The sequence below is a fragment of the Vicugna pacos genome, chromosome 2 (assembly GCF_048564905.1).
Source record: "Vicugna pacos chromosome 2, VicPac4, whole genome shotgun sequence".
Taxonomy (NCBI): domain Eukaryota; kingdom Metazoa; phylum Chordata; class Mammalia; order Artiodactyla; family Camelidae; genus Vicugna; species Vicugna pacos.
In genome coordinates this window covers 122,969,231-123,036,211 of record NC_132988.1, presented here as the reverse complement: position 1 = coordinate 123,036,211, position 66,981 = coordinate 122,969,231, and the positions used below count along the sequence as shown (strand labels likewise).

Sequence of the window (66,981 nt, the reverse complement as noted above, 5' to 3'; positions counted from 1 at the left end):
GACTCACGGCTTCCTCTGCTTTGGATGCTTTCATCCTTCAGGGGTGGTTCCTCACAATCCCCTGCTGCTCTGTGTGTCTTTTCTTTAGCTCATATGTGGCTTCGGCTCACCTGTGGCCCAACACGACCCCTCTGCCATTCTGGACATCTCTTTGGCTTCCCTTTTAGGCTCCTACTCCATCCTTTAGTATTTCCTAGGTCAGATGCTGAAAGGAGAGAAATTTGGCCAAGTTTGTTCCTAGCTGGGCATAGTTTGGGGTTCTAGGCAACCACAGCTGCCAGTCCACAAAAGGGCTTTGTCTGGCTCAGATCCACCTGTGAAGGTGGGATCAGGGCACCGAGGAAGCCTCTCCTGCCTGCTCTCCCAGGCGTCTTGACAGAAGAGCATCTGTTTCCTCTCCCATTGCCTCTCCTCCTGTTCTCTGCTCACTGTGCCCCCTGTAAGGTTCTATTTCCATAACTGTTGAAACCCTCCATGGCTACTGTCCTCCAAGCCCAAGGCCTTTTTCCATCCTCAACATTTATTTTCTTTGGCTTTACTTCCATCTATTTAGTCTTGAATAGACAATGAATTTGTGGGATTCAAATGCAAAAGTTTCAAAAAAGTTATGTAGAGTTAAAAAAAAAACAAACCCAAATTATCTCCACCCCTTTCTTCAGCCACTCAAATATCCTTCCCAGAGGAAATTAGTGTTTCTAGTTTCTTCTAAATCCTTCCAGAAATGTTCTATGAATATATAAACATTCATATAGTCTCTTTGGTGTTTTTAATTTTTTTTGAGGGGTAAAGTAATTAGGTTTATTTATTGATTTTAATGGAGGTGCTGGAGATTGAACCCAGAACCTCATGTGTGCTAAGCAGGTGCTCTGCCACCGAGCTCTATACCCTCCGCTCAGTACTCTTAACTAATGCACAGTCTCTATTTCAATTTTACCATTTTAAAAAACTTTATGTTGGACTCATTTTAGTCTTACAGAGAAGCCATAATTTTTCTTAAAGTTTTTATGCTTTCTACTACTTGTGTGCTTCCAACGGGTAAAAGAACACAAAGAAGTAACAAAGGAGTAGTAATGGAAAAACTTGGAACTGGCCGATGATCTTTGACAGCTGGTTTTTCACCTGTATTTGCAATCGTGTTCTCACTGTATGTTTGCAGTGTGTAAACGTAATGAAACTGACATTTTCAAGCAACACACTTCAGCTAAATAAACAGTTTTCTGTGAGATCATAGTTTATGGGAACGAACGAAATATTTTAGCATTTAATGGTCTTCAGAAACAAGCATTGTGACCTTCAAGTGCTTTCTAGTCTGAACAAGTCTGAACAAGTCTGAACACTAAGGCGCTCTATGCCATCCATCTGTTTAGAGATGCAAGACACCGTAGGGGTGGTTGTTGATTTTCTTGGGGTGAGAATCAAGCTTTGGGCTTTCTGGACCAGACTCTTTCAACTAGTTATTGCTGAGACCATGGTGGACCTCAGGCCTCTGTTACCATTATGTACTGGAATAAATGTTGTGTGTCTTACTGGAATCACTCCTCCACCCCTAGTACTTAGCTCCTCTCTCAAATAGCGATTTAATTGATTTATATTTGTGTACTTTAATTATTCATTTTTTAAAAATGTATGCCCATGGTGAAAAATTCAAGCTGTAACGAAAAGCATAAAACAAAGAGTTAAGGTCTTCCTCTGTGCCTTCCAACCAGTCTAGACCACTGGTTCTCTGAGGAGATTGCCATCTCCTGGGGGCATTTTGGAAAAGTCTAGGACTGTTTATGATGGTTCCAATGATTAGAGGGTATTACTGGAATTTCGGGAGGGACCAAGAATGCCTATAATTCTGTAGAAAAAAAATTTAGTTGTATCCAACACAAACTTTTAATCCTGGTGGCTGTTCATATGAGTGAATGATACTATTTACAATGATCTAAATCTGGACTATAGATGCTGTCAGTGCTTGTGTGGGTTGTATACTGTTCAGCCTAGTGGCTGCTATTCACGTGGTAGAAATCATAGATTTCAATATTCATTATGCCATTTTTCTGACAGATGACGGTCAAGTGTCTCATCCTAACATAATTAGCATGGTGTGATAGTTTTGCCCGAAAGTGGAGATAAAGTATCTTGAGGAAGGAAATCTTTTTTCTAATTTGCATAAAGGTGACAGATTGAATTATCTTTTTTTTCAGTAAAAATTTATTGAAAATTAAGAAAGCGAGTTCTTGGATGTAACAAACATTTTGTAACTCAGTTTTAAGTTTTATTTTGAATTGTTTAAAGTCTTTTTTAGTGTGGGAAAGTTTTAAAAACTTTTTGTGTGGCCAAGATTATTATTCTTTCATTTTTGCCTCTGTGTTTATATTTTGCTTAAAGAACCTTCCGCCCCCCAAAAAAAACCCTTCCCTATAATACTCGAAAAGTAGAGATTTCTGTATATTTATTATGTAATCACCCTTGTTATTGGATTATCTTATTTCTAATTTTTTCAAACGTCTATTGAAATAATTTGTTTTTCGTCCACCTTTGATGTATGAAAGTGGTGATCATTCAACAAATATTATGAGCCTTCTATATGCAGGCTTTATGCTGTACTGTGGGAGAAGAATGGTAAACAGAAATAAATCCAGGTGCTGCTTTTAGAGCTTAAATTCTAACAGGGAGAGGGACATTAATCAAATAGTCAAACAAATAATGTCTAATTAGAGACCGAGGTAAGTTCTATAAAAGAAAGGAACATTCTTAAAGGAAACCTAGGCCAGGGGTCAGGGCAAGTTTCTCTGAAGAAGAGACACAAGCAGGTATCTGAAGTTTGATGAGAGTTAGCATTAACTAGGTGAAAGGGCAAATCAAAATACTTTAGAATGTTCAATAGAAATACAATGTTAACTAGTACATAATTAAACCATTATAAAAAGCCATTAAAACCATTCTCCAGCAACCATTATAAAAAGTAAAAAGGTGAAATTAATTTTAGAACTATGTTTTACCAAACTCAGTGTATCCCAAATATTTTCAACATTTAATCAACATAAAAATTATGAATGCAATATTTTTACTATCTTGTTTGTTCGAAGTCTTTGCAATCGGCGTGTATTTGATACTCAGCACATCTCAATTCAGACTTGCCATGTTTCAAGTGGCACTTTGATCCCCCCGAGTTATGTATTGCCCACAAAGTTTGGAAAGGGAGTGCCAAACCTCCATCAAGGGAGCAGCATTCCTCGGCTTACTTGGCTCTTAGTTCTGGCTCATTTATGCAGAAGAGCAACTCATATTAGGTAGCAATCAGTGTATCTGCAGGGCGGAGGGGAGGGTAGAGCTCAAGTGGTAGAGCACATGCTTAGCATACACAAGGTCTAGGTTCAGTCCCCAGTACCTCCTCTAAAAATAAATAAATAAGTAAGCCTAATTACCTCCCCCCAAAATTAAAATAAATAAATAAAGGTTGAAAAAAAAAAAAGACTATCTGTAGGGCAAAAGAACCGTGCTTGGAAGTATACTCAGGAAGACTGCATTGCTCAAGTCTCACTGTAGATTGGTCTGGGGGATGACACCGCTGTTGCCCACCAAAACCAGAGCTGGCTGCCACTGCTGTTCCACTGGCAGAGTGGCATGGCTACGTTCTCCAGACTCACTCGCTTTCACCTCAGGGTTTGATTGGCTGAGTTTAAACCAGGAACTCTAGCTGCAAGGGAGGCTGGAAAGATGTGTGTTTACTTTTCAGCTTCTGAAGTGGAAAGTGGACTTCTCTCATGAGAGGGGGACTCATTCCTCTAACATAGAAAGGTGCCTCAGATGATGGGCTACCTAAAAGAATGACCGGAGTCCTTTGCTAGAATAACCTGAGACCCTGAAATTTTGACTGTGACACAAACAGAAGTTTCTGCTGAAGCTCCCCAAGCAGGGACTTCCTCCACACAGGAGGCTCCCCAGATATCCTCGTGGTTCTACTGGAAAGTATAAAGAGTAACAAACAGTTGATGTTATACATTAATGCTCTGATTATAATTTCATTATATCCTGTGGAAGTTCTCACATGATGTTTTAATATAGGGACACAGGAGGGCACTCTAACCAACCAGCAATAAAGAGTAAATGGTTTCATAGCCTAGGCAGTTTAAGAGAAAAAAAAAGGATATTAATCTTGTTGAATATATATATATATTTTTTTCCAGGTAGTATAACCAACTTTGCAGGAGTACCAAGCTCTCTGTGGGGATCCACTTGTGACAAAGGCCCCCAAAACACACCCTCAACACTGTCCAGTTAAGGTTCTGAAGACTATGATTTGAGCATCTCAGAACAGAGAAGGGGATTTTTGACCCCCAGGTTTCCCACTGCCTCGACCACTGAAGAGATGGAGACATGGTTCCCAAGGGCTCATATTTAGAGGTCAATTGGCTAAATCAAACTGAGGGAAGAGAGAGAGAGAGATCTGGTTGTCAAGACTAGCTTCAGAACTGTAGCCTGTCCCATAACTCAGTTTTCCCATCTGTAAAATGGAGATGATACCCAACTTAGTCTGCATAGTTTACCAATGGAGGAGAGCGGTAGAGGATGGAAGCAACGTTTCTGGCGGTGCTGTTTACCACGCTCGTAAAATGCACTGAGTTTTACACTTAAAAAAATAAAGCGAGCCCGCCTTTTTTTTTTTTTTTTTTCCCGCGCACAGGAGGGACAAAGCGTGCTCCGCTGGCAGCTGGAGTAACAAAAGTAACAAGGATAGGTCGGAACACGACCAGCTCCTCCAGGCTGGTTTCCCCACACAGATCTTCCAGGCTGGGGCCCCGACACCAAGGAGGTAGGGGCGCAGTGCTGGTCGGGAGATTTTCCTCTCCAGGTACGAGCGGGACCGGTTCCTGGCTCCGGCGGGGTTACTCGCGGTCCAAGGTGCAGTCTTGCACAGCCAGCTCAGGCTAGAACCAGGCGGGATGGCGGGGCGCAGGCCTGCCGGGACGCTTTCTACCTCTCCGATTCCCAAGGGCTGTTGTGGCGCAGCCGCCCCCTAGCTGTCCCGGCCGCCGCCCGGGGAGTGCCCGGGACTCATTCCCGGCCCCTCGCGCCAGACTTGGACTCCTGGCCAAGGTCGGAGCGCTCGCCTCCACGTCCCGGGGTGCGGCAGGCTGAGCACCCGTGGGAGGAGCAGGGACGCGCGGGTCAATAAAGGGAAGGAGAGGAGGGAAAAAAGAGAAGGGAGAGGAAGAAAATGCTTAATTCCACGGAATAGGTAGTTGTACACGTTGGCAGAAACTTGGCGCTGATTACGCGTGAGACACCCCCCCAAAGCTTGGCTCACTGTTCCCTTTGGGGAGTGTTGCCTGGCATCCCTCTTGTCCATCCCCCGGTGCGATAGTGCCTACCACGTGGCAGGCGCCGCACTAAGCGCTGTGTCTTTTAAATTCCCCAACATCCCTAAGCGGCAGGAACGGTTACCACTCTCCTACTGGGGACGAAGTAACGGCTTTGGAGAAGTTGGATGACTTGCCCTGGGTTTTGCAGCTAGCGGCGGAGCAAGGACTCCAAGAGGGTTCTGAGCGATCCTAAAGCCCAGGCCACAGCCCGGAGCCCCTCAGCTCTGCGAGTTATTGTCCCATCACGCCGTTTGCACCTGTCGCGGGCCTCGCTGGGCAGGAAAGCAAGCTGAAAGGGAGAAAGAAGGACCACAGGTTGACCAGGTGGCTCTCCTTCATCTGGCCACTTGGCGCGGGGCGAGGAGAGATTATTTCGGGCACGGGGGGTTTGCTTTGGAGAGGATAGCCTTCCTTCTCCAGGGTTCGCATCCGCAGCGGGAGTAGGGGTTTGGGGCAATGTTCCCCCTGGGGTGTCAGGGGCGAGTGGATTATCTAGGGTCCGGGAGGAGGCACTTGGAAAAAGTGGGGTGGCTGCAGCGCGGCTGTCTGCGGAGCCGGCTGGGGAGGAAGCGAGGCAGCGCGTGCGGAGCGTCCACGCGGTGGGTGTGCGGCGCTTTCATTCAAACTTTGGGGAGTCTTTGGTTCGGGCGTCAGCGAAGGTGTGACCAATCAGAGTCCGGGGAAGGGAATAAATTATGCAAATCGCCATCTGGCGATGGGTCAGATGACTTCAATACTTTAAAAAACTACCTCGCTCGCGGTGTGACAGTGGCGAGCCCTGGCTTCCCGCGCGGGCGGCACGTGTGAGGGCAGATCTGGTTCTGGTTCAAGCCCCTTCATAACCCACTCCCTCCACCGCGTGGCTTAGTTTGGCCAAGTTTTCATTTTCCACCTTCTCCACCTTCGGCTGTCTGAGGCCACTCTCTGGTTGAGAGGGGGCTGCCCACTTCGACTCTTACAGGCTCAGACTGCTGGAAACTCCGAGAGGTGTTTTTGTTTATTGTCCTTTTAAAAGCCCTCTTTGGGGGAAGCGGGTGTGAAGGGGAAGGATGAGAAACTCCGTTCTTCTGCTCTGCCTCTGGAGAGCCTGTTGTTGCTTTGCCGCGGGAGGCCCCACACCCCTTGGTCCAGAGGGATGGCCGCAAGGTAACGTGCATTTAATTTTATTACCACCCCCACAACTTCTTTTCTGTGCCAGGTCCCCTCTGTCTTGCCCGCCCTTCTTCAATCTTCCTCAGTCCTGCGACATCCTCCTTCCTTTCTCCCTGCGCTGTCCATTTGCTCCTCCTAATCAGCCTTGCAGTCCACTTGTTCCTCGGCGCTTCTGACGAGGGCATCCCCGGCCAGGCACCCAAGAAGCCGCAGGCTGGCGGCTGCGCTGGCCTGCGCTCGCTCTCGCCCCACCTCCTTGCCGTTATGTGGTTCCCTTATCTGTGATGTCCAGTCAGCAAAGTTGGCTGCTAGCAGCTCTGTAACCTTGTCTTCCTCGTTGAACCTGGAGTTTTCGAGGCAAGAAGGTTGTTAGAAAAAGCTCTGTCGCCTGGTGCCCCCTTTTTAAATCATGGAGTAGGTGTTATAAAAGTTAAGGTATCAGGGCATCTGGCTTTGTTTTGATGAGTGCTAGCCATGATCATTTGATGAGTAACTTCAGAGAAGTGGCTGGGCTTATTACCCAGGTTGCCAGCCATCTCTTCTCCAATACTCTTTCCAGCCCTGGCTCTTCCTCTTCCTACCTCTCCTCCTCCTCCTCCTAGCTGCTAGCTTTTCTTCTGAGTTCTGCATGGCAGTCTCTTCTATTGGAGGAAGCCTACCTTGGAGGAGAGAGGGTAGGGTCACCCAGCAGGAGCATCAAGCCAATTAGTTAGGCAGAGGAGGGAGAGGAACCCCTGAGTTACACCCCATTGTTTCATCTTCTGCTATTCTGCTGGGGTTGGGGTCAAGTGATGTTGGTCCCTGTCAGCTTATGCGTATGTGGAAGGGTTAATTTGAATCAATGGGAAAACCTTGCTTAACTTAACATGTTCCCAACTCTAGTGCAGTTGAATGGGGGTAGGTTACATCTCTAGTTCATTTCCTGGAAAGTGCTACCAACTTCCTTCCAACTTCTACTTTCTGTGATTCTGAGTATTTGGGGATCATTTCATTCATTTGAAAAAGTATTTGTTGTGTAGTGCCTTCTTCCAGAGGAGGGGGTTACAGCAGTGAACAAAACAGGTGAAAACCCCTGCCCCCAAGATCTTACACTTCAGAGATGGGAAGACAAATGGCCAAGTAATTAAGATATATAAATAGTGCTCAGTATTCTGGAGGAAAGTAAAGCAGAAGAGGAAGGTACAGAGGGCTGGTGGGAGAAGGTGGTGTGGTTTTAATCGTGGCCTGGCTTCCTTTACTGAGAAGCTGACCGCTGAGCTTCTGAACTTTAAGGAGGTGACAACGTGCCCTGAGGACATCTGGATGAAGAACTAACATGAACTCCCAGAGGCTGAAGTGATTCGAGCCAAAAGTAGTAGGAATGAGGCTAGAGAACTCTGGGGTCAGAGAGTCAGGTGCTCAGGTGAACGTTTTGTGTCAGTATGGGGGTTTATCCACAGGTCGGTGCCAGGAAACCAGCAGACTCCCTTTCCTTTTCCCCTAGACTTCCTAGCTAGTCTCTCTGCATAGTTATCTGGGTAGAAATTGGGAGATGTTGAACTAGTTATGTCCATGTTTCAAATTTCTGCCAGTTGGGGCTTTTGTTCTGCTTGTGTATGTTTAGTTGCATTTTCTGAACCTTATCCTTTTTACGTCTGGTGCATTGTTGTCCTCCCCCTTGTCCCCTTCACCACCACCTCCCCACCACTCTGATCTCTCCCTGACTCCATTTGCTTCCTAACTCTGGTATTCATTGAGCTCCTGGGATGGTCATTTGTTATCTTTTCCCCTGATTTCTGGGTGACAGGAGAGTTTGATTTCTAATTTCCTAGCTGGTTATTAAGCTGGTTTCCAGGATGGTTGGAAGAGTGCTCGATGGGGTTCATTTGTGACCTTCTGAAATAGTGTGGTGGCAGTACATAGTGTTAAAAGGCCGTAGGCACCATCAGTGACATTGGCTGTGTTTTGGGACTAGGGCCATCTCCTATACGGCACTGTGTGGGTGCAGAGGATCTGAAAGGAGAGATTTTGCTGCTCCTACGAGCTTCCCCATGGCTTCAATAATTTATTTAGCAGGCTTAAAGAATGCCAGGCACACGTCTGGTACTGCCAGGAGCGCTGAGGTTGCACGAGGTCTTTGAGGTAAGTGTTGGAGTCGAGACCAGAGCACTACAGGAAGCCCAGTGCATAACAGGTCAACAGCTTCTTGCCTCCAATTCCAACATCCAGATCTTTCAAAATTGAAACATGTGTTCGGTAACTAGTTTGGCAGCAAGATCTGGCCTTACCTGACCTGAACTCTTACTTATTTGGCAGCAAAAACTGACCTGAACTGACAAGAGGATATTTGTAAATTTTTTTTTTTTTGCCCTTGAGTGTGAGTAGTCATGTATTTCCCTGCAGAAATATTATTGATGTGTTAGATTCATGTGGAGTGCCCCCATACCCCATGGGGGGTGTTATATAATAGATGTTATATATACCATAATGTCTTTCTAAAATCTGAACATTTCTGAATTCTGAACCTCGATGGGTCTCCAGTATTTCAAGAAAAGAATTGAGGACCCATACTCTGAAAGTAGTAATTTGAGAGAAGGAAGGAGAACTCGTTTGGATAGGGCAGAGAAAGAAAAACAAGAGAGACTTATTTTTTTCAGATTCACAGTAATTGATACTAGTGACTAATTAATACTCTTAAATATTGATAAGATGTCCCTTTTATGACATCTTTGCAACATTTCTGGGAGGGGAGGAGGAAACATTCTGAAACCCGGAGAGGTTAAGTCACTTGCTCAAGTGTGGACTAGAACTAGAGCCCAGATCTCTCACCGCCACAGCCTGCTCGTTATACCCATGCTCTGGTCTTTCTCCCCAGATGAGCTCCACAAATCCAGTGATGTACTGGCTGCTGCCAACCCCCCTGTGAGATTTAACCTCCGCACCTCTGAGGACCCAGACCACGAAGGATGCCACCTCTCTCTCGGCCACAAGCAGCCCTTAGAAGACTGTGGCTTCAATGTGACAGCCAAAACTTTTTTCATCATTCATGGATGGACGGTGAGCCCAGGGGAGGTATCTCTATGGCTTTACATGAGATTTGGTTTCCTTTGTTTTGGTCAATTAAAAAGAATACTGGTGCTTCCAGATTCCACTCTCCCCCTCTTTTCTTGTGGGCTGCTTGTATTTCAGACAGCTGTGAAGAATGTAATCTGGACTCCAGCAGGGTGGTATTTAACACTGGCACACAGCGGGCTTTCAGAAAGTGGCTGTCCTGAGGGCAGCAGCCCAGCTCCACTGGCTTTTAAGGGACCCTCTAATTACACTTAATTACATTGGTCAACCACCGCCTCGCAGGGGCCATCCCTCCGTAGGAGCTGAGCTACACTGAAGCAGCTTGACTGGCTCAGAGAGACTGCGAGTAGCCAGCTGGCCTGGATGGCTGGCATGGTGCCCTGGTGTTTGTATAGAGATGGCTCCGTTTAAAGGCATTGGGGTCTTTATGTGCCCTAGCTGAGCAATTCACGTTGAAAGGCCCATGACAAACTTCAACAAAAAAAGGACTTTAGCGCTCAGCCTCGGAAGCTTTTGACCACTGAGGGATTTGTTCACTTATATAATGGCAGTCTGGAGGAAAATGGTGCTATTAAGTGAGAGGTTTCTGCCTGGGCTAATTGGGAGGGGACATTCCTCCTCTGAATGATGAGAAATTCATATCCGTTACATGCTTTCTGGTTCTTTAGGTCTATCACCAATGGCTGGGTCAGGCCTGGCGGAGAGGGTAGGAGGCGCCTACCTATGTACCGTAATTGAAGAGATGATTAAGGGCCTGTCCAGCCATCCTCACCCTATAGCCTATGATTAGAATCATGCATTCGAACCTTTTTAAAGGCCCGCTGTCAAAATGCAAATACAAACTGCCTGCCACTTATAAATGGCTTGCATTCCAGAAAGTTCTTTTGTAATCTGCTTGGAACTTGGAACAGCAATTTCCCATAGAAGTAGGATTGTAAATGGCGTTTGGGTTCCCAGGCGAGGCACAGAAAATCTCTTTATCTAATAATGTACTTGTGGATAGGTTTACAACTGGACGTGGTCACCATTTATACTTTGTTTCTGTGGGAAAATGTGTTCTGAGTTCTAATTTGGGATTCCAGAGACCGGTCTTCCTTCCTCTGGGGTCAAGATGGATGGCAGAAATGGGTTGTGGGAAGGGGTCATTAGTTAACTCTGCATTTGCCTAAGAGACAGCATCTCCCTGCATCTCTGAGAGAGAAACTAACTCTCCGGGGCAACACTTCTCAGCTGCTTTTGAATGATGGACCAGGCTACTTACTTGCCTGACTGTGACCAAGACTCAGGCTAACCTAAGGCTAGCATCGCCACCAATTTGTATCTCATATAGTGGTCTTATCGGTCAGTGGGGCAGCAGCAGAGGACACCTGCTCTGAAAGTTTTGATGGGAAAAACTGAGATGTAAAGAGCAATGGAAAACAAACACCCATGTAGCAATCCTTTCTGTGGCTGGCCCTGCTCATGTGCAAGTGTTTGGTGCCTGGGTAGCCAAGGTGAAAGTCCTGGAAGTGGCTTGAGGTTCATGGAGCTGAATTCCATATTCATGAGGATTTCTGAAACCCAGAAGAAGAATATATGTTAAACGTCCCCTTTTCTCTGCAGATGAGTGGCATGTTTAAAAGTTGGCTCCACAAACTCATGTCAGCCCTGCAGACAAGAGAGAAAGGAGCCAACATCGTGGTGGTGGACTGGCTTCCTCTGGCTCACCAGCTTTACAGAGATGTGGTCAATAACACAAGGGAGGTGGGACACAGCATTGCAAAGATGCTCAACTGGCTGCAGGTAATGGGACCAAAGGGAGTCCATCTTTCATGAGTGGGACCTTGAACCCGAATCCTCTTAAGAAATAGATCAGGCTGTTACAGTGAACTTCAGAGGTCTGAGAGTAACTTTGAGATTCAAATTTTTACTGAATGAAGTATTGCTTGAAATACTTGGAAGCTGGGACTTTAAGAAAGCTTTCTCATTATTGATGCATTTCTGGGTTTTTCTTGTTACTTTAACTTGTGTGGAGAAAATTTGCCTTATGGATCGTTACTTGCTGATGCCCTCAGGTTGGGAATGGTCAGGAGCTTGGACCAGCTGGTAATCTTAGATACCTACTGAAGTCTGCTCTTGCGTCTGAAGGGTGGCTGAACTGAGGGTGGAAAGTGTTGGTTCAAATGAATGCAGCCTAATGCCTTGCATAAAATATGTGTGGAAAACAGATCTTGAGGTCCTATAAAACTTCCTTTTTATAGGTTAATGATGTGTCTGCGGTCAGTGGGCTTAACAGGAGACTGGCAAAGTGACCCAATTATCTGGGCAATGACCTTCCTTAGAAAAGTCCAGGGAATCTGATGATTTCTGGCAGAGCTCTGGTCAGGATTCTTGAACAGTCCCTCAGTCCTCTGCTTAGGTAGTTTTGCTGAGCTTGGTTGCTGAGCTGCGGGTCAAATCCCCGCCTCTTCGTGCCCCCAGCTGAGTGCCCTATCTGGGTACCTGTCTGAGTGCCCATGACTCTAGGGTCCCTGGTGGGCTTGCGGTGAGGAGATTGGCAGCTCCTGGGCCTAAGAGGGCAGGCAGGGAGTACCCTGCGGCGGGCTGGGGGTGGCACTTAGTTTCCAGTGAGTCTGGTGGCTTTGACCTCCACACTGCCACTCCTCCCATCCCCACTCCCCCCTTAGATACTGCCAGAAAAAACAGAAACATGTAGGGGAAAGTTCAGGTATGCAGCTCCTAGTCACAACCTCCACCCTGTCCCCAGCGCTTGGCATTTGAAGTGCCACCAAGTCCTTTTCACTTCCCCTTACCTGGCTGTATCCCATCTGTGTTGCACCATCAGCAGTGCCAGCCATGCCCCGGCTCCCATGTCTCTTTCCCGGCGTGATTGACATTGAATTGGTGGTGTCCCTGCGGGCTCAGGACCACACTCTCCACTCACACACTCCTGTGACTTTCTGCAGGGGCAGGATGACTTTTCTCTCGGGAATGTTCACTTGATTGGCTACAGCCTTGGCGCTCATGTGGCTGGATACGCGGGCAACTTCGTGAAAGGCACTGTGGGCAGAATCACAGGTAAGCTCTGCTTCCTCTGCTGACAGCTGATGCCAGAGCTCCCTCGGCCGCTGCGCCCACCTGGCTTTTCTGAACCAGAGTGCACCCGGAGAGGCAGCTGGAGTGAGCTGTAAAGGGTTAGCTTTGGGAGACACCTAGAGAACATCTAACCCAGGGCTTTTCAAATGTTCTTTTTAGTCAAGAGCCCTCTTTGCAGATTGAACTTGGGCAGGACCCCAGTCTATGAAGCACATAGAGGAGGTGTTTTGGGCGAAGCTGGTCATTTGTGGGCAGTGTTAGCCTTGTTACTTGGGCCTCTCCCTTCTCCGGAGGGGTCTCAGGGTCTCAGAGCATTGGGGAGCACAGTTTGAAAACCACTGTTCTAGTCCAGCAGGTGAGGTAACACCCAGGGGCAAATATAAGACTCAAGGGCAGAGCTGGGGCCGAGCCTGGCCTGTGAACTGGTGCTCTCTTCCAGCCTCTGCCCATCGTACCCCAGGACCTCAAGGGAGAGGAATGAGTGGTGGACTGTGGTTGAATTCTTGTTCTTATTCCACCCGCCAACGTCCTCTTTCCAATGTTTGGCTGGCATTCTTATCAGGGATAACTACCTGTTTAGGAACGGTGGTTAAACTATGTCATTAAAGAGACATTTCTGATATTGGTACCCAGGTTGTCAATAGAATATCGGATTTTCCATCTTGGTGGTCTTTTGATGTGAGAGTCTGATTTAAATCATTAAATCATTTAATGATTACAAAAACTGGGAAGGATTTTCTTTCCCAGTTTGGGGCCCCCTCAAACACACACACGCAATATGGCTTCTGCGAGGTGAAAATTAAGGGCAAATTTGTTGCCCTGAACTTTTATCCCCCTTCTGGGATTCTTTTATTTGTCTGCTCTCCCAGTTTCTCCCTCACCTCCCACATATTAAAGGTGCAACCTAAAGGGAAGAGTTAATTTCTTTCCCGGCAATGTTTTCATTTTGAAACAGGACTCAGGTAGAAGGAAGTTCTTAGCTAAAGAATGATTTAGTAAAGGTAGAATTTCAGGTTTCAGCAACAAGCTGGTAAGGTACATTTAAAAATATATACATTTGTGAATATATATATTTTTTATTTGTGGAAAAAAGGAAAAGTAAAGAAAAAAGAAAAAAGAAAGAAAAAATATATTTATTTGTGAGGTTTTAGTGACCTTCCTCCAACCATTGTCCCCGGGGTTAGGTCTAATGAGTACACACACACACACTCCTCTAAATCCGACTCTGTGATTCAGCATAGCTTGAGAGCGTTTTTTTTTTTTTTTTTTTTGATTATCAAGACATGGATTTTTTTAAAATTGTCAATTGGCCTGAACTGTCTAACGGGCAGTGATTGTGCGGCCACACGTGACTGCTCATTAACCCGTTGCCGGAGCAAACACTTCGGTTCGGCCTCAGCCCCTGTGGGTTCCGCTGTCTGGGCACCCCTCCCAGCCCCCAGGGAGAGGCGTGGCGTTGCAGAGCCAGGCCAGCTGTGCTGGGACTGCAGCACACATGAGGTCCCCACCAGAACGCCAGATCCCCACCAGAGCGCCGGAGCCGGAGTGCCCTTGGCAACAAGGACAAGCTGCAGCTCCTCCCTCTCCCTGTTTCTAAATCTGAAATGTGATGGGGCTGGTGGGAGTGTTCCAGTTCTTCCCCCGGCCTGTCTGGGTGGGAGCTGCTGAGATGCGGGCTTTGCGGACAGAATGCTAATCAGCTGTCTGCAAGGAGCGTCAGGCCGCCGTGTCCTGTGCACAGCCTTTCCCTCTGGCCTTTCTCTGTTGAGTGGGGGCCCCGGGGTGAGCATGACAGGAGGGGGCAACCTCTGTCCAGTTGCCAGGCAGCACCTCAGAGGGTATTTGGCTGACCTGACGCACGCTGCTGCTCATGTCTGATGGGGGAGGCCTGTGCCCTCTCCCCAGACTTCCCAGGGTCTGGGAACCAGGTGGTCCTGACTGGTAAGAGGAGCAGAGACGGCAGCTTGCGTGGGGTCCTGAGGCCAGTGATGCTGCTATCCAGAGGCCCGCAGAGGTCCTTCACCTGGGCCTGCGGGGGGTACCTGAACCCTAGCCTTGCTCGGATTGGAGAGCTGTGGACTGGGGTTTGCTGGAGTTTTACCCTCTTAGGCTTCTGAGGGAATTCCGTGATACACTGAGGAAGAGGTCGTATATTTCTAATTAAACTTGTGTCTTGTGAGCTATAAATAAATAAGCAAGCAGATTCATCTATACATTCAAGAAACATGAGTTACATGTCCACCCTGCAGGCTCTGGGCTAGATACGACCAACTGTCAAGTACCCAGCGAGTGGTACTTCACACCATCTCTGAGCCGCACAGCATCTGGGCGAAAGGATCTTTTGGGCTTCATTTTACAGATGGGGAGACTAGGACTCAGTGCTTAAGTAACGGGCCCCATATCTTGCATGCCGAGGAGCAGGACTGGGATTCGAACCCAGGCCGTTGGATTCCAGAGCGTGCAACTCACCCCTACGCCACCCTGCTGCTGTTCCGCTGGGAGAGATGAGGTTGCTGTTGTACAGCAGGCTCTGCCCTGCTCTTTCCCTGTGTGTGTTCATGTGCATACAAGAGTGTATGCGTGTGCATGCATGTATGTGTTCCATTTACTGGACAGGACACCTTTGGAGGAATCTGACTGAAAGGAAGCGGTGATTCTCCAACTTCTCTTTTTGGAGGGGATACGTTCACCCTCCCATTCTTAGTTAACAAGTGAATTGTGCAAACTTGTCCCCGGAGTCCGATGGGTCCTGGCTGTGTGTCAGGTTGGGTCAGCCTGCCTGCCAGCCGGTCTTTCGAGAAGACCCATCAGCCGCCTGCATTCCTCCAGCCCAGCTTGGTTTCCATGGCACTGACCGTGTGGTGGAGACTTTTGTTCACCAATACAAGAGCCCCTCTCTCACTAGCTGCAAAGCAGAGTGTTCCCCTTTTCTTTCTTTCTTCCTTTCTTTCTTTCTTTCTTTCTTTCTTTCTTTCTTTCTTTCTTTCTTTCTTTCTTTCTTTCTTTCTTTCTTTCTTTCTTTCCTTTCTTTCTTTCCTTCCTTCCATCCTTTCTTTCTTTCTTTCTTTCTTTCTTTCTTTCTTTCTTTCTTTCTTTCTTTCTTTCTTTCTTTCTTTCTTTTCTTTCTTTCTCCTTTCTATCTCCCTTCCTTCCTTCCTTCCTTCCTTCCTTCCTTCCTTCCTTCCTTCCTTCCTTCCTTCCTTCTTTCTTTTATCCCAGGGGATATGGTGAAAGGCTGCCTGTGTCAGTATCGTGGTCCTTGCAGCCACTGAGAAGTCATCCTGGGCTACTCTGGGAGGCCCCCCCATTTGTGCCATCTTTCTTTTGGGTCCTGGGCCAGAGATGAGCCCCCAGGCAGCCTGGGCTCCCTTTCTGCCTCCGTCATTCATACGTTTTCCTAAACTTCTCTAGAAACGATTTCGCATTTCAGTCTCTACCAGTTCTCATGACGAGTGAGTTCTACAAGTTTCCTGTCTACTCTGGACAACAGCCCTGCCTTTTGTTTATCCTAAAATTACCCCATCTCTAGTTTAACAGTGTGTTTCCTGGTTTCATCGTGCTGGGGTCTGGGGAACACAGTTCTGTTTCCCGTCTCCTGCTTTCACAACTCTGTTCTTGGTCATACCTCCTCTCTCCCTTGGTGTTTCCATATCTGGGCTTCTCAACCTTGGCACTATTTGCATTTGGGACCAGATAATGGTTGTGTGGGAACTGACCTGTGCCTTGTAAGATCTACATCCCTGGCCTCTATGTGTTAGATGTTAGCAGTTTCTTCTCTCCCTCACCCTCAACCGTAACAACCAAAAATGTCTCCAGACATTGCCAAATATTGCAAAATCCCTCCCAGTTGAGAACTGTGGTTCTAGACTAACCAAATCCCCTTCCTCTGCTGCACGTAATCTTTTCTTAACTTTCTCCAGGTCCTCTCTCTGTGTCTGTAGGGCAAACAAAGAGCCTTCTAGGTTGGGATGAATCCAGCTCCCATGGTTACTTAAGCTTCGTGATAGTAGGAAGTATTTACACTGACAAGCACTTTGTCTCTTAACAGCTCACACGATCTGTGTGAATTGAGACATTCAGTTTCCATTCTATAGATGGTACTCAAGCATGGAGCTGTTTTTCAAAATCAGGTCCACAGACCAGCTATTTTTAGGATCACCTGGGGATTAAACCCATATTTCTGGGCTTCGCACCAGATCTACCAATCAGAATCTCTCAGGGGTCGGGGAATCTGCATTTTATGCTTTGCAAATTCTTTTTATTTTTGGAATGGTTTTACATTCATGTGGCTTCAAGACTGAAAGATGGTGAAAGTATCTCTTCTTGTCACTGTCTTCCCAGTTCCTGCCCTGCCCTCCTCCCTATCACACGTACACACAGGTAACAGATAATACAGGAGTTTGTGCGTCCTTCTCGAGTTTTTCATAGCTCCACAGTGGAATCTGAACTGGTAAGAAGCTCCCCAGAGATATTTGTGCTGTATCAAATGTGAGAACCTGTGTTCTCTGCAGTGTTGCTTGCCTGTCAATGCAGAACATTTGCAAGCAAAAAGGTTTTTTTTTTTTTTTTTTTTTTTTTTTTTGCGGCTGCAAAAGCGAGGCATTCTGGAGGCGTGGAATGTGGATGCTCAGTGTGGCTGGGGTACCCTCTCTCTTACCATCTACCCCAGGCCTCATTCAGAACTAAAGGAAGGGAAAGAGTTAAGTCCAAATACAACGAGCTCAGTTTGGGGAGACAGTCTTCCCTCCACAAGGGTAGGTAGCTCAGTTATTCTGTCAAACTTATGCTAAAATTAAGGCTGTGAAGGCTCTCAGTGGCAGAATAAATGGCAGGAGTGGCTTAGTCTCAGCCGGCCCGCGTTCTTTCTAGAACTGCTCCAGTTCTGGCAGGGCACGGTTCCTCAGAGCCAGGTGTCCGCTGAATATTGTGGCCAGTTTACTGAGTCAGCGATTTGTCAGGATAGGTGAAGGCTGCAGAAGAAAGCATAAATTCCTCTCCAGCGGGCACCACACTGTTCACGATTCACAGAGCAGGGATGTCTTCATCTTGACTCGCCGACTGAGCTTTCCATCAGGACTTGTTGCCTCAGTGCCCCTGACACAGCGGGTCTTGGCCCCTCCTTCTGCTGCAGGTCTGGATCCTGCTGGGCCCATGTTTGAAGGAGTGGACATCCACAAGAGGCTGTCCCCTGACGATGCGGACTTCGTGGATGTCCTGCACACCTACATGCGTTCCTTTGGCTTGAGTATTGGGATTCAGATGCCTGTGGTCACATTGACATCTACCCCAATGGGGGTGACTTCCAGCTGGGCTGTGGACTCAATGATGTCTTGGGGTCAATTGCATATGGAAGTGAGTTCCTTCTCATTTGTTTTGACTCTCTTATCACATCTCCTCCTAAATCAGCCAGAGCTGTTAGTACTCCCTACAACATCCATTTCACTATTTCCACTTCCCCACCACAGTGGCCATCCAGCACTGTTCATCCTACAGTGCATCACCCTGCAAGCATATTGACAACCTTCCCATGGTCCTTGCTCTGCCTTCTTACGCTTTAAGGTCACAGTTATTATTGATCAATTTTGTTTTATAACAAAAGAAATACATGTTCCTTGGGGGAGAAACCAAGCATTGTAGAATGGCACAGAGCAAAATGTAAAAATACCCCTCACCTCCCACTCCTGCTTTCACTCTCCACAGGTAGCCAATATAAGCAATTGTGTGTGTATCTTTCCAGTCTTTTTGTTTTGCATATTTGTGTGTGTGTGTGATATTTTTAAAAGTCACATTATTCTGCAACTTTGCTTTTTCAGCCCTAATATAGACTATGGATATTCTTAGACATCAGAGCACACAGATCTACTTACCTTATTCTTTTTATTGTTCTTTTTTTGGGGGGTAATTAGTTTTATTTATTTATTTTAATGGAGGTACTGGGGATTGAACCCACGACCTCACGCATGCTAAGCACGCAATCTACCACTGAACTCTACCCTCCCCCTTATTCTTTTTAAAGGCTGTATAATATTCTTTAGCATGGATGCACTATAATTAAATTTTTTATGACATTTTAAAGAAGTATAATCAAGATACTTTCTCCATTCAATTATCTTTTATCTTCCAGAATGCCTAAGCCTTTTCCCAGCTGACTTGAGCCGAACTGCATTTTTGCTGCTGAAACTGATGAGCTGGGTTTCTCCTTTGCTCACTGCCTTGCATCTGACAGCATCTCTAAGTCTTGGCCCTGGCTGGCTGTCTCCACTCTGATGCTCTGCTCTTTGGATGTCCCACTCTGTCACTCAGTCTTAAGTTGCCCTTTCCCAATATGATAATATCCAAATAGCCCCTGCAGGGCATGGGGGTCCTTGCAAGAGGAGTTCAGCCCTGCCTTAGGGGGATCAGATGATGGCATTTCTTAAGGTTGGTAGTGTGAGTGGGAAAGGGGTACAGGTGGCTTTGACAAATTTTCCTTAAGGTGCCAGGATTTACTGAAACTATTGGCTTTAGCCTCTGGTTATAAGGAATAATGATGTACTATGGACCAGAAAAATCCAAATTATAGCCCTAACTTTGCAAACAACTGACTGCATGACCCTGAGCAAATTACTTCACCTCTAAGGGCATTAGGGTCATAATCTATAATTGAAAGAATTAGACTAGAATGAGGTTGGCAAACATTTTCTTAGAAGGACAGCTAGTAAATAATTTTAGGCTTTGAAGGCCATATGGCCTCTGTTTCAACACCTCCACTCTGTTGCCATAATGTGGAGGCAGCCAGAGACAATAGGTAAACGAAAGAGCGTGGCTATGGTCTCATAAAACTTTACGACAAGGGGTCCAGCCTGCAAGCCCTAGTTTGCTGAGCCCTGGACGAGATGATGTTTAGCATCTGATCCATTTCCAGCATTTTGTGACCACACAACTCTATCAGGGCACAGTGACTCCCGCTGCACAACTGGTCTCCATCACCCTGTTTAAGTGCTTGTCCTGTGTTCGTTCTTGCTCCTTATTGCTTTGTATGAATCAGAGCTGTCTTCATACCTAGAGGGCAAGCAGTTGAGTGGCAGGACTGGCCTTCAGTCCTACTGAGAGCACATCACTGAGCAAGGGTTAAGAATTGCATAAACAAGTGTACGAACAGCGACATGCAATGCAGTTCTCACTGACGAGGTGTTAGGTACTTACTGACCGAGGGGGCCAATCCCACAGGAGCAGCTCGTGCTGACGGTCTCCGTCTCTCCCTCCCCCAGCAATCGCAGAGGGGGTGAAGTGTGAGCACGAGCGGGCCGTGCACCTCTTTGTCGACTCCCTGGTGAACCAGGACAAGCTGAGCTTCGCATTCCAGTGCACGGACTCCAATCGCTTCAAAAAGGGCATCTGTCTCAGTTGCTGGAAGAACCGTTGTAATAGCATTGGCTACAATGCCAAGAAAACGAGGAACAAGAGGAACAGCAAAATGTACCTAAAAACCTGGACGGGCATGCCTTTCAGAGGTAACCTTGGTCCCCGTCCGTGTCGCCCTGGGGGAGGAGCTTTATCTTTTTTCCTCCTTCTAAATACCACGTTGTAGAACAGGACACATTCCAGCAGTTAATTTAAGTCATTGCAAATCAGGTCATGTTGTGCATGCCCTAGTAAAGTTAATCTTTAAAAAATTAACGATGGGGACTCCTTTTGTGGTGGGAAGCATCACTCTAGGATCACGAATATCAATATCTTAAATTTCTATCTTGCATTTAGCTTTTCAAAGCTGTTCTATATTTGTTTTCTCACTTGATTGTCAACATAGTCTGAGGTAGGACCAACAAGAGATCAAAATTATGCCTTGCATTTTTATAACATGTTATAAAACCATAAGGTTTTGTGGGTATTGTGGGTGTTATTTTACACATGAGGAGGTTGGGGCTCAAGAGGTTAATACCTTGGTTTTTAATTCAAAGTCACACAGCTGGAAAGTATCTAGGTCAGAATCCCCCAAAGGTTTCCCTAAACCCCAAGTTCAGGGCTCCTTCTTCTGCAGTGACCTCTCAGGCCATCAAGTAGAGTGAGATCAGAGGGAGGTAGAGGCTGGGCTAGACCCAAAGGATGTCAGTCCCTAAAAACTCACTGTGCTGTGTGACTCAGTTTGGGTCAGGGTGCCCTACGATGACAAACCAGGCTCACACATGTCTTTATTCTGCTGTCTCTGCAGTTTATCATTATCAGATGAAAATCCACGTCTTCAGCTATAAGAACGTGGGAGAAATCGAATCCACCTTTTATGTCACCCTTTACGGCACCAGTGCAGACTCCCAGAGTCTGCCTTTGGAAATGTAAGCCATGTGTTTCCTTTGCTGGGTCCAGGACAGAGCACAAGTTGGTTTGAGAAGGAGAGAGAGCGCAGTTGCAGGCGGACAAGTGCAGGAGAGTGTAGTCTGGGAGGAGATGCATGGTTCCTCTCTTCTTCTTTATATCCTCTGCTGAGCCCTTGATTCAGAATGTTTCTGGGAGGGAGCACCTGGGATGAGTCAGAAGGATGAGAATTTGCTGTTTCATCTCAGACAATGCCTGATTCCTGAGGCTTTAGGAAATTTGGAACTTAATAAATGTCATCCCTGGCCCATTTTTAGTTCTCTGTGGGAGGGGCACATAGCAATGTGTACACAGCCACTGAGCACTTACAAGGTGCAAAGCACCACGCTGAGTAATGCTGAGATTGCAAAGTAACATCATCAGAGGACTCGCTTTCAGGGCTCAGGGCCGAGTGGGGGGACCAGGCTTGTATGCCCACATAGTTGTGCACACAAATGGGGTGAGGCAGCCTCCCCCAAGTGCCAAGTGAAAGGGATAGGCAGGAGGGACTGGGAGCTCTGAGGGAGAAGGATGCCTGTGGGCTGAGAGCAAGAGGACATTCTTGAGTGAAAACGTGTCTTCTTTGTGCTTTCTCATGTCTGTCCTTTCCTGGTCCTATTCCCTCCTAGGAAGTAGCCTAAATGGGGAGATGCTCCTGTCCCCCCCAGGAAGGGTTTTGATAAGAAGCTGAGGTGCCATGGGCAAGGTCTGCATGAAGCAAAGCTGCACTCCTACCTGGCCCTGCTGGTGGGACGTGGCAGGCGTTGGGGAAAGGGACCTCTTGCTCATTTCTCTCACCTGCTGGGGGCAAGTGCTGCTATCGTGTCACCCCAAGTGGTGCTGCAGTTTTCCAGGTGGCAGGGGACTGACACCAGCTTCTTCCTCCCTTTACAGAGTGGAGCAGATCGGGCTGAGTGCCACCAACACCTTCCTTGTCTACACTGAGGAGGACCTGGGAGACCTCCTGAAGATCAAACTCACTTGGGAGGGGACATCTCAGTCCTGGTACAGCCTGTGGAAGGAGCTTCGCAGCTACCTGACTCAATCCCGCAACTCCGAGCGGGAGCTGAATATCAGGCGCATCCGGGTCAAGTCTGGGGAAACCCAGCGGAAGTAAGTGCCCCACAACCCTTTTCCTGTCCTGTGTCAATGGTCAGCAGAAGGCGTGTGCTCGGCAGCGTCCTTTCCTTTGCTGAGCACGCACCTTCCAGCCTTCTGTATCTAGAGCATTTGGCAAAACCTCAAACCCCGTGCAGAGAAAAGTGATTTCCAGATCAAGGCCTCTTGTCAACTGTTGTGCAGCTTGTGCCCAATCACAGGCCCTCAGCTGAAAGGGGTGGGCCAGCGAGGGCTCGAATCCAGCCCTTGTCCCGTTTGCCAAGCCCTGTGTCAGCCTGGAGGAGTGGAGCTTCTCCTGGACAGTGCTCTTTAGGAGTGCTGCTTGTTAATCTGCTTGCTCTGGGGTCCATGCAACCAAAAGTCTTTGCTTGCTCCCTTTCAGAACAAACCAGGCTATCAAGTCTAGGAAGCCTGCACGGATGAGGTCTGCAGGGGGACCTGGTTTCCCTTGCATCCAATTTTCGGAGCATTAAACCTGTCCTTGGGAGGCTCGGACTCAAGGACATGGGTGGGGTCCTAACGTCGAGTAACTGAGATTCCCCAGTGCCATGCCAGCTGGCATCTTCCCCATGTCTGCTAACTAAGCCTAGCACAAAAAGCCACACCTTTGTTTATCAGCCCCTAAAACCGTGCCTTGGCTCTCTGAGCAGTTTCTGTCTACGTGGAAGCCAGGGAAACCTGGGAGACCTCTGTCTAGCAAGGAGGTTTTCTTGGCCAAGTCCTTCCGCAGACCTCTGGGAGGTCACTGCCATGTTGGGACGGCGGGAAGCAGCCTCCATCCCCTGTGCATGTCCTCCGGTGTTTTCTCCATGGCAGGTCTTCACGTGTCCCGTGTCCATCCACCACCTATGGTGCAGCTTGGCCAAGAGGGGAGTGGAGGCCTGAGTCCCTTGTTTGAGTGACTCTGGTCTAGAAACCTGTGAACTGGGGCAGGGAGCAGGGTTGCAGGGGGTGGTGTGCCAGCTGTGGGGGAGCTGTTAGCACCCAGGCTGTGGTCTGGATAGTTGTGTGTCTTCTCCCTTCTCTTGGCACTTGTAAGTGCAGCCTGAACCTATGTGTGGTGGCAGAAAGATGATCTTTTTTTTCTTTGTTTTAGAAAGATGATCATTTTTATAAAACATTTCAAATTTTATAAACCACCGAGGCTTAATATATGTAAACCATTTTTCATATTGGTTTCAGATACGAGATTTTAAAAAGGAAAACATTACAGAGAGAGTTGAAGCCCCTTTGTGCCCCTCCCCCATCTGACTCCTCCCCCTCCAAACCAAATGCACTAATCTTCCGACATTAACTATTGTTGGTGTGTTTCCCTCCTTCATGGAATTTATGCCTTCATTTCTTCTGTTTATATCTATAAACAACCTATAGAATTGTTTTGGTTGCTTCTGAAATTTACATGAGTGGACCTATCCCTTTAAAAGTTGCTTTTCTCCATTCGACACTGTTTGTAAGGTTTATCCAATACGTACAGATCTTGTCTGTTCTCCTTTAACTCCTACATGTAAACTGCCATCGTGCAAGCAATAGTTTCGCCATTGTTCTGCTGAACCTTTGAGTCGTTGCTGCTTTTTTGCAGTCACAAATAGTGCTGAGACGAACAGCCTGGGACATCTGACCTGTGTGCGTGTGTGAGGGCTTCTCTGGGGTGTGTTGAATAACTGGGCTATAGTATGTGTATTCTCCAGCTGGACCGGGTATTACTAAATCCCTCCCCAAAGTGGTTGGACCAATTTTCAGTCTCAGCCACAGAGTAAGAGCTCCCTCTCCCCTTCCTCCTCACCTACATTTGGTGCACACTCTGGCCATTCATTGGGTCTGAATTGGTCCCCTACTGTTCTCATTTGTATTTCCTGATTATGAGTGTGGTGGGTGTTTATGGGCTGTCTGGGCTCCTGATAAAGCTTCTGAAAGCTGTTCTGCATGTGGCTTTTGTCCTGCTGGTAAGCATCAGGGTCAGGCATCCCACACATCTACCGGTCACAGGATCATGCTGACCACACACCACCGAAGCTGGGGCCGCGCGCAGGGTTTGGCTCTAAGTTATAGTTGAAGTGGTTATCGGCCCACTGATTCTTCCTGTGATCTTGGTTGTCTGTTTCTTGAATCTTTGGTGTTGACTCACAGCTGAGTTCCAGTGACACTTGTCAGTGAATATTTCTGAACACTGTGCTGGAAGCACCTGGAGTTCCTCCATTCAAGGAGCTTACAGTCCACCATAGGTGACGGGAATCCACACGCTATTCAGGGCGGGATATAATGTGTTGGAATAGGACACAACCTTCATAATGAACTCTATGCCGTAAGAAGTGATGGAAATGACAAAAGCAACGTTTATAGGGATGCGCCTATTTATTAAATTGGGAGATCAAGGGAATGTTAGATTAGGAAGGTCTCGGACAATCGGGACAACCTCCAGAGAGGTTGTGCCTTGAAAGCAGCCAGCCTTTTGGGTAGGCAGAGGGGAGAAGGGGGAGGGGTGGGATTAAAGGCTGTATGAGCTGAATCTTGGGAGAAGGCAAAGTGAGACACAGTTTAGAGTGCTTGTAGCAGCAGCGGAGAGTTCGGAAGGTTCTTGAGTCAGGATTGGCACGATGAAAACTTCCCTTTTCTCCTTGCTCCATCCACCCCAGATCCTGAAGGCACCGTCTGGCTGATGCAGGGTGCAGCCATGTGCACCCCGCCCCTGGACTTTTGGCTTCACTGGTGGTTTCTTTTTCCTCCTAGATTGACTTTTTGTGTAGAAGATCTCGAGAACACCCGCATAGCCCCTGGCCAAGAGCTGTGGTTTCACAAGTGTCGGGATGGCTGGGGAATGAAAAACGAAACCAGGTAACCGGGACCTTCTCAGAGGTTCAAGCAGTGCATGTTGACGGGTCCCCTAGCATACACTGGACATGAGTCTGGGCACTCGGGACATAGTGGTGAACAAAACAGACCAAAGTCCCTTTCTTTATGAAGCTGATCTTCTGCTGGAAGGAGAAAGACAAATCAGTGGGATAGACAGGGTGTTGGAGGGTGTGAGTGTCCCTTTGCCTCTTGTTCTACCTCACCCTGTAAGGGTCACAGCCACGGTCCTGCTGGAATGAGGTCTTTCCAGGACTAAGTCCCCGGAGTTGGCACCCACGTCCCCAATTTGGATTGAACTTCTGTGTAGTGGCCAGGGCTGAGGGAAGTTCCTGGGGCTTCCTTCTGGGCTCTAGGCTGGACTGGAGAGTTGGGTGGGAGGTAAGGGAGAAGCACAGATGAAGTCCTCTTTTAAGGTTTTCTGGAACCCAGGCTGGTGTAGGTGAATATTAGTGGGCAACTCCCCCTTTTTTGAGAAGCAGGAGTGCTCGTGTGTGTGGCTCTGTATGCCACCAAGGGGTCATCTCGCTTCAGTGTCCCCATTGCCCCATGCTGGGGTCTCACTGTTTCAGAATTGGGAAGGCTGATCTCACGGTATAAGGCAGTGGGTACATCCAAAAGGGGAATCTGTCACATACCCTCTGAGCCTAAATGCCTCCTGAGGAGGAGGGAGATGGCCCCCCACAAGCCCCTACCCTTTGCCCCGTCCGAGGTACTAGATAATAACGCTGCTGCCGTGCACCAAGCATGCAGTGTGCACCCACTGGCATTCAGTGCCCCCCACACATCATCTCATTTGCTTTTATCATCAAGCCCAAAATGCTGGTATCATTAAGTTTGTGAACAGTTAGGGAACCCCAGGCTCAGGGAGGTTGACTCACTTTTTCCCAGTCCCGCAATGGGTGATGGCAGAGTGAGGATTTGAAGCAGGTTGGTTTACCCTGAAGCCCATGCTCTTTCTTGAGCATGGAGGTCCTAGTTGCTCAGAGAAGTCACATCTCCTTCATGTGGGTATCAATTATCAAGCAGCTGCACCCATGCTGGGGTCCCCTGTGATTAACTGTCTGCCAACCCTGAGGACCAGGCTACATCCCAGCTGCTCTGTCTCAGGAACATCAATGTGACCACAAACTCCATGATCACAGGACTTGTGGGATTCTGAAAACTGCCCATCTAATTAAGTGACTCAGTCTAGTGTAGGTTTATATGATTTTCTACTATGATAATAATTTTAATTCTTTACGTTTGTATTCAAATGTATACCTTTCCAAATGCTTCCATATGTATTAATTTCATTGATCCTCAGAACAGCCATGAAGATTGCAAGAAGGGTTGCTATTCTTATCCTTATTCTTTTTTTTTAAACATTTTTTATTGAGTTATAGTCAGTTTACAATGTTGTGTCAAATTCCAGAGTAGAGCACAATTTTTCAGTTATACATAAACATGCATATATTCATTGTCACTTTTTTTCACTGTGAGCTACCACAAGCTCTTGTGTATATGTCCCTGTGCTTATCCTTATTCTTATATATTTCCTTTCTGCTCCAGAACTTCTTAACAGTTGAGAATGCTGTAACTGCCTCATAATACCTCTTTGAGAAAACAAGTTATCCTTTCCTTTACCCTTAAAGGAGCAGAAAATAATGGGAACCCAAGTCATAAATTAACACCTAGTCACATGTTAGCCCTTAAGTACTCTCTCTGCTGACATGGATACTGTTCACCTGTTCACTGAGAAGGAGACTGAGGTTCTGAGAGGTCCCATGGCACATCAGTGTAGCTGAGACTAGAATCAAGATCTCTTGACTCTGCCTTGCCCTCTTCCTGCCACACTGCAGGGTCTCTTGTATTTCAGATCAAAGCAGCGAGGCATTGATAGTTCTCTCTGCAGTTGTGTCTGTGCATGTGCCTGTGTGTGCGTGTGCCTGCTGTGGGTCAGTGTTGTGCAAAATCTGCAAATGCCAGCATTGAGGTATATGGAACTAGGAACCCCGAGTGGGCTCCAGAGTGGTGTTTCTCAAAGTGAATCTGTGGCTTGATGGGGAAGCGGGAGGAAGGAACACTCAGGACCTTCTCCATTTGTTCTGAAAGGGAAGCAATAAAAGAGTGTGATGAGGTATGTGAGAAAGCTTGGTCTTGAGGTAAACAGAGCTGCGTGTTTGCTATGCCAGCTAATGAATCACACTTCCACGTGGTTCCTTTCAGTCCAACCGTGGAGCATTCCTGAGGGTGCCAGCAAGGGCCCCCGCCTTCCAAACACATGGAGGAACGTTACTGCTGAGGACCCACCTGCTGGAAGGACCCCTCTTGACGCTGGAGCCCTGGGAAGAGCCTGCTTGCTGGGCCCAGCACCTGGCCTCCTGTGATGGCTGGGACTTCTCGCCGGAGCGGACCACACACTGCTGTTCCTGCTGCTGCTCTAGAATAGCGTTAACTCCAGATCTGTGTGCAAACAGCTGAATGCCAGGCCTCTGTGCACCTCGGGCTGGTTTCTCAGTGACCAGAGGAGCCTGTGCTTCACCTGACAAGGAACCCTGGCCCTGGAGTGGCTCTGTATGGGAGGCTGTCGGCTGTCTGACCTGACTTGAGTTGTCGTGAGGGGTCTTTCTGATGGAAGCTGACTTGTGTCAGGATGGCAGACCTGGGACCTTATTCACCCGGGAGGGGAGAGTAGGTCTGGGGAGGCCCTTGCTGTTGTTGGGGTTCAATTGGGTAACCGGCTAAATGTACTGTTTTCCTTTTAGACATTCTGTCCTGTTCCCCAACTCACTCTCTGAAGCACACATCATTGGGTGTCTTATTTTCCCATTGCTCCCTTTTTAATTGGGCAGATGTTTATTAAGCACTTAAACTTAATTAGCACGTGGCCGTAGACACATTAGTAAGTCGCTGCAGACCACTTCCTCATTTGAAACCCAAGGGGGTTAAGATGTCTAAACTCCCTTCGAGTTGAGATGATCCATGAATATGCACGTGATGAAAGGCACGTGGGGCACTGGGAAGGCTACAGGATGTAAGAGTTGAAGACCCTGAGGGTTAAGTGATTTCGACCTATTTCTTCTTAGTTAATGTGCATCCCCTTTAAGCGTGACATCTTTGATCACCAGCAGAGTGGTAAGCAGAGTATCAGATGTGCTGGGGCCAGAATGGTGACCAATGGCCAAATGCGACTGCTTCAGAGCAAAACCTCTTCCATGTAGGAAGTTGGAAGGTATTACATAGGTTATACATATCTGTTTATACAGAAACCAGCACCTGTCACACACAGCTGGTGCCAGGATTTAATTAATGCAGTGTTTTTTTCCCTCCTTGGAATACCTTGCTCTCATATGAGTGCCTTTTCTGAGTTGAGCATTGTCAAAAAGCCTCCAATTCTAGATCTCGATTTGAATTAATATATATGATAGCTGAGGAACCCTTTTATAATTTTCTAAAGACTTGAACATGCATCACTTAATTAGAGACTCACAACAGGGGGTGAGAAGGGCAGTTACTATTATCTCTGCTTTACAAAAACCCAGGCTTAGTGAGGTTTGGCCACATGCCTGGAACTATATACCAAGTTGGTGGTGGAGCCAGGTAAGGACCCAGACCTCCTGGAGGCAATGCCCATGGTATGGTTATCTCTGCGACTCCATCAAGACTTCTACATCGTTTCCCACCAATATGCCCCAGATATGACAAACCAGGACTCTTTTTCAGAGCCATCCAGAAAACCCTAAACCCTTTTATTGATAAATAGCCGGGAGAACGAGAGTGCCAAGTGGTTTGGATTTTTATGGATGAGGTTAATTTGGAAGGAGATGTGATGCCAGGTGGTGGTGGTGAAGCGTGATTTTCTCTGTGCTTAGGTTTTTAAAGGGCATTGTTTTAATCTGTATTGTACCAAAGTTGTATCTTTGTTCAGTGCCAAACCTCTGAAGACATGACCAGTCAAGTACCTTAATTCAAGGTATTTTTTATCAATCCAACGGGGTGCTTTTTCTGTTACTTCTGTGATTTCTAGCCGAAGTAGAGTTTGTTATTGACTGTGCACCCTGGTTACTTTCTGCTTCTGCTTTTAGTAACAGAAGCCTTGGGAATCAAATCCCCAGTGGGTCCTGTATTTATACATTTGGCTTGAAGCCTTATTTGTACATAATGATGCTTTTTTTTTTAATGCTTACAATACTATTTATTTCTCAAGTGTATATAATGTATAAAAACAAATATATGGTTAGTTTTTACTTTATGATTAACCCATTTCAAGATTAAAAATTGTTAATAGTGAAATAATAAAAATCTACAAAATTCTTAGTGGTCTGGCAACTCAATTCTTTCTGGGGGAGGTAATTATGTTCACTTATTATTTATATACCTTTAGAGGTGGTGCTGGGGATTGAACCCAGGACCTTAAGTATGCTAAGCATGTGCTCTACTACTTGAGCTATACCCTCCCCTCCCAACTCAGTTCTTAAAATTTGAAAGAATTATGACTGCCTGGGGTTTAACAAAGTTAAATTAATGTAGGATGTATTCTCTACTTGATACTAATTGTTGGTAGGAAGTGGACAACAACTCTTTTCACTAAAGAACAAGAGAAAAATTATTTGGGTTGCAGTGGAAATGCTAAAGGTGGATGTTAGGAAGAAATGGGATGGTGGCTGGACATTGGTGGATGCTGGTGAGGATATATGTTTGGTCTCATGGGATCTAGATAACAGTGACTTAAACCAGCTAGAAGGTGAATTCTCTATTGTGTTGAAGTCCCAGTTGGTATTGAGGTTCTGTTCCATAAAGCCAAGAGGGGTTCAGGCTCTTACTTTGCTGTGCCATTCATAGGATGTCCCCCTTACCCCCACAGTCGAAAGTGTCCCCATCAGGGCCTCTTTCAGCTTGCGGAAAGGGAAAGGAGAACATGTCCTCTTTTAAGAGAATGATTGAGAAGTTGCCCACATACTACTGGCCAGAAATCAGTCAGATGATCATGCCAGAGGCTGGAAAATACTGTTTTTACTAGGGGTGCCCAGGGGCCCAGTTAAAAATGCAATTACTACTTATAAAAGGTGAAATTGGATAATGCCATCTGTCCATCAGGAATTCACTTTTTATTCCCTTTAAGTCATCCTTTAAATCATTCCATCTTGTAGTCAGATTTTAGTAATCTTAAACTGATCTACCACTATGAAGTTTGATGAATTACATAAATTTGACTTTCTTTCTAGTCTTAAATGTTAAAATGTTTTAAAATGAGAAGAAATCTCTCTGCAAGGGGCCTTCATGATGGTGGAAAGTGGCTGCTCTTCCTTTCCACCCAAGACATTCTGAAATATCAGGCTTAATCATGGGAGTAGGGGAGGGGCTGTGTTAGAGAGTAAGAAATACATTGTGTGTGTGTGTGTGTGTGTGTGTGTGTGTGTTAAAAGGAACTTTACTGGGTGTTGGGGGTTCAGACGAGGTCCATGAGGATGTTGTCCACCATGATGCTGGGCTGCAGGCCCTGCTAGGGGACCCGGCCTGGGGACCGCCCCCCTCAGCAGCATCTGACCTGGCAGTGGAGCCCTCAGGGGGAGCTGGGCAGGCCAGCCAGGGCTGGGCGGGTGGCGGGTGCAGGAGGGGAGGCCCCAGCTGAGAATGCCCCAGGCCCTGGTGTGGTGGTGGCAGAAGTGCAGGGGCCTCTGATGGCTGGAGGTGGTGGAGGGAGGCCTCAGGGGACACCCCAGTCTGGGACGGTGGTGGTTTAAGGAGGAAGCTCCACAGCTGGGTTTTGTGGCCGAAGGATGAGTCTGGGAGGGGGTTGCCCAGAGGCCACTCCAGGAGGGCTTTGTGGGGCACCTGGAGTGGGGAGGCCTGGGAGGCACCCTGGGGCTGGGGCTGCCCCACGGCCGCTGAGGCCCCTGTGGTATCTTTAGGCCAGGGCTGCGGCGGTGACAGCAGTTCTGTGAGGGTCTTGCCTGGACCTCCAGAATGAGGCCCAGCCCAGGGGGCGCCTGCTGTGCCCCTAACCTGCGCTGCTGCTGGACTTGCTTGTGGTGGGTGATGACTGGCCGGATGCCATTGACGAAGCTGCGCTGGTCGTAGGGGATGAGGCCCCTGAAGATCTTCTTGGACGAGTTCAGGAGCATGAGCACGCGTGCCTCGCAGGGGGCCGTGCGGTGGAAGTGCACGCAGCCCGCGGAGCCGATGCCCAAGAGGCGGTAGAGGCCTTTGAGGGAGTCCAGGTCCTTGGTGAAGGGGAGCTGGACCATCCCTGATTTCTGGAACAAAGGGCCCAGGGTGGTCCATAGCTGGGGGATGAGCCGCACGATCAGCGCCTGGGGCCACTGCCCGGTTTTCAGGTTCTCGCGATACTTCACGTAGACTGCCCCCACACAAGGCAGGGACACGTCAGCTTGGTGTCGGCGTCCACGGAGGCAGGTTTGGGCTTCTCTTGCCACCTGAGGAACCCGTTCCAGGCCAGGAGTGCTTTGGAGACTGACTAATGACCGCCGAGAGCCTGGGCCCGGAGCTGGGCCGGAGAAGGGCCGCTCACGCCGCCTGGGGCCATGGTGCCCGCCAAGGACGTGCCCCAGGCTGCGCAGGGGGCGCCAGGCCCGGGCCAGCGGCCACAGTGGAGACCAGGCTGGGCTGGGAAGCGGGAGGCGGCCTGGGGCGCCAGGGACCCTTGGGGGCAGCGGGGCGCCTGGGCCAGGCTGTAGGGGGCCCACTCCTGGAGCGGCCTGCTGAAGAGGGCTGATGGGCGAGAAGCGAGGGCTCAGCCCAGCCTTCTGGTTCTTGGCAGCCTCTGTTGCGTTCTGGGCTGCCGCCTGAGCTGCACTTAGGTTCCCGGGGACCTGGTACTACTGCTGAGGAACTGGTGGGGCGAGGCAGAGGCTGCTGGGGGGCTGCCGAGAGTGTAGCCCCCGAGGGTGGAGCTGGAGGCAGGGCACAGGCTACTCTGGCTGGAGGGGGCCTGGGGCCGAGCCACCCGCAACGGACAGCACAAGGCCCCGCACCAGCACCATGTGCATCGGGTCCTGGCTCACATCTGCTGGCGGCTGGAGTGGCTCCAGCATGGCCTGGCTGGAGGAAGAGCCTTCTCCAACAGAAGCTGCAGGGCAGGCAGCTTCTGGGGACACATGATGGAGAAGTAGATCCCTGGCTCCCTAGTCTTCTGCACAAGGCTCTCGGACGTGCACCCAGAGTACGTGGTACTCTCGACAGTAGGCAGCAGGTCCGGCGCCAGTTACAAGATAAGGAGGCCGACTCAGTGTGTTTGGCCGTTCTGCTCGCGCGTCTTCTTGAAACTGCCTGCAAGGCCCTGCTGAGACCTTCGGCGTGAAGCTGCAGCCTTCGCCACCCCACCCATGAACTTCATGCCATCCAGCCAGGTGACAAACTCAGGCTCTACTGGTGGGAGCACGACATTGGACGTGGGACTGTGGAGCGCTGTCCACCGTGTTGAACACCACGAGGCTGTACTGGGCCCCGCATAGTCTCCCCTGAAGCCCATCTCGGCAGGAGGATCACCATTAAAATACTCGACCACCGGAAGCAGGTAGTGCTTGTGGAGGCCCTCGAAGCAGGTCCCCAGGTTGGCCTTGCCCTTTATCACAAACACCACGTCAGCTGCGAGGTCCCCGGCGCAGGCCTGCCCTCAGACCTGGGGACAATGATTCACGCTGCAGATGCTGCAGCCGCGGGCAGAAATACATTCTTAAGCTAATTCAGGTGACAGAGGAAAGGACTGAAACCTTCTCTCTGGCAGACTAAAGGAACTTTTGAAATTGCCCAGAGGTAGAGGTGTAGTCTTGGTGCCTCCATTGTGTCTTATCTGACTTGAGGATTCAGTTGCTGTTCCTCCCTCCACTAATTAGAGTCGGAGAACTTCCATGGAACCTCCTTTGACCCTGCAAACGACCTGAAGCACTGAACTCCTTGGAAGGATGGATGCCAGGTAGGTACCAGAATAACCATTGTTACCAAAGGTGATTTTCTTAGTTTTCACCTCTGTGTTCAGAGCTACCCCGGGCCCTCAGCCATGTTAGTTCTAGGAGGGCTGAGATTTTTATCTGGCTTATTTGCTGTTGCAGCCCTAGGATGTAGACTAGTGTCTGGAATATATTTTGGTGTTCAATAAATATGTAAATAAAAGAATAAAATTAGGTACAAGAAATCAGTTGCTTCAACAGGCAATAGGGGAATTGAGAAAAGAGAAACTAGTTTGGAGTCAGAAGTCCTGGTATGTCACTCAGTATTATGTGGGTTTTAGGCTAAATGCAATCTTTCCAAACTTCTCATCTGAGAAACACAGACAATAACTTTCAGGGTTGTCATGATTATTAAATATATAGAGTAAAAATATATAGTGTTTTGTAAACATTTGAATTGGGAAAGAGCAAAGATAAAATAAGATACATTCTGTGGCAATGTGGACATTTATATAAAATAAAAGGGGCTCTGTTAATCACTGGGCAAGGAATGGGTGGTTAGATAGATGATGCTTGGGAAATTGGGCTCATTAAAGGATAAACCTACGACTAGATCCCTATTTCATATGATTTACAAAGATTAATTCCATTTAAATGAAAGATATAAATGTAAAAGAAAGGTATAAAGCTGATACATGTTAGAAGTATGAATTTGAAATCTGGGTAAAACCTGAGGAAATATGAAATGTCACAATCAGGACAATAAGAAATAGAAAACCTGAATAGATCAACAAATATTAAGGAAATTAAAAAGCTAATAAAAGATTCCCTTTTACCTCATACATTCAAAAAACTCCCTAGTCTTAGAGGTTTTCTTTGCTTCTTTTAAATGGTTCAGATGATTAGATTAGTCCCACACCGGATGGCCACCCTTTTGAGTAACTCAAAGTCTACTGATTAATAACTTAATCACAGGAATGACATGCCATCACTTCAAAGGTTCTTGCCACACTACGGAGGAAGGATTACACAGGGTGTGTAAATCAGAGGGTGTGAATCTTAGGGACCATTTAATTTTCTGACGGGGAGGTAATTAGGTTTCTTCATTGATTTCTTCTTGGAGGAGGTACTGGGTATTGAACCTGGGAGCTCCTGGGTGCTGATCATGTACTGTACCACTTGAGCTATACCCTTCCCCCAGAAACAATTTTATTTTATTTATTATTATTATTTTTTAATGGAGGTACTGGGGATTGAACCCAGGACCTCGAGCATGCTAAGCATGCGCTTTATCACTGAGCTATGTCCTCCCCCCCATTTTAGAATCTGCCTTTCCTAGTGTCCTTCCCTAGGGGTGTGGGCAAGTAAGTGTGGTGGATGCAGTCTAGGGAATACAGCACAACATGGACTAGAAGTGCTGGGCCTGATTCAACTTGGATAGACCTTGAAAACTGTCAAATGAAAAAGTAAGCAATAATAGGATTTTATAGGACAAAAAAAGTTATATAAATGAAAATGCATATACTCAAATAACACTATACATTTTGTAAGAATATGTATCAAATGTGTTAAGAATAGGTGCCCAGGGTGGGAGGGAGGAAATGAAAGTTAAGATTAAGTGAAGGGTGGGGAAAAAAATAAAACGAGAGATTTGATGATGAGAGAATGCCGTGAACTGAGGCGAATGGATAATTCAACTCCCTGAAGCTGGGATACAAAAGGAAATAAATTGAAATACTTAAAATAGAAACTAAATTCTTTGACACAGCTCTCTTCCTTGCTTGTTTTCCTCTGCCAATGACTTAGAATGATTTTAGGCATAAGCAGAGCATTTCCTATGTGCTGTACAAACTATTTCAGTGGCTTCTTTTCTCAAGCAGGTTTCTTAGAAAGGCTGTTGGATTTGTAGGGCAGGTCACACAGAGGCTGAACACAAGTGCCATTGTTGCTTGAGGGGAATGGGACCTGCCCTGTTGGGGTGGTGAGGCAAGCAACTCTGCCTTGTCTGAAAGAATAGAGTCCTTATTAAAGTAACAATATAAATTAGCAAAATGTTATAATAATTATAGGCAGTCTCCAATTTGTGAACATACGTTCATTTTTAAATTGAATTTTGAGAACGTTCAAGCTTTCCTCTATAGGAACAATGCTATAAATCATAGTTATATACCCAATATTTGCTAGACCACACACACCACATAGCTGAAACAGGATAGGGGTGGAGCTCACTTGGGTTCTGAGTCTTGGGAATCAGGAGAAGGAAAAGAAGGAAGACTTCCAAGGCTGACTATAATTAAAATATTGAACTAAATGAAGTTCACATTTGTCAGTCTCTGATGTTTCTTTCTTATGTCTCTTGCTTTCTTCGCTGTACAATATAATGGGAGTATTTTTCTTGTTGCAATAAAGCTTATGATTATTTTTAAATGGCTGCAGAAATTTCCATACAATGGGTAGATGATCATCCTTTGCTTAGCGGTTTCTCTGTTGCTGATGATCCGGTCCACACTCCTTTTCTGCCAACTTTATTCCCCCTGGGTACCTCCTTTCCTGGCCCCTGTTACACATTCTCTAGTTGCTCTGAACACTTCCCCTCCCAGACCCCTAAAGCACTCCATTTTCCAAACTTACTTGACTTTCTGCTCTCTCAGCCCAAGCTCTTGTTTATTCAGTGCAGCTGACTTCTGCAAAGATTTGTTGGAAGCTTTGAACTGAACTCAGTCATGCTCATGTATCAATGGCTAGTAGACCTCTAAACAGTCCAGAGTTATTCACATTGTTAAAAGAGGATGCTCGTTAATCCAAATTAATCTTTGTATTCAGCCAGCTGAGCAAATCAAAAGGAAAGTTTCCTGTTAGGGTAGAAAAAGATTGGATCAGGGTGATCACCTTACAAATAGGCTAATCCTGCTTGGGAATCTTTCCTCTAACCAAGTCCCCTAAGATATTGCTGGGTTTGCACAGTTGATTTCATTCCTTTAGTCTTTTTTTTTTTTACATTTTTTTGAGTTATAGTCATTTTACAATGTTGTGTCAAATTCCAGTGTAGAGCACAATTTTTCAGTTATACATGAACATATATATATTCATTGTCACATTTTTGTTCACTGTGAGCTACCGCAAGATCTTGCATATATTTCCCTGTGCTATACAGTGTAATCTTGTTTATCTATTCTGCATATGCCTGTCAGTATCTACAAATTTTGAAATCCCAGTCTGTCCCTTCCCACGCTCCTCTTGGCAACCACAAGTTTGTAGTCTATGTCTATGAGTCTGTTTCTGTTTTGTATTTATGTTCTTTTTTTTTTTTTTTAGATTCCACATATTAGCGGTCTCATATGGTATTTTTCTTTCTCTTTCTGGCTTACTTCACTTAGAATGACATTCTCCAGGGACATCCATGTTGCTGCAAATGGCATTATGTTGTCATTTTTATGGCTGAGTAGTATTCCATTGTATAAAATATACCACATCTTCTTTATCCAGTCATCTGTTGATGGACATTTAGGCTGTTTCTGTGCCTTGGCTATTGTAAATACTGCTGCTATGAACATTGGGGTGCAGGTGCCTTTTTGAAGTAGGGTTCCTTCTGGATACATGCCCAGGAGTGGGATTACTGGGTCACATGGTAAGTCTATGCATTCCTTTACTCTTGATCCTGTGGATCCTCTGAGCAGCAGTTTTTGTTTTTCCCTCCCCTCCTCTTTAATGGTTTCCATGTGGCATTGGTTGCCATTGAGAAGGGGAGAGAGGTGTCAAAGCTGTCTTTTGTTTTTTTCCTCTTTTTTTGGTGGGAAGGGGTTGTGGTAATCAAGTTTATTTATTTTTTTATTTAATGGAGGTACTGGAGATTGAATCCAGGACCTTGTGCATGCTAAGCACGTGCTGTACCATTCGGCTATATCCTCCCCAACGTCTTTGCTAACTGAGGGTTTAATTGGTAAATTGGGAATGGTCTCTCCTAAAAAAAGCTTAATAAGCAAATAAAAAGAATAAGAGTAAAGCAAATTCAAAGTAGAGTTCAAGTCATTTGTTTTCCTAAATGTCTGCAGTTGGCAATACGGTGTAACCTAGACTTTCCTTATATCATTTCAGTGCATGTGTGTGTTGTAGTGGGAAAGGGCTGCTGGAAGCTAGGACAGGTCTAAGCAGGCAAGGGCTTAGGTCCAGAGGTCAGCAAGGAGCAGATTTATCTGGACCAGTGCTAATTATCTCAGCCCAAAGGAATCCACATTCAAATCTGTTTATACTTTCATAGGAGAGGGATGATCATCATCAGATGCCACAAAAACTTGAAAGCGTTGGGGCCAGGAAGAGAGGCTGGGAATATCTCCGTAGAATGGAGATGCTAAGAGCACAGATCTTTGCTTCTGCTCTGGTCATTATCCCAAGACAGCTTCAGTGGGATTATTGTGAAGCCAGAGCCTCACTGAGTCACCAGCAAGGCGTGTACTCCATCTGACTCATTTCAGTCCACTCATTTTCTTTATTCTGTCAGAGATCTCAGTCCTACTGTGGTCCTGTGCCCTTTTTTAGGACAAACACATCTTTCTTCTTTCTGACTTGGTTGCTCCAAACTCTCTTCACAGGTTTCTTTATTGTCTCATCAAAAAGAAACCCTCAGAAATGTGGTTTCATAAACCTGCAGCTCATTTCTGCTGTGACCCAACCACATTGCTGCCATCTCTCCCTCCTCCAAGGCAGACCTCTTCATCCATAGATCTCCTTCTCCTCCTTGCCTTCCTCGCCCTCCTCCTCTTCTTCATTAAACGGTTTTACACACTGAGATTTAATGGACACACAATACACAGCACCTATGTAAATCATATAATTTGATGTTTTGGTATGTGAAGTCATCATGAAACTGTGACCTTGTCACCACAGTTAAGATAGTGAACGTGACGATCACCTCCAAAGATTTCCTTATACCCCTTGATAATCTTTCCCACTGCCCTCTCTTCAGCCAATCACTAATCTGCTTCCTGTCACTGCGGGTTAGTTTTATAAGTGGAATGAATGTAGAGTATGCTGTCTTCTGTTTGCCTTCCTTCACACGGCATAATTATTTTGAGATTCATCCATGTTTCTGCATGCATACTGGTCTTTGTAAGGACGTGGCTTTTTTTCTTGGGTTCATGTCTAGGAGTGAAATGGCTGCATCATGTGGTGGATGCATGTTCAGCTTTTTAAGAAACTGGCAAATTGTTTTCCAAGGAAGTTGTAACATTGTTGTATTCTTAGCAGCAATGTGTGAGAATTCCAGTTGTTCCACATCCTTGTCAACACTTGTTATGGGTCAGTCTTTTGTTTTTCAGTCATTCTAACAGGTATGAGATGGTATCTCATAGTGTTTTAATTTGCATTGACTTAATGACTAATGATGTTGAGCATCTTTTCATGTGGTTGTTTGCCATTCATATGTCTTCTTTGAGGAGATATCTGTTCAAATCTTTTCTCCATTTGGGGAGAGGTTGTTTGTTTTCTTCTTACCAGGTTTTGGGGATTATGTATTCTGGATATAAGTTATCAGGCATATGATCTGCAAATATTTTTTCCCAGTCTGTGGTTTGTCTTTTCATTCTCCTGTCTTTTGAAGAGCAGATGTTTACAATTTTGATGAAATACAATTTATCAATTTATTTTTAATGGATGTTGCTTTTAGTATCATCTGTAAGAAATATTTACCTAACCCAAAGTTACAAAGATTTTCTCTTATGTATTCTCTGAAAGTTTTATAATTTTAGGTTTTATATTTAAGTCTATGGATGTTTTAAATTAATTTTTTTGTACATAGTGTGAGGTATTGAGAGTTCTTTTTTTTTTAACACAGATATTTAGTTGTTCAGGCAGTATTTGTTGAAAAGACTAGTCTTTCTCCACAGAATTGCCTTAGCATCTTTGTCAAAAATCAATTTTTTTACAATATATTTGTGGCTTTCTTTCTAGACTCTGTTTTATTGATCTATTTTGATGTCAGTAACACTCTTCTCATGATTACTGTAGCTTTATGTCAAGTCTTGAAATTGAGCACTGATAGTTTTCCAATTTTGATTCATTTTAAAATTGTCTTAGCTATTCTAGGTCATTTGCATTTTCATATGAATGTCAATTTATACAAAAAGTCTGCTGAGATTTCTGTAGGGATTTTATTATATTTATAGAGCTGTTTGAGGATAATTGATTTCTTACATCAGGTTTTTCAACCCACCTAAATCAGTTCTTCATTTGAATTATAGTGCTTTTTACGTTAAGTTGGGTATTTTATAGCTTAGTTTTCTACAGACAAAATGATTTCTTCAGGGAGCTATGGCTTACTCTTTCCGAACATGTAAAACTTATTTTTGGATGAAATAATTTTAAGCAAACACACAATTACTTATTTGCAATGACATTTTTATTTTTAAAGTTAAAAATTTGAACATTAAAAAATGCTAAAAGGCGGGAGGTGGTAGAGCGCATATTTAGCATACACGTCCCAGGTTCAATCCCCCATACTGCCTCTAAAAATAAATAAATAAATAAGTAAATAAACCTACTTACATCACCCCCAAAAACTAATAAAAATTTTTTTTAAAAAAATGCCAGGATACCACTTCCGATGGTCTGTCGGATGTGTGGAGGGCCTCTCAGACGCCCCCTTCAGATCCGAGGCCCTCATCCTCTGGCTGCTGGGAATATTGGTGGTTGACAGCGCTCATTGAGCCTCTCTGGGGATTGCCCTCAGCCGACCAAGGGACTCAAGGTCACAGCCCTTCCCTAGAGGCAGTACACATCCAATGACTAGTCCATAAGGCCTGACCTCCTTGCCTAAAGACAGAACCACTCTGAAGGGCTGTAGAAGCCGCACAGCTCCCGGTGGGATCAGCCGAGGCCTCTGTGATGTCGAAGTTCAACCCCTCCCCCACCCAGTAGACATCCTGCCCTCTAATCTCCATCTCAGACAGTCTCCCAGGGAATCCAAGTAAAGACAGAAGATAATTTCCTAATCAGCTCGCAGTTAATGCAAGGGCTTAAAGGAATGGAGATAGTGACCCAGGGCCAGCCCACAGGGCCCAGAGATGAGATGTGGCAAAAACCGGAAGCCAAATATTTTGACTGTTGGCTTGTGGTCAAAGTCACATCCTTCACTTAGGAGGACTTTTCCCTTTGACATGTCACCTTTTGAAACCACCTTGACTTTGGGAGGAGTGGAAAGCCCCTGGCAGGCTTCTGCGTCCTTGGTGGGACAGGGACACGGAGGGCACACGGCAGAGAGAGAGAGAAAGAGGGACTTTCTGTACAGGCTAATTGACGCTGGCTGGAGGAGCTCACCCTCTGGGCACAGGGCATCACAGTTGGAGGGGCCGACGGTAGGGGAGGGCTCACTTTATTAACTGTTCTCAACTCCTGTTTGATGGGCCCAGGAGTGTGAGCCAGGAAGCAGGAGGAAATAGTACCAAAAACCACTGTAAAATTAAAAGTTGTGATCCTCAAACACAGTTTTAGTCACCTATTGATGCTAATAAAACCTAGAGTGATCAGAACTGACAGGTGGCGACCAGGATCCTCAAGGAGGCATTTCTCCATGGCTCTTCTCTGAGACAGGAGCCAGCATTCTGCCTTCCGTTTTGACATAAATCCTTCCCTACTGTGATTCCTCTTGGAATCACCCCACATTAAAAAAAAAAAGTTAGAATAGGGCCTTTAAAAACAGCCTTAGGGTGGTGGGTAGGTATGGCTCAGTAGTAGAGTGTGTGCTTAGCATGCTATGAGGTCCAGGGTTCAATCCCAGCACCTCCATTAGAAAAAAAAGTCAAAAAACCTTGGGTCAGCCCATGTAAATGAGTTTCACTTTATACAGCAGATATATTTATGTAAATTTAGTTATATAATCATGACTAATAAATAATTGTATTGTAAAGTCATTTCACCTGTTTTTCCCTCCTCGTTTGACATTTACAACAGTCTATGGCAGAGGAGGAAACTGAAGTTGAAAGAGGTCACTGGCTGGTACTGGGCCTCTTAGTAAGTGGATGAACTTGAACTTAAACTTGGGTCCATAGACACTAACACTGGTGTTATTTCCTTCGCTTAAAAGCACTAGAAGAATTTACCTTCCAGAAGACTCCTCCATAAGTCTGTGTCAACCTGGGTGTTCATCTGTTCTGAGGTGGGGCCAGCTGCTCTCTTTGAAGGAACACAAATTTCAACTTTCTCATAAGAAAATGAACAATGAAGGAACCATCACTGTGGTGCCCTAGGTGGGTGGGAGATTGGCAGGCACCAGGTTTCCACACTTGCCTAGCTGGCTTGCTGTGGGATACCAGCATGACGCAGATTCCTAATGAAAGTCCTGGAGATGTTTTGCCAGCAAAACTACCTTGGCGGTGGGCGGGGAGGCTCCCTGAGGAGGGGTTGGGGAGACGGGACAGGAGGTGCTGTGGAAGAGGAGCTGCAAGCGAGGCCTGGACGTGCTCCAGCTGCCACTCGGTGAGGCAGGCCCAGAGGGCTCTGGAAGGAACAGAGAACCCAGTGTGAAACCAGGCCCTTCCCAGCCCCACTTCATTTAATCCTCACTCCGCTGCAGTGAGTTTTCCTTTCTTTTATTTCAAGTGTGGAAACAGATTTTTAAGAGGCTGAATTATCAAAGGTCAGAACAATTAGTGGGATGTGAACCCAGGTCTCTCTGATTGCAAATCTGTTGTGTTTAACCACTCAGTTATATTGAGTATAGAGGTAGGCAGCATAGTGAACTGCTTTGCATACCTTCAGGAGTCAGGGGACCTGGTGACTGTTACCTGCTTGGGTGGCTTCCTCCCAAGAGACATCGCCTGCTTCCCCTTAGATTGCCAGCTGCCCCAGGAAATCAGAGGACATCCTGCATCCATCCACCTTAATCTGAAGGAAGTTTGGATTACAGGAAGACCATCCTCGAGGAAGTGTGCCCTAGGATTTGCACAAGATGATAAATAACCAAAAGCCTACTGCTTGCATTTTATTTGCTGTCTGTAAATCATCTACATATTTGATTGAGGCTGCACTTCATGCATAGGTGAATGGGAAGTGAACTGAATATTTTTTAAAACTAACTTTATACAGTAATTCAGACATTTTTCCATCAAGGGATTAGTAATCTACCAAGATTTCAGTCCACGATGTGGGACAAATCTTATGTGCCCAAGCCAATTTCAACATTTGGAAAAGATAAGGTGAGAATTTGTGCACAAGTGAGTATGGGTGTGTGGGGATAAAAGGAGAGAAAGGAGCAAAGATGACCAGAGGTGACTGGCAGGGAAGGAAGACCCAAGAAAAGCCTGCACCCGCTATGATGTGCTCATCAGAATGCTAATTATTAGAGGAAAGGAGACACGGAAGATGAATGCCCTGTCCCCTTTGGTGAGACGTAAGTCAGCTAGACGTGCCAGGGAGGCCTGTCCTAATCTGTGCAAAGCAGGAAGGGCTATTGCCTGGTATTTACAAGATTCATCTATGCTCTAAAGATGTGCAGATTATTCCATGAGTGAGAGACTCTGGAAGAATGCTCAGCTGATGCTGGCAGAGATTGAATTTCCTGGAGGAAGATGGATCATCCTAGCCTGAAGATGTATACATGATTTCCCAATGCCTACTGGTGAGTTTGAACAAATTCTATGAAGACAAATCAGCGAACACTATTAAGGAGTGTCATGAAGTCTAGGGAAAGATACTGGTGCAGTGGATCTGGCCACCACAGGGGAAGGTAGGAAGGTCTGGAACATCTGGCTGTGAATGTAACATCTGAATGATACGGTGTTATTCATCATGGTGTCAATTTTCCTTTCTTTTGTTCTGGAATAAGTCTCTCTTGCATAACAAGTTGATACTCTAATAAGGATTTAATTAATGGTTTCCCAAGTCCTTTGAGAAAGAGAAATTAAATTAATTAAAGCAGGAAAGTGGACAGAAAAAGCAAGTAGCTTAGCCAAGATCTCATAGCTCAGTGGCACCTAACTTGAGGTTTTTGACTCTAGTAAATGATCCAAGGGAATGTTACTGCTGCCTTCTCTCCTTGTATCAGTTTCTTTCCACCCAAAATGTTGGGGTGACCAGCAGGATTCTTGTTTTTTTCTGGTCCTTTCAGAAGGCAAGAGGCCATTTTTTTGTACATGAATGTTCATAGTAGCATTATTTGTAATAGCCAAAAAAGGAAACAATCTAAATGTCCATCAACTGAAGGATGGTTAAACAAAATATGGGGTGTCCATGCAATGGTGTATCATTCAGTCATAAAAAGGAATCAAGTTCTGATACATGCTACAATGTGGATGCACTTTGAAAACATTATGCCAAGATAAAGTCAGTCCCCAAAGACCACATGTTGTTATGATTCCATCTATCTGGAATAGAATCTATTTGGAAATGTCCAAAATAGGCAAATCTATAGAAACAGAAAGTTGTTTGTTGGCTGCCTTGGGCTGAGGAGCTTGGGGGTGGGGGGTGGTACAAGGTTTCTTTTTGAGATGATGAAAGTGTTCAAAAATTGTGTGAGTGGTTGTAAAACTCTGTGAATATACAAAAAAACCATTACATTGTACACTTTCAATGAGTGAATTGTATATTAATTACATCTCAGTCAAATGGTTCAAAACAAGTAACGAGAGACCGTTAGTAAGATGTGGGGTGTTGCGCTAGAATTTTTTGTTTTGTTTTGTTTTGTTTTAGGTTGGTGGACCTTCTGGATGCTTCTTAATTGATGTCAGTTAGACCAGTGCATCTCCAATTTGAATGTACAGGTAAACCACCTGATACTCTCATTAAATTTGACTCTAATTCAGTATGTCTGGTTGGGGCTCTCGTGAGATTCTGCGTTTCTAACAAGCACCCATGGGCTGCTAATGTGGCCAGTGGGGACCGCCTTTTGAGTAGAGGGGCTGGATGACCACCACCCTCCATTCAGCAGCACTAATACATGCAGGAAGGCGATGAGTTCCTCTTTCTTAGAGTCCCCTTGACAGCAGCAACTGTGTCATGGTCACTCCATTTTCTTTTTTTTTTTTTTTTCTGCAGTGTTACTTTATTCATCATTTCCTTCTTCAAGGTCCTTATGGAATCATACTAGGAAAAAATTCATAAAACTTTATTAATCATTACATGTGTGTATCCGATTGGTACAGTAATCATAGGTTACATGCATTATGATCTAAAAAAATTGTACAGTAAGATGTAAATGACATAGTTTCTGTGAATGGTCGCTCCATTTTCATCTCGGTTTCTACCTCTCCTCACTTTAGCACTGTGCTTGGCATAAAGAAGGCACTTTTTTTTTTTTGCCTGAAGAATTCATTTTTATCTTTTATTGAAGTATAGTCAGTTTACAATGTTGTGTTAATTTCTGGGGTACAGCATAGTGATTCAGTAATACACACACACACACGTATATATATGTTCCTTTTCATATCCTTTTTCAGTATAGGCTATTACAAGGCATTGAATATAGTTCCCTGTGCTATACAGTAGGACCTTGTTGTTTATCTGTTTTACATATAGTAGTTTGTATCTGCAAATCTCAAACCCCAGTTTATTCCTCTACCCTTTTCCCCCCTGATAACCATAAGTTTGTTTTCTATGTCTGTGGGACTGTTTCTGTTTTCTAAATAAGTTCATTTGTTTAGATTCCACATATAGGTGATATCATATGGTCTTACTTTTAATGTTGGACTATGAGCAGTCAGCCCTGAAGGTGATCAGATAAAGTCATGAACTCTGAGAGTTCATGATACCTCTGTTCCTGCTTGGCCACATGGTGTAAACTGGTGCTTTTCACCCCCACTGCAGATTAGGGGAATTTAAGAAATAACCAATGCCCGGGTACACCCCAGTGCTCTGATTTAATTGAACTGTTCTGGGGCCTTTCTATGGATGGATGATTTTAGAAGCCTTCCAGGGACTTATAACTCAACAATAAAAAGACAAACCAACCAACTGAAAAATGGACAAAAGATTTGGACAGAAATTCCTCCAAAGAAGATATACAAGTGGCCAATAAGTACATGAAGAGCTGTGCCAACTCATTAGTCATTAGGGAAAGGAAAATCAAGGCCACAGTGAGATAACACTTTATACCTAATAAGATGGTTAAAATAAGAAAAAAGACAGGAAGTGCTGGTGAGGACATGGAGGAATCAGAACCCGGATACCCTGCTAGTGGAAATGTCAAATGGTGCAGCTGCTTTGGAAAATAGTTTGGCAGTTCCTCAAAAAGTTAAATATGGAATTGCCACATGAACCAGAAATTTCATTCCTGGTTAGTTAGTACCCCAGAGAATTGAAGACATATGTTCTCACAAAAAATTGGACATGAATGTTCATAGCAGCAGCATTCATAAGAGCCCAAAAGTGGAAGCAACCCAAATGTCCATCAACTGATGAAGAGATAAATAAAATGTAGTATATATAATGGAATATTATTTAGCCATAAAAAGGAATGAAGTGCTGATACACATATGGATCAACCTCAAAAACATTGTGCTAAATGAAAGAAGCTAAAGGCCGCACATTGTATGGTATGGTAGCGGGTACTCCTGAGGATTTACAAGCTCTTCAGCCCAGGATGGTGGCAGAAGGAAGGGTCAGCTCAGAACTGGGCAGCTGGGCAACATTGGTTGGGGTGGGGGTTCATTTGTGAACCAGGCCTCCTGTTCCCTGTGTTTCCTCTACTGCTCAGGGCATCTGCCTTCCCAGCCCCCCATCCCCACCCCTTGGGAAAACTGTATACCCATCCATTTACACGAAGGTGTTGGGAACTTAAAGTGCTACTTCTTCCAGGCTCATTTGCATTTAAGCAGTGGCTTTCAGGAGAAAGTGGTCTTTCTAAAGTGCAGTTTTAAGCTCTAGGGTGCCTGGGTTGGAAGCCACCTGGTCTTCAAATCACATCTCCTCAGAGACAGCCTATGGGGCACAGGAATTCAGCTGTGTCTCCAGCTTCCACTGCTGAAGGCTGGCGGGCCCTCCCTAGGTGCAGCTGGGCTGCTGGAGCTGAGGAATTCCCCATCTGCTCACAGCCCCATCCTCTGTGGGAGAGAGGCAGCAATTAGCATCCCTGGAACAGATCCTCTTTGTTTACGTTCCAGACTGTGGGATTCAGGCCTCCCCCAGAGACATACTGATTTTGTGGAAGGGACCCTGGGTGCCTATTGGCATCAGATCCCGGCTCAAATGTTGCTGCTGCTGGCAATAAGCCAGGTGTAGGTGAAACCCCGTCCAGGCTTGTGCATTGATTGTAACCCGCTTCTCATCCAGGAAGCCCCCTGCTGCTCCAGCCCCTGGAGCTCTCTCCGTATCTTCCTCCTCCAAAATTTCTATAGCTCCCATGATCAGGAAAACATGCTTGCTCTCCTCATGAGTATCTTCCATCATCTCACCCACGATTGCCTTTCCTTCCTATCTAGATTGCGGTTCCTTCACAGGGGACCTTGTTTTATACTTAAAGAATCTACCAACCAATCAATCGATGTTTATTAAAGAATCCTTTTTTGCCAAGCACCACGCAAAGATCAACAGGGCACTGTCAGCTGAGGGGGGCTGAAGAGGGATTTGAGGAGGTGAGCTGCTCCAACTGGAAGAAGGCGCAAGGAGCCGACCTGGAGCAAAACAGCACAGTATAAGGGGGTGGTGTGTGTGGCACGGCGGCGGTGCCGGCTCTCAGTACTTTCTTCTAGTTTAACAAGGTGGTGCTGGCTGTGGCACACTTGTCCTGTTTTATCTATTTTGCCCGCACATGGGCGTTGTTCATTTCTTTGTCCATACTACTTACATAACGCTGCTAGCGCATGCATACCTTTACTTTTCTTTGTTCATAAGGCTTACATAACTGGCGCATGCGTGTTGTTCATAATGGTTACTCAGCTACCAGCACGTGCATACGTTTGCCTCTTACCAGGTGCAAGCTATTGTGAACTTTTGTTCTGGGCTCCCCTGGCCTATTCACTTAAGGCTGGGTCCCATGGCCTACTCACTAAAGGCTGCCAACAGGCACCATCTGCAATGAGTCGTGTGCAGCTTAGTTGGGGGTCAGGGGATATACAGCTGAGTGAACAGTTACATACCAGTGGCTAATAGAGGAATGCATTGATTACTCTGGGAAGGTTGAGGAGGGGGTCCAGAAATGTGCCTGGGAAGAAGGGAAGGGAGGAATGGCAGAGGGCTTCCTGGAGGAGGTGACATCTGGACATGATTAAGGATGAGTAGAGTTTACCTTACCAGTGTTACAGACAGCTGGAAAAGCATGTACAAAGTCACATGGTGGGAAAGAGTTTTGGGCTTTCCTGGGACCGTGGGAAGCTGAGGTGATTGGGTTGTGGACCACCTGTGAGAGGGACAGAGGCAAAGTGGAGAGGCAGGTGGCTGAGTCCTAAAAGGTATTACCTTCCAAGCTAAAGAGTTTGCAGGTTGACTTGAGGTCCTGGGCAACCAGTGAAGGATTTTAATGAGGACGGTATGGGCAGAGTTGCTTCTCAGAGAGAGAGAGGACAGTGTGGAAGATGAGATTGGGGTTATGAAATGAAAGGGGGGGACCAGGAAGGTGCTAAGACTGCTAAGGACTGAGACCCAGGCAGGAAGAGTGGGGCAAGGAAGGAGGCGGTGAGGGAGAGGGGAGACCAGATAGCACAGGGGAGTTAATGAGATCAAAGTGTGGACACATTGGATTGTCCATCATGAGGTTACTGGTGATTTTAGAGCAATTTCAGGGGAGTGGCGATGAGTGGATAATACTTTCAAAAAACTTTGCTTTGAAGGGTGGGAGATGATAGAATGAAGTCCAAGTGGAGCAGGTGTAGGAAAAACTTCCTTCTAAGACAGATTTTGAACATATCTCTATCCTTTCTCTTTCCCTATTTTACTGAAATCATCTGAGCAGGTGGATGGATGCCTGCCTCCCTGACCACCCCAGCATTGCTGTGCATCCCAGTCTGGATCAGGGGCTGCTCTTCTCCCAGTGCCTCAGCCCCATGAAGAGCTGTGGCAAAGCACACAGGTGGTGAACCAGGTTGTCGCTTCCTTATGTGTCTTACTCATAGACCGTGAGGGGCACAGGAACTACGCTCATGTAGCTTGGATTTCCCATCCCCCATCCTGGTGCTTGGCATGAAGTCGGTGCTCAGTAAATTGCCTTGAACCAGCTTGTGTGAGCAAAGTGGTGGCTGAGGGCTCTTGTTTCCAGACACTGCCTACCTGGGGAGACCCAGGTGGAGTGAACTGTGGTTATCCTAGCATTGGAGCCACAAAGCATCTGTTGACTCTTGTGTGACCAAGAAAAATGACAAAAGAGCTGAAATTTCTCTGCCTCTCAATCCAGGGCCAACACCTTGGGAATAAATGTTTAAGTGCAAGTTCAAGCACATCCACATCAGGTATGTGAACCCAGAGTGGCTCACTCGTGTTCCCGGAACTGGTGTTTGTGGCTGCCAAGGGTGTGCTAAGTCTTGTCCCTCCTAGGTCATGAAAAATCTTAAAGGAAGTGCAGTCATCCGTGTTGATTTCCTAAGTGGAGGCTGTGAGTGAAAGGCTCTGCCCACTCAACGATACAGTTCCCTCCTCACTGATGCCTGGAATTGTCCTGGTCTCTGTGAGTGTGCATTACCCCTTAAGTACTGCCGTAACCTGGCTCTCCTCACCTGGAGAGTCAAGGAGTCATTTCAGCTCCACTTCACTCAGATTCTGCTTAATTTTTAGATCCTTTCTTGAGATAAGGTTTTGATAGGGAGAGCCTGGAAGGATGTTATTTATGTACCTGAGAGGGAAGAAGGGCTTCTGTGGAGGGTGAAGAGCTGAGAAATGGGAGGCTATGGCTCTGGGAAACCAATTGCCTATGCCCCTGCCTGCATATCACCTCCCATGCAAATGAGGAGTCAGGATGACCCTGACCGTGAGAAACCCAAGCAATCAAAGCAAGTTCTTGGTGATCATGTGAAGTCATATCCATGGGCTCCCACGGGAAGTGACAGTTTGGACCAGACCAGTTCAGACCTGCCCTGAAAGTAACTCAAAGGCCCCTGAAGTGGTCTCAGAACTCCTGGGACTGCTCTTCCTGGGACCTGCTCACTGGATTTGCTCTGGCCTGGACAGCCTCTAGGCCTGCCCTGTGCTGTGACTAAGCCCTCACGGTGATTCAGGCCCAGAGCACACCCAGCCTGCAGGGAGGTAAGGCAAGCTCCCTGTTCTACAACAAAAGCATTGAAGGCACCTCTATCTGCCCTTGACGCCGTGAAGATGCTGCCCTGAGAAGGCCTGGTTCTGGGTCTCCGTTGGTGGATAGAGCAGAGATTCTGAGAGAGCTTTCTTCACTTTCTGGTTCTGAGTAGGCAGTGAGAGTGCGTGCTGTGACTTGGTCAGAGTTTGGTCCGGGCAGTGGTTCTCACATCGTGAAGTTGAGGAGACCCTTCCTGATGTGTTGTGGCCAACTAGACGTGAGAGGATGAGGAACATAGAGCATCTTCAGAGTCTGTTTTTAACTCTTAGTGCAATGACCACTCTCTGAAAAGGGGAGGCAGTACACTTTCACAGGAAAAACCTGAACTGGGAGCCAGGACGCCTGACTGGTTCTACCACTCAAGATCCAAGTGCACTTTACTACCTGGGTCTGTTTCCTCATCTCTACAGTGGGGATGACAATACTTGTCCTGGGCCCTCTAGTTTTGAGAATCAAATGAGATAAAAATATGAAAGGGCCTTGAAACTGCCACATGCTGTCCTGAGATAGGAGGTGGTTCTTTTGTTGTTTGTTTGGTTTTTTGGGGGGAGGGGGGTAATTAGGCTTATTTATTTATTTATTTTTAGAGGAGATACTGGAGATACTTGAACCCAGGACCTTGTGTATGCTAAGCATGTGCTCTATCACTTGAGCTATATCCTCTCCCAGGAGACGATTCTTTTGGTTACAGACCAACCGGACTCTCCCTCCTCCAGATCTTTGCTACATTAGACCACACGGGCCTGCAGGGGTAGGCGTACGTGTGGCAGTGGGGCTCTTTCAGCCCAATTTGGGGCCTTCCAGCTGGCAGCACAGTTTGCTGCCTTGTGTCTCTTGTCCGTCTGTCCCACAGCAGAGCCAGTGGGGGCCTCAAGGCAGGAACTGTTTTCACGGTTTCTGGCATGAGCAAAGCAAGCTTTCCCTAGTCTGTGCTCCAAGCCCCCGGTTGTTGGAGAGGATCGGAGACTTGCTTTTATCTCTGGAACAGTTACAGCTTTTATGGTCGGTCAGGCGTTTTATTGTTTCCGTAGTGATGCCATGGTTGGAATTTGGTTCGTCTCTTTGTAGTGCTCCCCGCTGTTGAATTAATAAGGGGGAAGTCAAGGGAGTTGTGCGCTGGACAGTGAAAGCTGTGGGCTTGGGATTTTACAAACTCACGGCAGTTCTCTTTCAGTTGGGAGGCTGCTGAGCTAGGAAGGGTTGGAGATCTGGAATTCTCCTTTCTCATCTGGCTCCTGGGAGTGGGGCCGGGATGGCTTACAAATCTCTGGGCATTGTCTTATTAAAATTCTCTTGTGGGAAGCAGGCCAGTGCCAGAGGAGGGGCTTTCTGGGGACCATCTCTGAGCGGTGACAGAGCAAAAATGTCAGCATCAGGTCTGTGAAATTTAGCCCTAAAATGATCAGTTTCATGCAAAGAGCAATGTCGAACAGGGAAACAAGATTCAACCACTTAGGATTCTGGCTCTTTGGAACCTACAGGAAAGGAAATTGAACATAGGCACACGTGGTTAGGACCCATGGTGGACTCTGATGACCGCCATTAGGGAGGTACCAACACAGTGTGATGAGGGTTTAGAATCTTGCTATGTGTCCCCCCAAGTTCATGTGTTGAAGCCTAATCCTCAGTGTGATGGTATTAGTAGATGGGGCCTTTGTGAGGTAGCCCCTAGTGGTCATGAGGATGGAGCCCTCATGAACAGGATTAGTGCCCTTACAGCAGAGCCCTCAGAGAGTGCCCCAGTCCCTTCCACCATGTGAGGGTACAATGAGGAAATCAGAAAAGGGCCCTCACTGAGCAGGCTGGCACCCTGCTTTGGACTTCCAGCCTTCAGAACTGTAAGAAGTAAATGTCTGTAAGTTATCCAGTCTCTGGACTTTTGTTAGAGTAGTTCATATGGACTGAGACAGGTATTGTCGGGAGACTCCCAGAAGTCTGATGGCTGATGGGTGGCTGCAGCAGCCACACCTGTGATCGGGTGTCTCCACAGAGCCCCACGTTGTTGCCACCTGAGCTGGTAGCCTGAGAGCATTGTTGCATCAGCCTGAGTTTGAGGCCAGTCTCATCAGGCAAACAAGCAGCTCTCTCACGGGACATAACAGGTATGTGCCCAGGGTGACTTCCTGCCCAGGGATGCCAAGCCTGTCACCCTGCGATGCCTCCTCTGACTTGGACTAGCCTGTGTCCCAAAGATGAGGTCCCTCTTATTTAGACAAGAAAAGAAAACTAGAAACCATCAGAAGCAGTCCCATCCCCAGTTCCTCATCCCCAAACGTTCCTCTATTTGTTTGCACCCTGTGACTCCTCCCTGTGTCGCAATGAAAGTGTGTCTGTAAAATCCTCCCATCCAACTCACCCCCACCACCTGTGGCCCCGGATTTCACAACCTACTGATCCCCTGAAATGTCTCCTCTCTCCATGTCTTCAGCCCCCTCCCCTGGGCTAGTTTATTTTCCATCTGCATTTAACACATTCAAGTCTCATTCACAAAAATAAAAGCCTCCCTCCTTGCCCTCATATGCCCTGCCATTCTGTTTCCTGCACCTTCTGGAAGGCATTTCTGTCCTTGCCTTCGCCACCACTGTTTCCCCCTCATGTTCATGCTTGAACTCACCGCTCTCTGGCTTGTCCATCTGCCCTGTGGTACCAAAGGCCCGTCTCTAGAGCCAATGTCCATTTTCTTGGCAAGTTTGATTCTTTTGGCCTCTCCTTCCTGGCGAAAGAAAAAGCCCCCTCCTCCCTTAAATTCTTTGACACCACACATGTTCCTGGTTCTCCTCTGTCTGCAACTTCTCCTGCTCAGTCTCCCCTTCCCAGCTTCTGTTCTTGTGTTCTGAACTTTCTCTCTCTCTCTCCTTGACACTCACCCTCAGCTATTTGATCCATTTACATAACATAAAAACTCACCGCCTACCTCTGATTCCAGCCTACACAGCTCTCCTGAGCTCTGACACCTGCCATGAGCATGTGAGGCGGGCTCCCCTCCCTCTTGTGTGCATCAGCAAATGGCATGGTTGGTAACTCTATCACTCAAGTCAGGAACCTGACTTTGTGAATAAAGTGTGGGATGCCTGGTGAGTACATGAAAACTTCCCTTGAGCTCACATTTTCTCCCACCACTCTGGGGAAGTAGGTTCTGGAAGGACAGAGAGAGAGGAGGTGGGGACAGAGAGGTAGGAGGAGAAGGAGAGAGAGACATAGACAGAGGTGTGAAATAGAGCCTGAGTCCTCTTTTTTAAGGATGAACTTCTGTGACATGTTTTATCCATGTTTGCAGCATTTGAGTAGTGAAGAGTTGTCAAGGCAGGATTCTGGCGGATTCCTCATCAGAGGGCATTTCAGAGAATGGCCTTAAGGATGAACCCAAACAGGAAGATTGTCCTGATGTTTTCTTGAGTTTAGATCTGGGTCAGCATTGATCAAAAGCTGAAGTCCCCAACAAGAACTGGTGCCTGGGGGAGGGCTGAGAAGGAGGGAGGACAGGCTGCACGTGTAGATGGCGCCAGCATCATGGCGCTACCACCAGCGTGGGGCTCTCTGAGCACTGGTGGGCAGCTCTTCCTCCCTTCCCTGAAGTGGCTAAGGTTCAGGCAAACAGACCCTGGAGGCCTAGAAGGGCCGTGGTGGGAGGGAGGCTCCAAAGATGATACAGCCCAATTCTTCTCACTTTTGATGGGGAGACCAGAAGCCAAGGTGCGCATGAGCCTTCGTCCCCTTTGGCACAACCACCCTGATTTTGGTGGATCGGTTCTTGTACCTCCTCATGGGTTCTGTGCAAAAAACTCAACAACTCTTTTCTGTTCCTGGTTTTGAACAGGCAGCATAGCTCCGTGGAAGGTTGCCTCATGGTCTCTACTCTTCCAGTTCACTCTGTCTCCTGCTCTTCCCTTGATGTTCCTCTTCTTCCGACACCCATCTCCATTCCCTAGTCTAACCAGATAATTCATCTACTCCAGTTCTAACCTGGATTGGGTGCCCTAATCTCTCAAGATATAGACATCTGTTGTAAGGTTTGGCTTTAAGGAGGTTTTCTTCAACCCTTTTCTCTTTTACAACATTCCCGTGACAGCAGGATTCTTGTAAGAACTGTTTCATCACATCACTCCACAGGCCAAAAGTGTGTGGAAGCTCTCCCAAGTCCGGTGGACTCATTCTGAACTTCACACCAAGTGTCTGACTCTCCACAATCACCTACCCTGCCTTTCCACCTTGTCTGCAGCCCATAATTACCCTGCTCCAGCTGCTCACCTTTCCACCATCTTTGACACACACAGACACACACACACACACACTTACTCACACACTCTTCTGTTCTGGAATGATTTCCTTGGGATCTCATGCCAACTTTCCATTGTCAGGTTGTGCTGCCTGGGGCAGGTCCCTTCCCCTCTCAGAACCTCAGCTTCCCCATCAGGAAAACAGAGGGATTGGACTAGGTGAGCTTCATTGGGGCCCCTTTCAACGCCGAGATTCTTTAGCTTGGTGATGAGTTGGAAAGCCACTGGAGGACAGGGACTCTGTCTCGTATACACCTTTGTGCTCACCGCAGAAGCCACATAGAAACTGCCATCTAGGTCAGTGCTGATTTTGTTATTGCGACAGTCTGCCCCACCGTGGGGACAAAAGTTCTCCTTGCTGGTGTGGTTGTGTGTTTGTGTGGCTGTTTTTGTTTCTTGGACTGTGTATTCATCAATAAGATGTGTGCATACCTAGAGAGAGTTATTTTGAAGAATTGGCTCATGGAATTGTGAAAATTGGCAAGTCCAAAGTCTTCAGGGACCGTCAGCAGCCTGGAGACCCAGGGAGGAGCTGCAGTTCAAGTCCAAAGGCTGTCTGCTAGCAGAACTCTCTACCCACCTTAGACGTTGTTTCCATAATCCCCAATTTTACAACATTTTCTACCAATTTCCATCAGTTCTCAGGCCCAATTGTGTGGGTGAGCACGAGTGCTTCTATCGTATTACCTCCCTGGCCAAAATGTAACTCATTTGGTTCAGGAATTCCTTTTCTCTCTGACTCAGACCCAGAACAGCTCTTCAGTGAGACATCACTGGTAAATTGCAAGGTTCAGCACCAGGCATTTGGAAGCAATGCTCTTTCTTCTGCAGCCTTACACTTACCTTAGGTAGGGGAAAAAACAAAAGAAAAGAAACTCTCTCATCTGCCCAGGCAGGTTTTGCCCTGGGGTATGGGTCTAAGCCTGCCTTTCCAAATCACTTTGCCGCGGAAGGAAGAACACCAGTCCAGGCGAACAGAAGCTCCAGAGAAAATAAGAAAGTAAGATGAGCTCCATGACCCTGGGTTCATCTTGAACAAGACAGTGGGAGATGGGGTTCCACCTTACCTTTGGCAGGTGAGGTTGGTTGGCAAACATCTTAAGCAGGAAGAAGCACAGTATTCAAGTTTCCATCGTCAAATATCTATAAGAGTTGATTTTGTGAAAATAGACAAGAAAATGTTAGAAAAGAGGTTCTGTGGATTAATGGAAGTTGACCAATCCCAGGCGATCACCTGCAGTGGCTGAGTGTACCAGTAAGATGCTCAAGCTGCGTGGTGCTTCTCTGGGAGTAGATCTGGCTTGCCCATCCCATGTTCTGGACCTAGGACCTGTCTTCGAAGGGTTGCCTGTGGCCTTGAACAAAAGCATCATCAGTTTGCAAGGAATCACACTTGAATCCAGCAACTCGAAACTCAGGGAGGGGAATGCAGCGTGAGAATCCCAGGGCAGCTTGTTGGACACACACATACCCAAATATCCCCACCCCACATAGTTCTGACTTGATAGGATGGCAGAGGGGCCCAAGAATATGCAGGCTCACTGGTCTTGCCAGGTGATTCTGCTGCCCAGCCAGGTAGGGGAACCACGGTCCTAACCCAGTGTGGAGTGATTGGGGATGGACCACTGGCTTCCATATTAGCTCCCTTTCTATTCCCTCTGTTTTGGGGCCTCAGCTTTACACCACGAACTTCTGCATGCTCTCAGCAGTGTGTGTTACCAGAGGCCCTAGGTGTTTGACCTGCCCTCCCCACAATGAAAGAGATTCTCACACCCCTCCTTCCCCAGTTTTGAGAATTTATTAAATTCCGTGTGTCTGGCTAGAGGGGGAGAGGAAGTTCCCCTGCACACACACACCTGGGTATTTGAACTCTTCTCCTTTATTGCCTGCCCTTCCTCACATGGTCCTGGGGGATGCCGGGGAGCAGAAGGAGGAAATACGCCTGGTGGTGGAGCTTTCTGTGACCTGGACACCTGCCCGGTGACTAACAGTTTTGATGTCAGCAGGTGCCCTTACAGTGGCTGTGTAAAAGTCCTCTTGAAAGACAGGGGCCAAGTTAGCTGAGAGCTGTGACCTCAAGTGCCAGCCCCCAACCCCTGCCACCTCCTTTGCGTCTGCTGCCTTCCCTGGGAAAGGCATGAGTAGTAAGAGGAATGGAATCGGCAAACTCTGCTCACACTCACTGATGATATCAAGCCAGAGTGGAAGGACTGGAGGAGGGAAAACCTCATGTGTGCTCCCTGGGGAGCCCCAGAATGACTCCTCAACACCTGGGCTCACCACCGCCGCCCACTCTTGGTCTGCTTGCCTGTAGGTCGGATGTTGCTGCCCACCCTTCCCACACATTCTTATCACCAAGCCCCTCCTCTGCCCCAGAAGACAAGCACAAGGTGTCTTTTTGTTAGAGGGTCTCGCTGCCCTCACCACAGCAAAGGACAGAGGAGCGGGATCGCACACAGGGAAGTTGCAGAGTGTACAGGGCACACATAGGCTGCTCCGTGCTTGGCCCCCAGTTCCTGACTTCCTTCTGAGACGGTAACAGGGAGCCCCATGGACACAGCTCATCAGAGACTACCCCCCACCCCAACCCCTGGGCCCTCTGTGTAAAAAGAGGTTAACAACTCACACTTCACTTGTCTTTCCAGATCTCCTTTCTTGCCTGTCTAGTTTTCCATTCTGCTGGCTCTTTGGAGTCTCCCTCTCTGTCTCCTCTTCAGATCCGTAGCGCATGCATGGAAGCTGCCTCGTGTTCTGATGTGGCTGAGACGTTGCCTCTCAGATTAACCACCCCCCTGCTTAGTCAATTGCCCATCCTCCATCCCACGCCCCAATCTTGTCCCCTATTCTGGCCCCATCCTTTGGCTCTTGCTGACCTGGGTGGAGGAGCAGACATGGACAGATGGCATCTCACTGGGGAAGAGAGAATAGGGGGCGCTCTATGACGCCTCCTTGGACACCCAGCCTCCTCCCTGCCTCCACTTGACAGCCCTGTTTTATACCTCCTTCACATGCTCTCTGATTAGGACAGCTTCACCCAGCTGCTCTTAGCCCTTACGTATGTCTGCACGATGATGGGCATTAACAGGAAACCAAGCTTCACATGGGCACAGTCTACCACCCCAGTTAGATCAAAGAGGGCAGGAAATATGCCCCCAGCACTCATAGTGTCCTTCACACTGGTGGAAGTCCAGCTGCACTGGCAGCTGACTCCTCCTGGTGAAAGTTTCCTGCTTTCCGTAGGCTCCAGGAGGTACTGGAAGCAAACTTTCCACCAGCGGCTTTGTTGTGACGAAAGCCAGTGGAAAGAAGAGCTTTCTTGCTGGGAAGAATTCTGAATTCTGGGTGTGTAAAGAAAACATTTCTCTGACCAAAGCAATCCATATATTCATTCATTTGTCCTTTCATTCACTGATTCCCAGTAGCCCTACTAAGTGCCAGTTCTAGGTAATACGCAGTCCCTGGGAGCCCATCATCTTGTTGGGGAGATAAGGCTTGAAACGATTAGACAACACAAGACAAGTCAGCACGTGACTAAATGCCCCAGGTGTTTGGTTGGAATCATGAGTTGAGGAGGTCAGAGAAGAAGGCCGGTAGGGTTGCCGGGGAGGGTTGAGGGCACTCTGTGGTGACGAGTGGTTTCCCAGGCCCTCAAAGGAAAGGCAGAATTTAGACGCACAGAAGAGATTGTGGAAGATCTTCCAGGAGGAAGAAATGAGCAAAACTATGGTGTCCTGCAGTGAGCAGCCGGTGCTCGGGCCATGGAGGAAGCAGGAGAAAATGAATATTGGCTCCATGCTGCTTCCATGGACGAGCAGGCATGTGGGCCCACACTGGCCATTCCAGGCCTTGTCTGGGAGTCGCTTTGGTAACCAAGAATGTGTTAAAGAAGCTTGTTGGGGCTGCCCTCACCTCTTCCCATGCCCTACCAGCTGGCCCAGCCAGGGCCAGGGCCCCCATCCAGACCACTCTCGTCTCACTTCAGGAGCAGAGGTAGCAAAGACGCTGGACAGGCCAAGATGTTTGATTTCCAAGGCCTTCGGAGCCAGCCGGGTGGAAGGCAGCCAGGGAGGCAGCAGCTGGTGACAGGCTGCCTTACTGCTTAGATAGCAAGCAGCTACTCAAGGGAACAATTGGGCAGAAAGTAGGGTGGCGGGTCAGGGAACACGGGCCAGTGGAATTCTGAACAAGGTCAAAGTCCAATTTGGTACAGTGCTTTATTACCAATTTAAATCTCGTCTTTCCTCCCAGGGCGGCTGCCACCCCTGCAGAAGAGGCTAGGGCTGCCACAAGGGAAATTTGCATTTCAAGACTCCAAGTGCCAGGCACCCTGGCAGGGCTGCAGCCAGGCCTGCAGGGCCTATATGTTCATCTCAATGTCTAGAGGTCATATGCTAAATACTCACACGCTGAAAACGCTCCTGTTTTGCCCATATTTGGGTGTCTGCTTACTTGGGAGGAGATAAAAGATCCTAAACTCTTCTTACTTCTTTCAATTTGGGAGAGGATCCTGGAGTATGCAGAGTGGGAGGTGGTGGGGTCTGGAAGCTAGTGATCATCTTTTTCTTTCTTTTTTTTAAATGAATTACAACTTTATTTTTTTACCCTTAAAGGCTGATTAAAAACCCTTAGTAATCCTATTAAAGAAAATCCAACACAACATCTCAATTGAAAAACATGGTAACCGTATTTACTCATGTACTAAAATAAGTTCTACTTTTCTAAAACACAACTTGGAAACATCTAGCATGCATGTTTAATCTCAGTATAACGGTTTCAAAACCAAGCAAACATGTTACATGCATCAAGGCTAGATTACAGATTACTGAAGTCATCATCATCATCGTCACATTTCCTTTTCAATGCTTTTGGTGATTCATTGGCAGTATTTGTGATGGTGCCATGTTAGTGGTAGCAAGGATATTTTTGGACCCAATTAATGATGGATTAATTAGAACATTCTGAACTGTTGATGTTACAGGAACTGATGCTTTCACAGCTGGGGATTGTGAAGTGGGTGTCTGCACTGTAAACCTTTGCCGTGTGAAGGACACAGGAGTCCCTAGTTTAGTTGAAACAGACATGGTTTGTGGGGTTGATGTGCTGAGTCTGAGAGTGCTTGGCCTGCTAGTAACTGAAAGGACTCTTCTCTGTGGAACTGTTACTCTTCCCGCAGAAGTACGTGCCTTTCTTTGTAGACTTAAGTCTATAATTTGGAGCAGTCAAGCAATGTCTATCAGGTGTCAATCTAGGGCCTGAATATGGCTTTATCAATGGCAAAGGAGTTTGATTTCTTTGCCTTACAATATCCAATTAAAAAAAATCTCTTGGAGGAGGAGAAGTAAAAGACTGGTCAGCACAGCACTGGATTGCTGACCTGAATTCATTTTTGCGTCATCTAGGATTGTGGTCATGTATCAGAAGGCAAACTCCAACATCTGATTTATAACTCTCGGCTCATATTCTGTAATCTCCATATCCTTCAGGATTTGTGCCATCATCCGTGCATCTTTTGGCATGCTCTTGGGAGAAACCATCTTGCCAGACTCCACGATATCTAGTGATCAGACTTCGTGGGCTAAATCACCCACCTTAACATATTTCAGTGCTGATCTTTTTTTCTTTTTCCCTTGGAGGAGGCACTGGGGATTGAACCCAGGACCTTGTGCATGTTAAGCATGCGCTCTACCACTTGGGCCATACCCTCCCCACCCCCGGTCCTGATCTTGATGTAAGTTCTTTGCCTAGTGTGGTTTTTCGAACCCCTGGTGTATCAGTAAGCTGAATGTTCAGAAGCAACATGGTTCTCACAGTGTTCGGTCAGGATGCCAATCATATGTTTTTCTTGCCTGGGGCTGGAAGAAAGTCCTAAGGGAACGGCAGTCAATAGGTAGCAGGGATATTTAAGGGGCTAAACTGGAATATGGGTCGGGGGAGAGATGTGGAATGTGGCTGATAGAAGCAGGCAAGAATCTGGGTTACAAAGAGGGTCCAGCAAGTGGATTCTGTAGCAGTGGTGGGTTGATTTATCCCAGGCCCATAATTCAATTTGAAAGAAGGCTCCGCTTCATGCCTCTCTCCTTGGGACCGTTGGTTCTCAGTCTTCTTCATCTGGGGAGCTTTAGGAAATATGAATGCATGATTACAAATGCCCCAGAGATTCTGATGTAGCAAATCCATGATGTTTCTCCTTCCCCATCAGTCCCACCACCTCTGCTGCCATTACCCTGAGGGGAAGGGATGGTAAAGCCCCCCTCAATTCCGTGCGTTCATCTTTTCATGACTCCTTTACTGTTAAATCAACACACACTTATGCATCTCTACCTATTGGTGAAAACTTAGCCACACAGCTTAAAGTCTAGGTGCCTTGGTGTTTGCTTTCAGGACAGAACTGTCTGTGAGAAGAGGAAGCACATGGTGCAATGTGTTCTTGACATCAGGGTTCGCAGGGACAGTGACCTTCTCAGAATGAGACTCGGTTGTTGGTACCCTCAAAGGCAGAGCCTGTCGCAATCGTTTGGCTGGGACATTAGGTGCCGGTTACCCAACAGCCTGTGCCTGGAAGCCCCTCATGTACTCCTTTACACACACACACACACACACACCCCCCTCCCTGAGGCACCTGAATGTACATTCTGTGTATCCTGCAGCCGTGCTGATGGCCAAGCAGGCCTGGCTGGCCTAGACTCCATCTGAGCACTCCTGGGACCCGGGGGTGCCCGAGATTGCACTGTGGACCTTGGGGCTTCCTCATCCTCGCTTTTCAGCTGGCAAAGCTGGCAATGGGGAGCAGAGGTCGATGTGCCAGGGACTCCCTGCTTTCTGAGTGGCAGGAACAAGGAAGGCTGGAACTCAGCTGTGCAAGAGCACACGGGCCCCTTAGGCCTCCCCATCATGCTTGGGAAGCTGAGGGCTCCCGTGGGCTCTGGTGAATCTCCATAGCTGACAGGCACTCTGGGAGGGAAGTTACTCGGGGATGGGCACTAGATAAGTGGGCCACATACAATCTTTGCTAGGACACATTCCTCACATTAAAAAGCCCAGCCACACCGGCCCCATCGACCGCTCACTTTGGAAGTGGCAGGAGTTTGGTGGGCACGTTAGGGCCCCCTAGATCAAAAGTCCTCTGCAGCTCTGGGTTCCCACAGCCCAAAGTACCATGCAGGACACTTTATCATCCACCTCCAGTTGTCCCATCCAGCCTCATCTGCCTCTCTGTTCTCTCTTGGTTCTTCGTAGACTGACCCACTCTCTGCCCACCTCCAGCTCACCTGGATGTTCCACAGGCCATCAGTCCCAGGTGCCAATCAAGCCACAGCTATGGAACAACTGCTTCCTCCCTCAATACCTATCAAATCCTACCAGCCCATCTAGGACCAGTTCTGGGAGACCTTCCTCGACTGAAGATCATTTCTCTGCACTTCCTAAGGTTGGTGCTGTGTCCCTGATGCTTAGCTCAGTACGAGGAAGGAGTTCAATGAGGTTTAGTTGAGTAAACAAGTATGTGGATGATCTATGTCATAACTTGGTACTCGGCCTTGACTGTGTTTTTTTCATGGACGTACATCATCAAGCTAACTTATGAGCTCATGGAAGGCACAGACCCTGCATTTCACTCCTTTCTGCACCTCACAGCACACAGCCCATAACCTTGTACGTGGAGGTGTTCAGAGACAGATGCGTTTTGATAATGAGGAGGAGAGACATTAAAAGTGGGATCCTTTGTGTTCCATAATTTGTACCATATGGTCCAGCCAAGCCCGTTTCATCACTATCCCTGCCATCTGAGCTGTCACATATTCTCTTCTTTAGTCCCTTCCTTTGTCCCCACCCCACCCCGATCCCTACTTGCTGTTCTCAAGGTGAAATTGAACCCCACTTCATCCATAAGACCCACCTCTAGATCTCATATAACTGGGAAGCTTCTCAGTTCACCAACTCAGGTATGCAGGTAATAGAATAGTTCTTTATTTTCTATAAAACATCTTGCAATGGTTAATTTTATGTGTCAGCTTGACTGACCTAAGGGATGCTCAGATAGCTGGTAAAATATTATTTCTGGGTGTGTCTGTGAGGGTGGCTCTAGAAGACATTAGCATTTAAATCAACAGATTGAGAAAAGAAGATCACCCTCATCAGTGCAGGTAGGCATCATACAATCCACCGAGGGCGTGGCTAGAGCAAAAGGTGGAGAAAGAACAAATTCACTCTCTTCTTAAGCTGAGACACCCATCTTCTGTCCTTGGACAGTGATACTGCTTGTTCTTTGGCTTTCGGGTTTGAACTGAATTATACAACCAACTTTGGTGGTTCTCCAGCTTACAGACACAGCAGATCCTGGGCTTCTTGGACGCCATAATTGTGTGAGCCAACTCTTATAACAAATCAATCTGTCTGTCTGTCTGTCTATCTATCTATCTATCTATCTATCTATCTATCTATCTATCTATCTATCATCTCCTATTGGTTCTATTTTTCTGGGGAACCCTACCAATACACAGTTTAATGTCAACTTCACATCCCCATCCCACTGTGATGTCGGGAAATTCAACCCAAATCTTTCTTTGGTCCCTACCTGATCCCCCACTGGGTTGGGTAAAGGCTCCAGGCCCCTCTTGCTGCGAGTCTATGTTAATCACAGGGGAGATGCCCCCTGCCCCAGGTGTGATCCCTGCAGTCTCCTGCTTTGCACCTTGTGGATCACCTTTGGGTCACGGGCTCCTGTGGTGAGCCCCAAGCCCAGGATGCCCCAGACCAGTGTTCCTTCTGAGGGTCTCCCAGTTTGAGGTGCCTTCAAGGAGCAGGTTGCAAGTTCCTATTGATCTTGTGACCCATAGACCCCACCCCACCCCTGATTTTAGTCTAGGAAATACTCCTCTTCTCAAACCCTATTCTCTTCAATTGAGCTTTGATCTTGGAAAGCCAGGAAGCCCCTGCAAAATTCTCCCAGGCAAGGAAACTATAGACTGTGACCTGTGAGAGCTGGGTAAAGCAAAGAGGAAACAAGAGGGGAGCATTATTATTTCAAAAAATGCCTTTGTCTCCTGTCCCTTCTCTTAGCTCCATTTATATCATATGACACTTTTTTAGTGTTCTTCACTTTTTAAGTGCAATACTCTTGTCTCTCTAATGAAATTGTAAATTCCATGAGGCCCATTTCCTGCTTTATAATGTGTATTTCCTCCTTAGCAACTTGCGCAGAGCTAAGCGTGCAAATGGTAAGTGATAGAACATGTTGACTGATTCTTCTCTTTCCAAAGTTCATCCGAGAATGTCTCTGCTCCCTCTTCTCGGAAAGCTGGAAAGGCTAGTCTCTTGCCTGGGTGGCCCTTGATGCTTTCTGTCCCCAAGAAAACGTCAGTTCTGTTCACATAGGCTGCTTCCATCCCCCAAGCTCTTCCTGCTGTGTGGTCCCCTCCCACAGCCCCCACTCTGCTTGCCTTGGTCTGCAGCTGGGGAAGGCAGCCCACAGCAAAGGGACACACTCCCTTTTTCCTGGCTGGGATCTGACTAGAGCAGAGCAGAGCCATGCCACTCCCAGTCCCTTGTGTGATAGGGAGGCTGTGGGTCTTTTGGAGAGAGTTTTGAAATTTCCTTTCCCTTTCTCTCCTGGTGGGACTGAGAAATTGGTAAGGAGTCTGGAGGAGAGAGAATCCAGCAAAGGAGAGGTCTGCAGTCGAAGCCAGTCTTGCGCTAGTTCTTGCCTTGAGCCCTTCCACCCCTTCCCCTACTCCCTGCACCCCCCTCCTCCCTTCCTTTCCTTTCCTTTCCTTTTTCCTTCCCTTCCCTTCCCTTCCCTTCCCTTTCCTTCCTTCCTTCCTTCCTTCCTTCCTTCCTTCCTTCCTTCCTTCCTTCCTTCCTTCCTTCCTTCCTTCCTTCCTTTCCTTCCACTCACCTCTTTCCTCAACTCTAACCAGTCAACTCAGGTAATCAGTGTTAATAGACTAGTGTCTCTCCTTCCACAACTTTCTCTATATGCATACAATCATACGTACTCTTCTGTAGGTTAACTTATGTTTATTTTTTAAAAATAGGTCCAATCTATATATACTTTTCTGCATCATGCTGTTCTTATTTAACAATATAGTATGAAAATCCTTCCAAGTTAACTGGCATAAATATAATGCATTTTTAAATGGCTAAATACTGTTTCTTGGAATGGCTCTCCCACCATTTATTCAACAGATTCTTATCAATGAGGCATCAGACTATTTTTTGTTTTATGTAATATAAACAGACTTCTGTCCTGGTCCTTTTTTGGTTTCGTTTGTTTTTTGTTTTGTGAGGGGTAGGGAATTGGGTTTATTAATTTATTCCTATTGGGAGGAGGTACTGGGGATTGAATCCAGGACCTCATGCATGCTGAGCCATGCGCTCTACCACTTAAGCTAAATGCCTCCTCCTCTATCCTGGTGCTTTTTAATTCCATGGAATAGGTTCCTAGACCTGAGATTTCTGAGTTGAAGGAAATGTGTAAAGTTATGATTTAGATACAGGAACATCTACCCATTTTAGTGTAGAGTTCTGCAAATTTGGATAAATGCAGACAGTTGTCTAACCAGCACCACAGTCAAGATAAAGAACAGCGCAATAGCCCCCAGCAAATTCCCTCATGCATTTTTTGTAGTCAGCTTCTCCATCAGTTTCTATGCTTGCAGTCACTGACCTCTTCTCTGTTTCTATCATTTTGCCTTTTCCAGATTGTCATTTAAATGGAACCACAAGAGTAGCCTTCACTGCATCTGGCTTCTTTCACTTAGCTTTTGAGATTCAGCCATGTTGTTGTGCATATCAGTAGTTTGTTCCTTTTTATGTTTGAGTGGTATTCTCTTAAATGGAATTATTTATCCATCCCCCAGCTGAGAGACATTTGGGTTGTTTTCATTTTTTTGGAAATTATGATTAAAGATACGATAAACATTCATGTCGAGGTATTTATGTGGGTATATGTTTTCATTTCTCTTGGCTAAATTTCCAGAAGCAGGATTGTAGGTTATATGGCTTGTATATTTAACCTTCTGTATTTTGCAAATATTTTCTCCCATTCTGTAGTCTGTCTTTTCATTCTGTTGAGTGTTTTCTGAAGGATAGACATTTTAAAATGTTATAAGGTATAATTTATCAATTTTTTATTTTATGGGTCATGATTTTGGTATAGTATCTAAGAAATCTTTGCTAACCCAAAGTCACAAAGGTTTTCTCCCTATGTCTTCTTCTATCTTTTATAATTTTGGTTTACAGTTTCAAGATTTATGTTTAGGTCTATGACTCACTTTTTAAGTTAATTTTTGAATAAGGTGAGAGGTAGGGGTTGGGTTTAATTTTTCTGCATAGTATGTTCAAGTTAAAGGATTATTTATCCTTTCTCATTGACATGCCTTTGCATCCTTGTCAAAAATCAACCAACCATATCAGTCTGGGTCTATTTCTGGACTTTCTATTTTATTCGATTGATCTATATATTCTCCCTTTCTCCAATAATAGGTAGGCATATTTTTAATTTTAATAAATGTATTTTTTGTATTTTATAAATATATTGTTAGATTAATTTCCAAACAGGCTGTCCAGTTTATTTTTTCAACAGCAGTGTATCCTGCAGTGTTTCCTGCATATTTACTAGCAAATGGTATTATCCTACTTTATTTTTTGTTGGTCTCCTAGGTTATAAGTGATTTCCCAGCATTACTTCAATTCTAATTATTTTCTCTTGATTAGTTCTCTGTACTATACTGGGGAAGGGATGGGTAGGAGAGGGCAAAAGTGGAAATGAGCTCACTAACGTAAGCTATGATTCAGAATTTCAGGTAGGTTTTTTTTTTGTATGTTAAAAAATTAGTATTTTATTGTGGTAAAACATATACATGTTTATATGTACATTATATATGTGTGTGTGTGTGTGTGTGTATGTGTATGTGTATGTGTGTGTATATATATATATATATATGTATATATAAAAGGAGTTCTTCCCTTGAGCTGGGAAGATGTGTGGGTCACGTCCAGGCTGGTTGGCTAGTGGCCTGGATTTAGTCTGGCTAATCTGGGTTTGCTTTTTCTTCCCTGGAGATATGCCCCCCCCTTTATTTCCCCAAGACCCTGAACCAGGGGACACCCAGGAACAAGCAAGGAGAAGCAAGCCTCAGATACCAAGACTGTGGACAGGATGACCGAGTGAACTGAGGCAGCCTCTCTTCAACCAGTTGCTTGCTCACGTGGTTGGTGAGGGCCAGACCCCCTGGCGGGTTTCGTTTGGCTATGGTTCCGTCATTCACATTGCCCTCTGTGTCTGGGCTGGAGCTGTGCTGGTGGGAGCCGTCAGCTCCCTGTGCTGGGCCTGGGCCTGGAAAATGTCAGGCTGTGGCCGACTGTACGTAAACAACCAGTCACTCCTGGGCTGAGGACAGCTTTCCACTCACCTTGCTCCAGATTTCCAGAGCCTGCATCTGCCTGTGTTTATGTCTTGGCCCTGTGAGGGGAAGTCTCCTTCCTCGAGAGGCCTGTCCTTGGGGCCAGAACCTGTGGTGACCTACTCCCCACAAGATGAGGGGCTGTGCAGTCACACCTGAGCCCTCCACAACACATTCCGACCCTTTTGAGGGGAAGCAGCCAGGATCTGTGCCCCCTGAGGCTAGAGCAGTGCTGTGTGGGGACCAACACTACGGGCCCAGTGGGTGATGTGATTCAAAGGAGGCAAAGTCCTGCTCCCCAAAAACATCTGCCCTTCCCTGTGTTGCTCCCATTTCTACCGAGATGTGACTCAGACTAAAAAGTTATAGCAGGTGGAGGATATTGCTCAGTAATAGAGTGCCTGCTTAGCACACACGAGGACCTGGGTTCAATCCCCAACACCTACGTTAAAAAATAATAATAATAAATAATTAATAAATAATAAATAACAAATAAAACTGATTACCTTCCCTCACCAAAAGCCAAACAAAATTTTAATAAATACATTTTTAATGTTTTTTTTGTTATAGTAATAGGAATGATGACATTTCTTATCTGAATTGTGCCATCCAGGTTTCATTAGCTCCTTTAGTCTCCATGTCAGCTTCACAGTAGCTGGGCCAGGAATTGTTTCTGCTCTTTCATGGAGGGGAGGGATGGGACACTGGGAGGTTCAAGGAGAGGAAGCAGGCTCGGACCGGAATCAGTTGGCCTGGTTCCCACCCTCATTCTGTTGCTGTCACTGTCCAGGAGAACAAACGACTCCTTCCTTGAACTTAGTTTCCTGATTCAAATGTATTTTGTAATTTACAAAATTATTTTTCATTTCCACCTGACATATCAGTGAAAGGCAGGTGTTTATGGTCTGACATGAAGGGTCTCCAAGATAAGGCGCTAAGTGCAAAGCGTAACATATGGAGTGTGGGTATGATCTGCTGCTATTTGAGTTTTTATAAAAAATGGCCGTATATCCACACACATGTTTGGTTGTGTGTGTGCATCAGTGTCACTGGGAGCATAGACAGGCCATGTCGTTGGTGGGGGCTGGGGTGGATAGAGGTGGAGGGTGGTAGGAGGGAGCACGTCAGCGGTGGCTGGCAGGTTGACTTTTCTATGTCTTTGTACCTTTTAATTTTCTACCAGGTATAAGCAAAATTTTAAAATAAAAATATCTTATGTTGCAGGGCTTCAGATTTTCTTTTGGAGCTGCTGGGGTGATGTAAATGCTATGAGACACT

General features: G+C 46.5%; 1 protein-coding gene and 2 pseudogenes across 1 annotated transcript; 1 reads left to right on the top strand and 2 right to left on the bottom strand.

The window, feature by feature from the left end:
* The first annotated feature begins 6,291 nt into the window (after positions 1–6,291).
* On the top strand, positions 6,292–27,316 carry LOC140700665 (endothelial lipase-like). The gene is given in 11 exon segments (XM_072974540.1): positions 6,292–6,497; positions 9,358–9,539; positions 11,157–11,336; positions 12,500–12,611; positions 17,761–17,892; positions 17,895–17,981; positions 19,880–20,122; positions 20,821–20,941; positions 21,855–22,073; positions 24,807–24,911; positions 27,135–27,316. Coding segments are annotated over 11 exon segments (1,500 nt in total). The 5' UTR covers positions 6,292–6,400; the 3' UTR covers positions 27,157–27,316.
* A 3,041-nt stretch (positions 27,317–30,357) lies between these two features.
* Positions 30,358–32,602, bottom strand: LOC140688798 (mediator of RNA polymerase II transcription subunit 25 pseudogene; annotated as a pseudogene).
* A 25,512-nt stretch (positions 32,603–58,114) lies between these two features.
* On the bottom strand, positions 58,115–58,845 carry LOC140688792 (transcription initiation factor TFIID subunit 9-like; annotated as a pseudogene).
* Positions 58,846–66,981: the final 8,136 nt, after the last annotated feature.